This window comes from Notamacropus eugenii, chromosome 1 (assembly GCF_028372415.1).
Source record: "Notamacropus eugenii isolate mMacEug1 chromosome 1, mMacEug1.pri_v2, whole genome shotgun sequence".
In the NCBI taxonomy this organism is placed as follows: Eukaryota; Metazoa; Chordata; class Mammalia; order Diprotodontia; family Macropodidae; genus Notamacropus; species Notamacropus eugenii.
Genome location: NC_092872.1, coordinates 253844579 through 253916667, shown reverse-complemented (window position 1 = coordinate 253916667; position 72089 = coordinate 253844579). Strand labels below are relative to the sequence as shown.

Genomic DNA, 72089 nt, shown 5'->3' with positions numbered 1-72089 from the left:
GGAGATTGTATATAGAACTTGCTTTGGTGAGAATTTGAAAATGTATAAGAAATGATTTTCAGTGATTGGCTCTTTAGGGCAAATTTAAGATCTAAGAGGTAAATAAAATCCCTGGCAACATTCTTTCTAAATCTAATGGGAATAAATAGATGTTGTATCATTGTTCCATAGAACAAGATTGGGATTTAAAGTTAACTGTAATTGTATTTTATTTACAGGGGGATTCAAGCAAAGGAATCCCTTACAAAAAAAGGGGGGGGGCACGTGGTCTGGGAGCTCAAGGAATGATCTTGATGGGAGTGGCCAGTAAACTGGAGATTTGGACTGATAGAATTAAGAGTGGGAAGTAGAATAGACTTGGGCATAGTGATAGGGTGGACCTTAGGAGAGCCGGTTCACGTGGAAAAAAAAACCAAGGAGTTTTCAAGGTGAGGTTTTCCAGGGCGTTTAGACAAATGGGACTAAAACCCTTTTGGGGTAATGGACAAAGGACCCAACTTGGAATGAGATCTTTACATGTTACAAAATGATGTAAAAGCAATTAGTATTAAAACAATTAACTGAATTAATTACTGAGACTAAATCAGAGACATCTTCAATTGGGAAAAAGAATTTCAGTCTAATTTTCTTAGAGGTAGGTAGTCTCTGGTAATATTTGGCATTGAAAGTTAAATAATTGTTTTGATTTGAATTCATTACATAAACATAAAAATTCAAGTTAGTGTTTGAACTTATCACATGTGTAGCTCATTCTTTTAGATTGAGCAGGGTTAGAAAGGGATAAAGTAGTTTGGGAAACAGACATAAATCTATTAGAGGAATGACTTATGATTGTTATTCAATCAGGAACTAGAACATGTATAGAAAGGCATGTAGGTTACTTAAGACTTGCTTCAAAAGATGTTCCTTGGCCAATGTGAAATTAGTCATGTTTGAAACTGATTATTGGAGCTTGCTATTTTAAGATTTTTGTGGGACTATTAACTGACTGTTCTTCTGAGTCTAACTCCAGGTGTGGATAGCAAGAGAGGTGGTCTGAGCCACTGATCCATGATGCCAGTAAGCCTGTGAGATGCTGGTATGAACTGCAAAAAGGTGATCTCATGGGAAGGTTGGGAGTGCGGCTGTTCAGCCTGAGCTGAGGTAGGATTCTCCTGACTCAATTTCGCCACTGACACCTGGCAGACTTGAAGCCTGACTGAATGCCAGTCGACAATCTACTCCTGCCTGGAATTGACATGAAGTGAGGAAGATGTTGTTTCCCTGCAATGTCCCTACTCTTAGTGGCAAATTCCTAAAATCAGAAGTTTTGTAAGTAATAATGCCAGATCTGTTGAATGATAGATTGTTGGTAGCGGAACATCTGAGGTTAAGTCTAAAACTGAGCTAACAGGTTTAGGACTTTAGACCAACAACAATAAGTTAGGGTCCTCTAATTCTTAGTAATAGTGTGGAGATGATTAAGTTAACGGCTTGTGAGACTAGCATGCATAGTTATTATTTTGTCTTAGTTGGTTAATGTTAAATGAAAAATGGTTTGTGGACTATATTGTAAATGTTTTAAAAGAAGCATCACATGATCAGAAGTTGGAATTGTTTTATGATGTGATATGCACTGTGTTAAAAATGATTATTTATTGTATTTATGTAAGTACTGGAGCCTGGTATTGACTCCTTAGTGAAATCTCATCTTCCTAAGAAGGGAATGAATGATGACTTACTGTGAAATGTAGGAGCTGCATTTTAATTTGAATTTTCTTTTTTTTTTTCTAAAAAAAAATGAATGACAATTTGTCAAAGTTTCAATTTTGATTTTTGTAAGAATGATAGGAATGGTAATCTAAGATGGTATTAAGTTCAGTTCTGTAGGAGAGTGGACCTCTGGATTTCTACAAGAAGATAAAGAAAAGAAGATGCTGAGATGCTGTGCTGATGACTGTTTGAAGGAGCATCCAGATCAGAAAATTGCATAAGATGATATTTCTCCCCAGACTGCTGTATGAGATGGAACCTCTAAATGGACAGTTCATTAATTTAAATCTCTGTATCTGTACTTATGACAAGGGGACTGCCCCCTGTAATTTGCTAATGTGTCAGTCAACTTTGCTTCCTTCCCATATTCATATAAAAGGAAGATAGATGAAGGGAAGAATTCATAAGGGAAAGAATGTGAAGAGGTATTTATTGATTGGATTTAGGTGTGGAAACAGGAACAAATAAGAGGAGGGGAGGAATATGGGTAAGATTGAACCTTGAACTATCTATTCCCCCATCCCAATTCAGAAAATGTTTAGCATGATTGGGAAGCCAGTAGACAAAGTTATGGAAAGTTATTGCACTTAAAAATTTTAAAGTTGTTTACTGTCATTTATAATTATTGCTATTAGTTTTTAAATTCTCAAGCTTCATGCTTGGAGACACACTTTGTCGGTATTAAAAGCTCCGTTTGAAGCGTGTGTGAGAACACACAGAATTTGGAAAGGGATAGCCAATGAGGTATATATATATAGATATATATATATATATTCATTATAAGTTTTGTTATTTGGGGAACTATACTAGGATTATTATTGTTTGTTCTTAACCGGGTTCTCTGTTCAGCAATTGTCCTAAGCCATTAATCACAATATCTAAACGGCACTCTTCTATTAAGACCGTGTGGACTTGACAAACCGTGGGAACAATGTAACCAAAATGTAATACCCTGGGAATGTCCCTTTTAGGCATGATCCTGTTCCCACTGCTGGGACACCAGGCCCCAGTTATCAACCCCCCTCTTGGAAATAGTTTCCTGGCCCTAATTCAGACCATTGCGGACACCTTTGAGGTATCCGACTGTTGGATTTGTGGGGGGACCTCAGCAGTTAAGTCAATGGCCATGGGTAGCAGTACCACTGAGTCCAGTCTGGATTTTAAGTAATAGATCTGTAGTACATGACAGAACAAGATTCTGGACAAGCCAAGAGAAACACCAATGGTCTTTGTCCGAATCAGTTCCAGGTGAACATTGTTTAAACCAAACAGGACCTGAGTTGCAGAAGACATAGCTGGGAAAAAGTAATTGTAAATGGACATTCACACAAAGGCCAGAAACCCTGGCTCGTATTGATTGTTCCCAGTATGCAAACAGATGGGATCAGAACAGTATTACCTGTTCAGATGGTAGGGTGATTCCCCGTACCCATTCATTTTTCCCATCCTCTTCATACGAAGAGAGAACAAAAGGGGAATATCACAAAAGTTGTGGGTATAAGTTTTACAACCCCTCTGATCCAAGAAAACCATGTGAAGGGGGTCACGACCATGACTATTTGTGGAGATATATATATATGAATAGTACTAAGAATAACACAGAATATAAAGAATGGGTATGGAAGTGGGAGAATGGAACACATAGGATGATGTTTCCTGGAGTGTAATCAATAGAACTGGGGAGAATTATCAACATTGTATATGGAAGAGGAAACAACAGCTATGGAAGGGTAAGTCAGAGATCATGAAAGGGGGACCATTAGGCCCGGATATATCTATTAAATAGATTAATCAGACTCCAAGCAGTAGTTGAAATTATAACCAATCAAAACAGCAAAGGCTTTGGACTTATTGGCTGATCAAACCACACAAACTAGGGAAGCAGTACTGCAACATAGATTAATCTTAGATTATTTACTTGCAGAAGAAAGAGGAGTTTGTGGGAAACTCAATTTATCTACATGTTGCTTAAAAATTGATGATAATGGAAGAATAGTGAAAGAGATCACCAAAAATATCAGGAAGGTTGCTCATGTTCCTGTACAAACTTGGAACTCCCTTTTCAATACATCTTGGCGGTCCTGTTTGGAAGGGAGCTGGTGGAAGAGATTACTGTGGTTTGGCATCATAGCAATTACTGGTATCATATTACTTCCTATTTGTTTACCTTGTTTGATTTCACTTATTACTAAAATAGTTAGAAATTCTCTCCTAAAACTTGCTAGAGTAGAAGAGAGGACCGAAGGAGCCATTCAGTTGATGATACTAAAAAAGGAAGGATGGGCACCTTGGGAGACAAAAGACAGGAATGATTCTGATTGGGATGAGGAGATTAATAGACAGTGTGACATCATGTTACAGAACTGTGGTTGAAATATCCGTGAGAAGTCTTCAGGTTAATAAATAAGAGGAGGGATTGAGTGGGACAGGTTTAGTGAAGACTTCTCAGATTGTAATTCTTCTCCCAGGGGTGAGGTAAGGCCTAAAGGCTCAAGGTTACAATATTTTTAGAATAGAATAGTTCCATATAAGGATATAAAACTGTGTACTGTATTAGGGTCTCAATGACTGGACAAAACTCACATAATTCCTCGATGTCTTCATTTCAAAAGGGATTGGTTAGATTTCGTGTCTAGAATGTAAGATCATATTCTCAGCTAATGAGGATAATGGTCAGCGTGGGGAGGAGGGACTTGCGTTAGGGTCTATATAAATCACTGTCGTTTTCTTTGTCTTTGTCTTTGCTACTCCTACAGGTAAGCCCCACTTCTCGAAAATCGAATAAATCACTTTTCTGTCATCACTTTGAGAGGCCTCTGAGTAATTGATTTATGTAGGGACCTGAGCCATCCCACACAACACTATTCTGCTCTTTGGGTTTCTTACATCACTCTCTCTGTCTCTCTCTATCTCTATCTATGTCTCTCTCTATGTGTCTCTCTGTTGTTTTTCCCTCTTACTTATATTATTACACCTTATTAACCTCCTTTGCTCAATCATAATCCATATTGAAATGTGGATTTTCCCCATTGTTCTGTCCTGGGCCATCTTTTCTTTCCATACTCACACTTGGTAACATCTTTATCCCTATGGAGATAACCCCCAGATCTATACATTTTGCCCTACTATCTCTCTTGAATATCCACATGCATACCATCGTCAATAAAAACAAAATAGAATTCACTCTCCTTACCCTAACGATCCGTTCTCTTCCAAATTTTCTTATTCATGACTAAGATGCCACTATAAAAGCGCAGGTTTTATCATTTCTCTCCGCGGATCAACAAACTTCAGTGGTTCCCTATTACATTTGGGACCAAATGTAAACTTCCTTGGTATTTAAAGGCCTTTGCAACTGGGCTGAAACCTTTCCAATTCCATTATTCCTCTTTACTTATTCCATAGTTTAGATAAATTGACTTTCTTGCTGTTTCTCACACAGTATTCTATTTCCCATAACCTTGCCTTTGCGAGGCATTTGGGAGCCCTATATTCTGGAGGCACTTCTTCCTTGCTTCTGACTCTTACAATTACTTGTTTCCATCAAAACTTAGCTCAAGTACCACTTTCTGCATGAGGTCTTTCCTGATACCTCTCTGCACTGCCTTCCCATCTAAACATTACCTTACATTTATTTTCAGCATTTATGTTTACTTTGCAAATTCTCACATTTCCCCATTAGCTTACTTCCCTAATCTATATTCGCACTAGAATTATTGCCCCTCCAATGGATGAATGCTGAAGCTCTCTGAGTTCTACAAGAGTGAGCACAAAATTATTATACGATTGCAGTGTTATATATAGATAGGGTCACATATGTAGAGTATGTAAGTCATTTTTCTTTTTCTCCTAGGTCTTTTTCATGAATGTGTGTGTGGACACACACATGCCTTTTGTCTCATTCAGATGTGAAATACTTGAGGACATGGATCATTTTGCTTTTGTCTTTGTAACCTTAGGTCCTAGTGCAATGCCTGTCACAAGGCACATGTTCAGTGATGACTTTTTTGTTCATTGATTAAGTTCTGGCATATTCTGCCCAGATAAAGAAACCCTAGTCACAATAATGTCTTCATTATATGCTATCTGTTTGTGGAGAACAAGTCTACCTAAGATCAACATGGTATTTAAGTATTTCTTAATCATTTATCTTTTTAAAAACTCTTCTATCATTTTATTAGGTTATTCCCTTTGTTATTGGGCACTGACAAAGTCATTTAATCCCTAATCCCATTTTCCCCATAAACTATGGTTTTATTGCACAATTTTGGATAGTGGGGTGATTTGGGGGAAATCATACAACATGTTATTGCAGGAATAGATGTATATAATTTTGCTGAAATATTATTTCATTCTAAGCAGTGAAGAATGGGATAGTCTCAGAGAAACACAAGAAATCTTGTGTGAACTGATGTCGAATCAAGTGAGTAAATCATGAACAACTTAAGTGTTAAAAGCAACATTGCAAAAACAAAAAACTTTGAAAATCTTGAGGACTATCATCAGCATACTAAGAACCCACCATGCCAAGGGATTCATAATGAAACATGCTATACACATCCTGAATGAAATGGGATAGATTAGGGTTCAGATGGAGACACTTTTCGTTCATAGATAATGCAGGAATTTGTTTTGCTTGACCACATGTTAGCTACAGGGATTTGATTTTCTTTGTAAGGTGGGAGCTTCAGGCAGGATGAGAAAAGATGAGTTTCCTTGCACAAAAAAATATGAATCTAATTAATTAAGTAAAATTAACCATTCTCTTACTACTTCCTTATTTCTCTTGAACATCACCTCTCAGTCATTTTTTCCCATTATTTCCCGTGCATAGTTCATTTTCCTTGGCAAGAAAAGCATAGTCAAATAAAGAATACCTCACTTTGCCCCCTCTCTGTTGTCATTATTGTCCCATGAACCCCAAGCAAATGTCCTTTTCCATAGTTATCCTGCTTTTCCCACTCGGAAATTTAAAAAACAACCCTCTTTGTTGTAGTTCATGACATTATTTTTATCGAATTGTGAGAGATGCTTAGGCCCATTCTCTACTACCCAGACTTCTTTCTGCAGGTTTCTTTTCAAATAAGATTAAACCCAGGACTTTAGATCTTCTATCACTTTCAAATCTCTGTGAAAGAAGGACTAGAAGTTACCCTGGCATTATCTGTTCTTACTGAAAGCATGGTAGCTTTTTGTAATCACCATGCTCTTTTATGGATGTTCAAGAAATATCTTCTCAGTGATCCACGCTCAAAATTTTCCAGGAATTGACATAAAATTAATTGACCTTTTTTCCCGTAGGCTTTGGATTTTTTTCTCTTTTTGAAATTTGGCTTCAGGATGACTTGAGGCTAATAGTTCCACTAGGCATCAAGAAACAATAAAGCAAAGTAAAACTACCCCTCCCTTCAAAATGGAGAGAAAAATAGATAGGAAACTTAGTAATCAAGAAATTTCTGCAGACTATCTCATTTTCTTCTGGTTCTCCTGTTACATGCCTGACTGCTTATTCTCAGTCTGCAGTGCTGGATCATCATAAATCTCCTGCCCACTAAGGCTCTTTTCTGGCCCCTCTTTCCTTTTCACTCCCATGGGGATTCCATGGAGATGCCATTACACTTTCTAGCTAGGTGACCTCAGTGTCTATGGTTTCAATTATCCTTTATAAGCAGAAGATTCCCATATTCATATGACTAGGCTATCACTTTTGACCTCCACATATCTAGCTACTGAGAAGTGGATTTCTCACCCTGGATATCCTATTGGTATTACAAACTTAATATGTCCACAATACAAGTCATTTGTTTTCCCCTAAAACTACACTTTCCTCCAAACATATCCATTTTCCTTGAGGGAACCCAAGAGGCAGACTTCATTTGGAGACACCTCCATCAACCCTGATTTATAGGTATGGGTTTATGTCTGACTTTTCATTCTTAATTATATCCAATTAATTGTGGTCAAGTCTGGTAGATTCTATCTTCGTGTCTCCCACGTATATTCTGTCTTCCATCCTTACTTCTTTTCTGACCTAATAAAGACTCTCATCCTCTCTACCTTGCTTAGACTACTGTAATAGACTTGTGAAACTGGCACCCAAACTACTTAACCCAATAAGTAACTTAGAGGGGAAGAAAAAATGGAATATGACCTTCAAACTACCACTAAAATCCTTTAGAAATAGAGATAGCCCAGAACTGTTACTCAAGAGCCTTTGGGATGGCCTTTTCACATCACTGATTCCTCCCCTTAGACCTGAGGTTCCCCAACTTATTTGGCCTTCTGTCTCTTTTTCCAAAAACTTATTCAGTGGCCCCTTGGAAATCAATTTTCCTCAACCTTTCAATTTTTTTAAAAAATGCAAAAGAATTTCTTAGATGATACAACTTATGTTTAATAATTTATTGAAAATTTGTGGTTTCTAAGTTTTTTTTTATTTCTATGACATAGTGTCATTATGTTAAAATGTCATTACATGCAGATATTCCTGCAAATGAGTGCTGGACTTCACAACCTGAAATGTACTATACACTCACCTGACAACACTTGCTTGTTAAGACCTGTGGATTGACTTAACACACTGATCTATTACAACTTACGTTTTATGTAGTTTATTTTATTTGTTTATTTTTAAAAAGTAAAAAAATAAAAAAGTTTATTTTGTTTAGAAAATAATGTAAATAATATGACTTTAATTCTATTTCACAACAGATAAATCACATACAAGAGGTTTTTCAAATTTTTCTACTCTTCTGTCCTTATGCTTTCACTGCCAACTTGTCTTTATTCAACGCTCCATAAATGCACCAGAGGCTCTTATCACCTCCTGGATTATCCTAGTGACCCCCATTGCATGGTATCACCCCCTTTGGGAACTTTTTTCCGTAGACTGTTGGCTTTCCTTTTTGCCCAGGCCAAGCAAGAATCCTTTCACTGAGGGGCAATCACTATGAATAAGGGACCCACCTTCCTCACAACCATCACTACCAATTACTAAACAACTGATCCTGGAAGGCAGGTAAGCCCAAGATTCCTGGGAGTGGCAGTCCACCCTGCAAACCACTGTTCCTACTTCCATTCAAGCCACTCCCAGCATCAGCCCTGGAAGCAAAACTCCAGCAACTGCTTTTGTAGGTGCTGAAGCCATAACTACTGAAGACTGGAAAAGAAAATGGTTCAGTATCAGAAAAGATATGACTTTTATCAATGGAACTGATGTTAAATGCGCTGTATTGCTACCAGTTTTGTAAATTTGCCCTAAGAAGAATCAGACCTTTCCTAGTGATATAGACCTGAAATGTCATACTCTGTATTATCTCCACCATACTGAGCACATAGTAAGTACTTAAGTGTTGATATTTTTCTCCATTCTTTCAGTGGACTCCAATTTCAACACTCTGGGCCTAATATTTGTCCTTTGTAATGAATAATCCACACAATTAATAATTCAATATTCCTGTGGCAGAGTTCTGACCATGTCATTCGTCTTTTCACAAGTCTTCAGGGGCTCCCTACTGCTTCCCTAACATGGCACTTAAAGACCTCCACAGCTGGCTCCAATCTAATTGCCCAGATATATTTTGTATGACCCCTCATCCCAAGCTTTACATTCTTGCCCAATCCACTTGCTTGTTACATTATCCCCCAATTCCTTGCCTTTGCCCAGAATGTCTCCCATGTCAGGCATTCATTCCCACCCTGTCCTCCAATCAGAATATGTTATTTCCCTCAGGGTCTAGCTCAGGTGTTCTCTTCCACTTGAAACTTTTTTTTGGATCTTCCACTTACAAGTGTTTTCTCTGTAATTTAATTACCTTCTACTTATTTATCTATGAATTTGTCATATCCCTCTATTACAACATAAGCACTAGGAGGACAGGAACCATTTTCTTTCAAAGTGAGATGGCTTCATTCACTATATGTTTTTCTCCTGTGCCTGCCACATAGTAGGTACTGAAGAAGTTCTCATTCATTGACTGATTCATTTTTTCGTTTCCATCCCCAGAAAGTAGTGTGATGCATTACAAAAGACAAATACTTTATCCTATTGTTAAACTTCTTTTTGTTTTTTTTTTATTTTCAGTGTTCTACAATCACTACCACATAACTTTGATTTTTTTGCCCTCCCTCCTCCTCCTTACCCCCACCACCCCCCTCCCTCCCCAAGATGGCATGCAATTTTCTAGGGGTTCTGCACATACATTCCTATTAAATACACTTTTACCATACTCATGTTGCATAGTTTTAAACTTTAATTAAAATTTATTTTTAATAAGAATTTTAATTCTTATTAAAATGAATGGGAGAAATCCTAAAACAAACCAAAATATAATACAATAGAAAATAATCTGCTACATTCTGTACTTGAATTTCACAGTTCTTTCTCTTGATGTAGGAGGCATTTTGCCCTAAAAGACCAGCGGAAATTTTTTAAGTCCTTGCATTACAATAAAGTCCTAAGTCTACCAGAAAAAATCCTTGCAAACTGTGGTTGCTGCTGTGTACAAAATTTTCCTGGCTCTGCTCCTTTCACTCAGCATCAGATCATTTGTCTGTCCATTCCTCTCTGAACTCTTCCTGTTCGTCATTTCTTAGGGCACAGTAGTATTCTGTGACACTCATATACCACAATTTATTCAGCCATTCCCCAATTGATGGGCATCCCCTTGATTTACAGATTGTGGCCATCACAAAATATATAAATGCTATAAATATTTTTGTACATGTAGTATCCTTTCCCATTTTTATAATCTCTTGGGGATACAATCCTAAAAGCGGCATTGCTGGGTCAAAGGGCATGCACATTTTTCTAGCCCTTTGGGCATAGTTCCAAATTGCTCTCCAGAATTGTTGGATCAGCTCACAGCTCCACCAACAATGAATTAGTGTTCTAGCTCTCCCACATCTTCTCCAACATTTATCATCTTCTTGCTTTGTCATGTTAGTCAATGTGATAGGTGTCCTGTGATATCTCAGAGTTGTTTTGATATGCATCTCTCTAATAAATAGTGATTTACAGCATTTTTTCATATGACTATAGACATCTTTTAATTTCTTCCTCTGAAAACTACCTTTCTATATCCTTTGACCATTTATCATTTGGGGAATGACTTGTGTTCTTGTACATTTCACTCAGTTCTCTCTATATTTAGAAATGAGGCCTTTATCACAGACACTAGTTGCAAAAATCCTTTTCCAATTTTCTACTTCTCTCCTAATCTTGGTTTCATTGGGTTTATTTATGCAAAAACTTTTCAGTTTAATGTAATCCAAATTGTCCCTTTTGTACTTCATAATACTTTCTGTCTCTTGTTTAGTCAAAAATTCTTCCCTTCTCCATAAATCTGATAAATACACTATTGCTTGATCCACTAATTTATTTATAGTATCAATCTTTATACCGAAATCATGTATTCATTTGGACTTGATTCTTGCGTAAGGTGTCAGGCATTGGTCTACGCCTGGTTTCTGCCACACTGTTGTCAAGTTCGATAAACCCAACTTACTGTTCAACAAAAATTTCTGGGAAAACTGGATAGTATTGTTGAATTTCTTTTGCTATCAGAGTTTTGACACAACCATCAATGCATGCCTGACATCATTGATAATGGAGATATCATACATAAAAGCCTTGATTATACTGTCCATTAGCTAGGACTCTAAATCACCATGAGTCCTGATTCAATTATTTATTTGAAGTGTTTGTTTCACATCCCCCTTCCAACACACACAGAGACATATTCCAAGCAGCTAGGATCCAAACCCAAAATTCTGTTCCTTTACCTGTGAGAATGTTGCAGTCATATTCTTGAAATCCAATTGCAGGATGTTACCAATAAAGGGTAGAGGAGTGGGACCTGGTGGGAGCTTCCTCCTTTTGAATCCTTGGTTCCATAGGGACACAAAGAACAGGAAAAGGACACAAGCCAGAAGGGCAGTAGTGGTGAGCCCCCAAGGATCCATTGCCCGGAGAGATGGTCCTACAGCTCTCAGGGGTACTGGATCAGTCACCGTACTTTTATAATCATTTGTAGAAAACAAGGGGAGGGAATGCCCAGCCAATAAACAGACAGTTCTTGTAGGAAATCTGGATTAGTTTTCCATTAACTTTGATTAGTTTAGTAGTCTTTGGACACTGACCTTAACCTGGCAATAAATTATTGGGAGATCACAAACTGTCAAGAATAAAATTTCTATAGGTCTATGGATGTGTATTGACATAAGAAGGGAGAAAATATCCAAATTCAACCTGAGAGGAGGTGGAGGTGGATTTCACATGGTCAGATGCTGCACGCTTGACCTCTCATTAAAGAGCTTATGTCCAATCTTCTTGTCTCCTAAGCTACATTGGTGTTAACTGACTTCTTAATCATGCTTATTCTTTCTCTACCTTGAAGAATATTCCTCTTGAGAGAGAAGATGGAAAATAAATAGATATTGACATGTCCTGCTTTCTTTCTGAACTCTTTGAGTAGTAGGCCCTCCCCCCTAGGGGTTCTCCCCACTCTCTTTCTCTTTTTCACTGTTCTTGCTCAGACCTTTTATGTTTCCCAGATTTTTACAACCTTAAATGTCTTCACAGCTTTAGTCTTTCTGACCCTGATCTTTCAGGTTGATATCTTTTCTGGTATCAGTCATTGAAAATACTCACCATCCACCCATTCTTGTTATATGCCTTCATCTACTAATGTCACTTTAAGCTCAATCTGAACCTATCTCTCCTACTGACCTGCATAGATTACCTGCCTCATTCTAGCTTGGAGGATAACCATAGTTCTCAGACTGAGACTGTAATCCTAAATCCTTTTATACTTGGTGGTCTTCCAGTTTATATTGATATAGTACCAATTTCTCTGTTCATACTGACCTCTGTTTTGTGTCAGGTTCAAGAATCTGAGCATCTCATTAGAATGTATTCCTTGCCCCATATTGCACTTTCCTGCAGATCTCTAAAGTACCATAGGTAATATAACATGCCTTCAATTGTCAGTACACAGAGAGTACTTCAGGAAGGACTCTAGTTAGGGTCTCAGCTAGTCATCATTCACTTACCTTTCTCTTATTCCTTCACAGAAATTCCATTCCCTGGCAATCTTTGACTAAAGTCTCTTCTTCTGTTGGAAGAAAGGGAATATTGAGAGTTTGAAAAAGAAAATAAAAAGATAAAGAATTAAGATTACTGCCCAAGGGTATGCTCAGTCTATCTCCAGAGAGTTGGTTGTTAAAATCTAAGTGTGACCATTTATACTTTGATCACCTGACAAACAACACAAATCAGGACTTGATGTATTGTTTTATTTCTAGACTTAATAATGAAGAAAATGTTGATAGTTAAGACTAAATTTAAAAGTGTGAGAAGTGTAATTTTTTTTCTGGAAATCTGGCTATTTACAAGCCTACTTCTGTACCCTGCCTCTGTGGAGCGTCTTAGGTGTCCTGACACAAGAATTATCTACCCTGCAAAGATATGACTGTCTTACCATATCAGTTGTTAGAGGGAGTTCCTCCTCTGGTTATATCCGAGAAATCTTAATTTATATAATAATAGTAATATTTATGTGACACTTTCTATGTCCCAGACACTGTGTTAAAAACTTTATAATTATTTCACTTAATCCTCACAATAATATGAGTAACTAGGTGCTATCATTATCCCAATTTAACAGATGAGGAAAGTGAGCCAAATGGAGGTTAAGTGGCTTAATAATAATAGCAGAAATACCATACTGCCTCTCTCCCGTTACCATTCTGACCTTGGTCCCTAGACCTAAGTTTCCTTCCCTGATTACTGAGAGCATTGGGCTAGAAGAACTAGTCTTTAAACAGTGAACCCTTGTGATCTTGTGATTTCCCCCCACATGCCTTACCTAATCTTCACCACCCAGGTTAAAGATTAGGAATTGTTAGTGAAGTGATCAGAAGGGATTTACATAAGATCATACACCCAATGAGTGACACACTGAGTTGGTATCCTCCCTGAACTATGAACTCAACCAAACTGAGATGAGTTTACTTCTTTGTTTACAGGAGACATGGACCCTGGTGACCACTCATGGACTCTTTTGAACTTGGCATGAAATTATGAGCACTTTAAGCTTGTTTAAAACTTATCTGTGTGCCTTATTCAACACTGATATGAATTAATTTCTTCTAATTGGTTCCACAGAGATGGAAAATACATGTTGTAAGGACAAGAAAAAATGAATGTGGATTATGAAGGGAGATCACTTGGCATCAACCTTCTGATCATTATTATCAGGGAGACACATGTTCATGGAAAGCTTCTAGCACTGTCATGATGGAGAGCCAAAAGGGATCCATTTGGGTGGTGAGGTCTTTCAGGTGGTTCCACCTGGATGCATCAAAACCCCAAACCTTGCAGAGCACTCTGGACAAGATGGAATTCCAATTTCTATGTTGAGGTTCAGTTAGGAGGTAACAAAGGGAATATCTACATCATTATCAAAACTTTATATAGCTTTTAAATTCACACACAGTCATAATTAGAGCATTTTTAGTGTAAAATGCAGTTGATCATTGGTAAAATGCAGATGATCCTTAGATCATCACAAGTTTCCTGTGAAGTCAGAAGTGCACCTCATGGGTTAGCTTGGTATCCAGGGAAGGAACCTAGACTTGGAGTCAGAAGATCTGGTTTCAAATGCCAGCTCTGCTGGTGACTCCCTGTGTGACCTTGGTCAAGTCACTTGCCCTAACTAGGGCTTCAGTTTCTCATGTGTCAAATGAAGCCATTGGCCTCAGTGACTTCCAAGTTCCCATTCAGCTCTAGATTTATGATCCCATGACTCTTTTAAGCCTTTTATGATTTCCCAAGCTCTTTACAGACATTGTTTCCTTTTAACTCTCATGAGAATTCTGTGAGGTGAGTGGGGCAAGCATTACTCAGCTCATTTTTCAAATGCAAAATCCTGGGCCCTGAGTCATTCAGTGATTTGTGTAACAAATATGTTCAAGCAGGAACTGGCAGGGCAGAATTTGCAGGCATACCTTTGAACTCCATATAAAGCTTCTCCTACCACAAAACCCTCTTATAATCATGCCAAGTATGTGCTATGTCATTCTTAAATGTGTGATTCCATTAGGGAATGAATTTCTGTTGATAGATGTCCTCTCCTAATGCACATTGCCACTTTCTCTGAAACATTCTGCTAGAGAATTTTCTAGGTACACTAAGATGGTAACGACTAGTCAAAGGCTACATAGCCAGTAAGTCAGAACAAGTCTTCCTGACCCCAGGGCCAACACTTTCTCTTCTCTGGCACATAGGAATGAAATGTGGGGTTGGAAGTATAAAAGGAGAAGAAAAGAGCAAACAGCTGAGGGTAGCCTGCTGGATACACTGCTGATCACACTGCTGATAATGGACAATGCATCAGGTCCTTGCCACTGAGTACTCCATGGTAGTTCTCTGACAGCAAATAGTGAGACATGGCCATTATTTATCTGCAGCAGAAAAGAACTGACTAATGTCAGGGTATTTTTTTATGTACTTCAGTCCACAGGTCAGAGATGGTTTGTGAGCTTGATATTTCCGTAGTTCCTCGTGGCTAGTTTTGGGTGGAATTGAAATGAAATAAATATATTGAAATCAAGGTGCCATAATTTTGAGACCCCATCTGAGCTAGAGTTGCAGGGAAGTCTATATCTTCTTGGAATTCAGTGAATTTTCTTTATTTTAATTCAGATGTATGGCATCTGCTAAATATGTGGTGAATACTGACATTCGTTTGTCTTCTCTTGTCCCTTGCAGATATCATCTCCTTAATCATCTTAATTTGCATTTTAAAAATTTTGTTTTTATTTTTTAAATTTCTGGAATAAAACAAGCATTTCCATAACAGAGTGTAACAAAATGAATGTACATGATACTATAAATCTCTTATGTGCAACTTGCTAATCCTTTTATATATATAGTAAATTTATCATATTCATTTATTTTTTCTCCCCCCCCCAACCTAGAGATGGCTACCACCAGAAACAAATATAAGTGTGTGTTTGTGTAAATTTGTTCTATCCATATTTCTCTTTGCCAGTTCTTTCTCTGGATGTATATAGCATCTTTCTTCACATGTCTTCTGTAACTAATTTGGGCATTTATAATAGTCAAAGTACATTCACTCAAAGGTATTCTTAAAAACGATATTGCTGTTGCTCCATATGATGCTCTTTTGGCTCTGTTCATTTGTTTCTTGGTTATTTTGTGGAAGTCTTTTCATGCTTTTTCTAAAGTCGTTAAACTCATCACTTCTTATGGCACAGTATTATTCCATCATAATCGTGTACCACCAATTGCTCAGCCATTTCCCAAATGATGGGTATCACTGAAATTTCCGGATTTTTGCCACTACAAAGAGAGCTACTATAAACATTTTAGATTATATTGGTTCTTTTCCTTTTCCCTTAATCATCTTTGTAAATATATTCCTAGCAGTGGTATTGCTGAGTCAAAAGGAATGAGCAATTTAAGAATTCTTTGGTAAATAAAACACAATATGAAATATCTCATCAGAAAAGCAACTGAACTGGAAAATAGATGCAGGAGATACAATTTAAAAATTATTGGACTACCTGAAAGCCATGATCAAAAAAAGAGCCTAGACATCATCTCCTAAGAAACTATCAGGGAAAACTACCCTGATATTCTAGAAACAGGGGGTAAAATACATATTGAAAGAATCCATTGATCACCTCCTGAAAGTGATCCCAAAAGAAATACTCCTAGGAAAATTGTAACCAAATTCCAGAACCACCAGGTCAAGAAGAAAAAAATATAAGCAGTAAGAAAGAAACAATTCATGTATTGTGAAAATGCCATCAGAAGAACACTAGTTCTAGCAGCATCTATATTAACTGTAGGATAGAAGGGCTTGGAATAAAATAATCCACAGGTCAGAGGAGCTAGGATTAAAACCAAGAATCACCTACCCAGCAAAACTGAGTTTATTACTTCAAAGGAAATGGTCTTTTTTTTGTTAGGGATAAGAATTTGTTACTTAAAATGACATTGTGGGAAATTAATAGTATTGATTGTTTTAAGGCAAATTAGCCTGTTCCTTTGATGAACATGAGAACACACAATATCCTCAGGTGCCAGTCTCATCGACTTATTCAGTGGTGGCAAACCAGAAAGATCCCTGATTGTATGAACCTGAAAAGGGAAAATGGTCTTTCAATGAAAGAAAAAACTTCAAGCATTCTTGATGAAAAGGCCAGAGCTGAATAGAAAATTTGACTTTCAAATGCAAGAATCAAGAGAAGCATGAAAAGGTAAACAGGAAAGAGAATCATATGCAACTTACTAAAGTCAAACTCTTTGCATTCCTACATGGAAAGATAATATTTGCAACTCTTAACACTTTGCTCAGTATTAGGATAGATGGAGGGATTATATACATATAGACAGAGGGCACAAGGTGAGTAGAATAAGGATGATATTTTAAAATAACATTCAGGGATGAGAGAGGAATATATTGGGAGGAGTAAGGGAGAAACTGAATGAGGTAAATTATCTGTCACATAAAAGAGCCAAGAAAAATCTTCAATAGATCAGAAAAAGAGGAGGGAGGTGAGAGGGAAAGAGTGAACTTTACTCTCATTGCATTTGGCTTAAGGAGGGAATAACATGCACACTCAATTTGCTATGAAAAAGGATCTTACCCTCCAGCAAAGTTGGAGGGAAGGGGATAAGTGTGGGGTCAGGGTGGGGAGGGATGATAGAAGGGTGGGCAAATGGGAGGAGGGGGTCATTTGAAGGAAATAACTTTTAAGGAGGAATTCTTTGTAAAGAGAATAGAATAAATTGGGGGCATGATAGAATGGAGAGAAATATAGTCAGTCTTTCACAATATGATGGTTGTGGAAAAGTTTTGCATAACTTCACATATAAAACCTATATTAAATTGCTTGCCTTCTTATTGGGGCTGGTGTAGGAGGAAGGAAGGGAGAGAAGTTGGAATTCAAAAGTTTTACAAACAATTGTTAAAAATGGTTTTTGCATGCAACTGGGAAACAAGATATACAGGCAAAGTGACATGGAAATCTATCTTGCCCTAAATAAAATAGAGAGATGGGGATAAGAGAAGGCAGGATTGTGATAGTAAGGAGGGCAAATTGTTGGAAGTGGTGATTAGAATGCACATTGTCTTCGAGCTGGCCAAGTGGAGAGATGGTGACAAAATTTGGAACTGAAAACCTTGTGGAAGTGAATGTTGAAAACTAAAAATAAATATATAAATTTTTTAAAAAAGCAAGAAAATCACAGGTTATGTTCAGATTCTATGATATGAATTTGACAAAACAAATTTCTTCTTCTTTACCATATATTCTCCTTTCTGGGTTCATGCCCTCCAGCCTTCTGAATTCTGACTTTCCCAGGAGCTCTGGTTCCCTTTCTCTTTGAAAAGATGCCATTCTTAGAATCCCAATTCTCTCTCAGATCTATATCGGATTACTCTCATTGTAAGGTTCCATAAATTCCTGTAATTGAACATATCTCTCCACACATTGGAATGGTGTTCAATGACACCACTTCTATCCCTGAACTAAAATGTCTCCCCTTACCCTCTTTCAATCACTCTCTTCTCCACCTTGCTCCTCCTCCCATGATCCCTCTTTTACTGAAAGAATTCAGGAGTTATTTCCATTCGTTGTTTAATATTGACTTCACACCTTCCCCTTTATCTCTTCTCTTTTCTTTTCCTTTTTATGGACACATCTATTCTGCTGTTTAGTCCTACCTAGTAAACATTTATTCCATTGTCCTTGAAAGGTGTATCTGAATTAGTAGATAATATTTCAGGCCTTTTTCTTCACCAATATCCCTATTTTAAAAATTCTGCTTCAATTCTTATCCCCTTGTGTACCTTTGGGAAGTAATCTCTGAAGATCTTTCTGTTATTTTCTCTCTTAAAACTTAATAAGGGAAGGAAGAGCCAAGGCGGACAAGTAGAAGTAGGGACCTACTACAGGTCTCCCCGTGAAATCTCTCAAAAGACCTTTAAAATGACTTTAAATAAATTCTAGACCATCAGAAGCCATAAAATGGCAGGTAGATGCAAATTAGCAGCCAAAGACAATCTGGAACAGGCATGTTGTATCCAACCAGGCTTGGGAAGGATTGATTTTCTATGGGTCACACCAGCTTGGACTGAGCAGGAGCAGGCCTTGGGGACTGAACTGATGGTGGCTGCTGTGGATTCCTGACTTCTCAGCCTACAAATGCTAAAGAGAGTTTCAAATGTCCGTGGGAATGATCTCTCACCTGGATGAGAGGGGAGCTCCAGCCCCTGCCTCAGAGCCACTGCTGAACCAGAGGTTGCTTCTGGAGCTCTCCACTTGAGTAAATGTCTCAGAAAATGAGGAATCCAGCTAAAAAGAAACAGACTACAGATTCTTATATTCCCTGTGAAGAAGTATTTTCTTGCATCTTTGGAGACAAGGAAGATAAAAATATACAGCCAGAAGAAGACAACAAAGTCAAAACTCCTGCATCCAAAACCTCTTAGAAAAATATGAATTGGTCTCAGGACACAGAAGACCTCAAAAAAGAATTTTGAAAATTCAATAAGAGGAGTAGAGGAACAATTGAGAATAGAAATGAGAGTGATACAAGAAAATCATGAAAATAAGCTAACAGCTTGCTAAAGAAGATCCAAAAATGCTGAAGAAATTAACATCATTAAAAATAGACCAACCTGGAGCAGAACTAAGATGGTGGAGTAGAAGCATGGACCTGCTTGAGCTTTCCCCTCAGAGTCCTTAAAATACATGTAAACAATGACTGTACACATATTTTAGAGCAGCAGAAGCCACAAAATGACAGGCAGAGTGAAACTTGTTTCCAGCCCAAGACAACCTGGAAGACCAACAGAAAGGGTCTTTTGTACCAGCCTTGGAGTGGAGCACAGCCCAGCATGGGTCTTGCTAGAACAGACGGGACTGGATCAGGCTTCAATGTGCTGAATCATGGATAACTGCTGTGGTTGCCAGATATCTCAACACACAAACACCAAAGACAGCTTCAAAGGTTAGTGAGAAAGGTCTTTCACCTGGCTGAGAGGTAAACTTGGTGAGGCCCCAGCCCCAGAGCAGTGACAGTGACTTCTAGAGCTCTCAGCCTACAGAAGGTGGGGGAATCCAGTTACTGACCTTGGTCTCAGTCCTGAGTGGCAGGCCTGGGGTGAGGAGGGGTGCTTGCATTATGGAGCTGGAGTTGACTGTGGAGATGGAATTCTACTCATAGTTCCAGGGCAGAACAGAGTCCTTATGGTTGCCCACAGACCAGAGTAGAAGCCATGAGAGGAGTAAACACTTCGCCTCTGATCATACCATGTTGGAGGAACTAAGAATTTACAGATCTCAAAGGACTCAAAAGTCAAGTAATTGTCTGGAAAATTGCCCCCAAAAGGAAGAAAATAAGAATATGGAAGAGTACATTCTTGGTGAAAGGTACTGTCTTCTATCCTTTTGGATGAAGAAGATCAAAACATAGAACCAGAATAAGACCAAAGAATACAACCAGAGGAAGATAGCAAGGTCAAGACTCCTACATCCAAAGTCTCTAAAAAAGTGTGAAAGGGTCTCAGGCCATGAAAGAACTCCAAAAGGACTTTGAAAATTAAGAAAGAGAGGTGGAGGAAAAATTGGGAATAGAAATGAGTAATTGAAGATAATCGTGATAAATGAGTCAATGGGTTGCTAGAGGAGACTCAAAAGATTCTAAAGAAAATATCAGCTATAAAAATAGACTAACTCAATTGGCAGAAGAGATCCAAAAAGTGAATAAGGAGAAGAATGCCTTAAAAAGTGGAACTGACCAGGTGGAAAAGGAGGTCCAAATATCCACTGAAGAAAAAAGTTCTTTAAAAATTAGAATGGAGCCGATGGAAGCTAATGATTTTAAGAGAAATCAAGAAATTACAAAACAAAAACAAAAGAATGAAAAAATGGAAGACAACGTGAAATAACTCATTGGAAAAACAACTCACCTGGAAAACAGATCCAGGTGAAATAATTTAAAACTTTTTGGTCTGCATGAAAACCATGATCAAAAAAGAGCCTAGACATCATATTCCAAGAAATATTCAACGAAAACTGCAGTGATATTGTAGGGTCACACAGTAAAATAAAAATGGAAAGAATTCATCAATAATTTCCTGAAAGAGACCCCTAAAGGAAAACTTAGGAATATGGAGCCAAATCACAGCACATCCATATCAAGGAGTAAATATTACAAGCAGGTAGAGAGAAACAGTTCAAGTATTGTAAAAATACAGTCAGGATAACACAGGATTTAGCAGCTTCTGCAGTAGAGGATGAAAGGGCTTGGAATATGATATTCCACAGGTCAAAGGAGATAGGATTAAAACCAAGAATCACCTACCCTGCAAAAATGAGTATGATACTTCAGGGGAAAAAATGTGACTTCAAGGAAATAGAGGACTTCCTAGCATTCTTCTTGTAAAGACCAGAGCTGAATAGAAAATTTCACTTTCTTTTTTAAAAAATAAATTTATTTGTATTCAGTTTTCCACAATCACTTCCACAGATCCCAAATTTCTCCCCCTCCCTTTCATCTCCCTCCCCGAAATGGCATACAATCTTATATGGGTTCTACAGACACATTCTTATTAACCATATTTTGGCATTAGTTACGTTGCATAAAAAAATGGAAATGAATGGGAGAAGCCATAAGAGAAAACAACCAGAACATAACATAACACAAGAGAGAAGAATCTTCTTCATTCTGCATTCCAATTCCAGAGTTCCTTCTCTAGATCCAGATGGCATTTTGCCTCAAGAGTCCTTTGGGAATATTTTAGATCCTTGCATTGCTGTAAAGGGCTAGGTCTACCACTAACAGTCCTTGCACACTGTGGCTGTTACTGTGTACAATGTTAACCTGGTTCTTCTCATTTCACTCAGTTTCAGTCCATATAAGTCCTTCCAGGCTTCTCTGAAGCCTTGCTGTTCATCATTTCTTATAGGAAAATAGTATTCCATCACATCGATATAGCACACCTTGTTCAATCATTCCTCAACTGAAGGACATCCCCTCAATTTCCAGTTCTTGGCCACCACAAAGAGAGCTGCTATAAATATTTTTGTACATGTGTGACCTTTTCCCATTTTTATGATCTCTTTGGGAAAAAAATTACTTTCATTAGAATTATCAAGAGAAGCAGGATAAGTTAAATATAAAAGAGAAACCATAAAGGGCTTACTAAAGTTGAACTATTTACATTCCTACATGAAAAAATGATATTTATAACTCATGAGACCTTTCTCAGTATTCAGTATTAAGATAGGAGGAAGGAACATATATATACATATATGTGTGTGTATGTATATGTATGTGTGTATATACAGAGAGATGCAGAGAGACACAGAGAACGACAGAGAGACAGAAAGAGAGAAAATTGGAGATAGAGGACACAAGGTCAGGTGAATATGAAGGGACAATATCTACAAAAGAAAATTAAGGGTTGAGAGGAATATACTAGGAGAAAGAGAAAGGGAGAGGCAGAATATAATAAATGATCTCACATAAAAGGAAAAACGTTTACAGTGGAGGCAAAGAAGGGGAAGGTGAGAGGACGTGAGTGAACCTTGCTTTCATTGGATTTTTCTTCAAGAGGAATAACACACACATTCAATTGGTATGGAAGTTTATCTTACTCTAAAGGAAAGCAGGGGGGAGAGGAATAAGAGAAGGGTTATAATAGAAGGGACAGCAGATTGGAGTGAGGGGTAATTGGAAGCAAACATTTTGGTAGAGGGACAGGTCAAATGAGAAAACTGAACAAACGGAGAGTGGGACAGGATAGAGGGAAATCTAGTTAGTCTTTCAGAAGATCACTGTTATGGAGATGTTTTGCATGACCACAGGCAGCAGTAAGAACACCAGCATACACAGTAGGGCCTATTACACAGGTATTTTTCTAAAAGCAAAGCAATTTTTGAAGGGTCAACAATCACTTTAATCAAACACATATACCAACAGAGAAAATACAAGCAGGACCAATAGACAGGGTTTCCAACTGTCTGACCATAGGCAATGCAAACACACATAGTTATGAGAGAGAAGCGCCAACGTCTGGGATTTAAAAGTCAGGGGGATTCTTAAAATGACTGCCCAGAGTCTCATCTGGCACATGAAACTTCTTCCAAAAACTGAACCCCAAAGCAAAACCTCACCTCAGAGTGTACATACTCTTTTCAATAACACCTGGTGACCTTGCCTCACCAGCATCCAGCACAAAGTATAGGCCTCCATACAAAACAATTGCTGAATCAAGCTTCTGTCAACAGCCTCACCTGAGGTCTATCAATGGACAGGGAAGATAATGAACTCTCATCAAACCACACTGGTATAACCTTCATCCAATTGCTTGCCTTCTCAATGAGGGTGGGTGGAGAGGGGAGAAGGGAGAGAATGTGTAACTCAAAGCTTTAAAAATGAATGTTAGAGGATGTTTTTACATTCAAATGGGAAATACGATATATAGGCAAAGAGGTGTAGAAATTTATCTAAAGGAAAATAAACAAGAAGGGGAATCAGGTAATGAAAGAAGGGAGGGCAGATTAGAGGAAATGATAATCAGAATATACACTTTCCTGGGGTGGTGGTAAAGGGGATTTGGGGAGAAAATTTGAAATTCAAAATTTTGTGGAAGTGAATGTTGAAAATTGAAAATAAATAATTTATGTGAGAATAAATAAATAAACCTTAAGAGGTTTCTCTCCCTTTCTAGTTTGTTCCTCCTCTTAGTATTTTCATGAGATAGGGTAATATACTTCATTACTTGTGTTTTCTCTTGGTAACTTTATTTATTCTTTTTATTTTAATATATAATTCATTTATTTTTCAATTTTCAACATTCACTTTCTCAAGAATTTGAATACAAAACTTACTTCCAACCCCCCACCCAAGGACACCATGCACCCTATCCACCCCTTTCCCTAGTCTCTCCTCCCTTCTATCACCCCACTTTTTCCAACCCCCTGCACCCATTTTCATGTAGGGCAAAATAGATTTCTATTCTCCATTGCCTGTATATCTTGTTTCTCACTTGCATGCAGAAATAACTTCTTGACATTCATTTTTCAAGCTTTGAGTTCCATATTCTCTCCCTTCCTCCATGCCCACCCATCTTCATTGAGAAAGCAAGCTATTCAATACAGGTCATACATGTGTAGCTATGCAGAACACTTACATAACAGTGATGTTGCTAAAGAGTAACCACATTTCCTTTTGTCCTATCACGCCCTCCATTTCTTCATTTCTCTCCCTTGACCTGTCCCCTGCCAACAGTATCTGCATCTCATTATCTTTCCCCAATTTACTGTCCCTTCTTTCATTTGCCCTCTCCTATTCCCTCCCCCCTTACCTTCTGACAGAATGAAATAAATTTCCATACCCAGTTGAAGGTGCTTATTCCCTCCTTAAGTCAAATCCCATGAGAATAAGGCTCATTTTTTCCCCTTTCATCTCTCCCCCTTTCCCTCCACTGTAAAACCTCTTTCTTGCCTCTTTTATGTGACATGATTTGCTACATTCTACCTCTCATTTTCTCTTTCTCCCAATATATTTCACTAAACAGAATATTTTATTTTTACGTATTCTCCTTTCATATTCAGGTCATTCTGTGCCCTCTGCCTATGCATATACACACACACAAACACACACACAATATGCTCATATATATGTATATATGTATATATACATACATACACACACCTACACATACATATATACATATAGTATATTCATACATACCTGTGTGTATGTGAATATGTATGTATATATGATGAGTGTACACACATGTGGGGGTGGTTGTGGTTTTCCTTTGCTCTCGAGGAGGACCAAAATGACATCCCCATGATAACATCAAGTTTCAATGTGTCCAATTGTGACTGATCAGACCTATACAAGTTCGGAATGCTGCACCACAGATTGGGCACAGATAGTTGGTATGAACATTTGGGGTGGATACTCTGAATTTGTTCATCCTATTTTTCCTTTGTGTTGTCTCATTTCTGCCTTGCTCATAGAGCACAGCACTCTTTCTCATGTGGGCACACTATGCTGAGTGGTCCCGTGCCAATGTCTCCCATCTCACACAGTCAAATCCAAAATTCTTGAGAGTATCCTTGTATCAGTTCTTCTGACCACCATGTGATCTCCTGCCCCATGAGAGTTCTCCATAAAATAGTCTTTTTGGCAAGCATAGATTTTGCATTCAAACAACGTGGCCAGCCCATTGGAGTTGTGATTTTTGAAGCACAAGTGGAATGCTTGGCAGTTTAGTTTGAGCAAGGACCTCAGTTTCTGGTACCTTATACTTCAGATGTTCAGAAGATCTTCAGAACCTTCCTAAAACAGTTCAAATGGAAGCAATTTAGTTTCCTGGCATGGCGCTGGTAGACTGTCCATGTTTCACAGGCAGAAAACAATGAGGTCAGCATAACGGTTCTGAAAATCTTCAGTTTAGTCATCAATCTAATACCTCTTCTCTCCGAAACTCTTCTTCAGAGCCTCTGAAACACTGAACTAGCTCTGAAAATGTGTGCATCAACCTCATTGTTAATGTGTACATGCCTGGAAAGTACACTACCAAGGTAAGTGAACTTATCCACAGCATTCAAAACTTCATCATTTGTTGTAACTGATGGTTCCATGTATGGATGGTGTGGTGGTGGCTGATGGAGCACCTGTGTTTTCTTGGTGTTAATTATTAGGCCAAAATTAGCACAGGCAGCAGAGAATTGACCCATACTTTGCTGTATCTCAGCTTCAGAAGCTTCACTGAGTGCACAATAATCTGCAAACAGAAAATCATGCACCAACACTCCCTTGACTTTGGTCTTGGCTTTTAGCCTTTCCAAAATGAAGAATGTACCATCAGCACAGTAGTACCTTGACGCCGTGTTAATACTCATTGAAAGCATTTGACAACATGGCTGAAAACATCATGCTAAAAAGCATGGGAGTGAGTACACAGCCCTGTTTCACTCCACTGGTGCCTGGGAAGACATGAGAGCATTGTCCACTATATAGAACCTGGGCAAACATACCACCATGAGATTGATGTACAATACTGATGAACTTTCCTGGGCAAGCAAATTTTGACATAATCTTCCTTAAGCCTTCACAACTAACAGTTTTGAAGGCCTTGGTCAGATCTGCAAACATTGTGTGTGCAGACCTCTGTTCTGCTCCTGGCATTTCTCCTGGAGTTGTTGGGCAGCAAACACCATACTGACTGTTCCTTGACCCTTTCTGAAGCCCCACTGACTCTTGTGTAGGTGGTCATCTTCCAGGTGAAGGGTCAGCCTATTAAGGAGGACTTTAGAAAGAATCTTGCCAGCAATGGCAAAGAGAGAGAGAACTCCCTGTGATTGTCACAGGACAATCTATTTCCTTTACCTTTATAGAAATGGACAATGGAGGCATCCTTGAACTCCTGAGGGATAAATTCTTCTTGCCATATAACCTGGAAAATTTCATTCAGCTGTTGTATGAGTAATGATCCCCCTACCTTGTAAATCTCAGATGGAATAGAATCAGCATCAGGTGCTTTGCCACATGAAATGATCCTAATGGCACTCAAAACCTTTTCTTCACTTGGAAGTTCAGCTAGAAAGGGATTGAAAACAACCTGAGGTGAAGGGCCAATGGCCTTGACATTGATTGATGATGATCCATTGGAACACTATGGAAGGGTTCAGCCCATTTCTCTAGGATCATGTTCTTGTCACTAATCAATGTGACTCCATTGGCACCATAGGTTTTAGGTCCATAAATAGCTTTCAGGAAATCAGAAAAGCACTTTGCATTGTTACTATCAGCATAAAACTGAATTTCATCTGCCTTCTTGATAATCCAGGAATATACATACATATATACATATACATGCATACACATATATACATATGTACACACACATATATGTGTATTTATGTATGTTTATGTATTCCCTCTAACTTCCCTAATACTGAGAAAGGTCTCATGAGTTACAAATATCATCTTTCCATGTAGGAATGTAAACAGTTCTACTTTATAGAGTTCTTTATGGCTTCTCTTTCATGTTTACCTTTTCACATTTCTATTGCTTCTTGTATTATTCAGCTCTGGTCTTTTCTACAAGAACGTTTGGAAGTCCTCTATTTCATTGAAATTCCATTTTTTTCCCTGAAGCATTATGCTCAGTTTTTTTTCATGTTAGGTGATTGTTGATATTAATTGCACCTCCTTTGATCTCTGGAATATCATATTCCAAACCCTTCATTTCCTTGGGGTAGAAGCTGCTAAATCCTGTGTTATACTGATTGTTCTTCCACAGTCCCTGAATTGTTTCTTTCTGGCTGCTTTTATCCTTGACTTTGGAACATGAGAATGTGGCTCCAATATTCCTAGGAGTTATCCTTTGGAGTCTCTTTCAGGAGGTGATTGGTGAATTCTGTCCATGTCTATTTTACCCTCTGGTTCTAGAAAATCAGGGCACTTTTCCTTCATAATTCCTCGGCAGATGATGTCTAGGCTTTTTTCTTGAACATGGTTTTCATGTAGACCAATAATTTTTACATTATCTCTCCTGGATCTATTTTCCAGGTGAGTTATTTTTCCAGTGAGTTATTTCACATTGTGTTCTTTTCTTGAGTGTTCTGATTTTTTAAAATAATTTCTTAATTTCTCAAAAATTCATTAGCTTTCATTTGTTCCATTCTAATTTTTAAGGAATTATGTTCTTCAGTGAAGTTTTAAACTTTCTTTTTCACGTGGCCATTTCTACTTTTTAAGGCATTCTTCTCCTCATTGGTTTTTTGGACCTCATTTGCATTTTTGGGATAGTCTAGTTTTGAAGGTCTTATTTTCTTCAGCATTTTGTTGGGTATCTTTTAGCTAGCTGTTGACTCATTTTTCATGATTTTCTTGTATCACTCTTATTGCTCTTCCCAATTTTTCCTCCACCTCTCTTATTTGATTTTCAAAATCCTTTTTGAGCTTTTCCATGGCAAAAAACCATTTCACATTTTTTTCAGGTTTTAGATGTAGGACTATTGATCTTGCTGTCTTCCTTGTGTTGTAAGCTTTGGTCTTTTTCCTCCAAAAGGATGGAAGAAAATACCTTTTCACTAATAAACTCACCTTCTACAGTCCTATTTTCCCCCTTTTAGGTATTTCCCCTGACAATTACTTGACTTTTGAGACCTTTATCATGTGCAGGTTATACTACCCCATTCTGCAGAGGCTTTCTCTAGCTGTTCTCCAAGATATCTCTAGGGACCTGTAAATTCTCAGTTCCCCCAAAATGGTGTGATCAAAAGATAGGTGTTTTCTCTTCTCCTGGCCTGCACACTGGTCTGTGAGCAACCACAAGCACTTTTTATGCCATGGAACTGTGAGTAGGATTCCTTCTACACTCCTGCCATCAGCTCTGCCATGCCAGTTCTCCTCCTCACTTCAGGCCCACCACTCAGGACTGGATCCACATCAACCCCTCAATTCCACCACTGTCTGTAATCCAAGAGCTCCAGAAGCAGCTGCTGCTCTGGCTGTGGCTGCTGCACCTCTGTAACTGGAGCTCGAGCTGGGGCTGACACTGGGGCCAGATAACTCTTTCCTCTCACCTAGGTCAGAGAGTTTTCTCACTGATCTTTGAAGCTGTCTTTGGAGTTTGTGTGTTGAGCAATCTGGAAACCACAGCAGCTTCAGATACTTGAAGCCTGCTCTAATCCTGTCTATGCAAGAATGTGACACACTGGAATAAGCTTCACTCTGAGTTCAGTACAATAGATCCTTCCTGTCAGCCTTCCAGGTTGTCTTGGATTGGAAATCTGTTTCACTCTGTCATTTTGTGACTTCTGCTGCTCTAGAATTTCTTTAGAGTCTCTTTTGCAGGTGTTTTAAGGGTTTTGGTAGAAGGGCCTGAGCATACTTCTTGCATAGATCTACAGATTCATGCTTCTACAGTGTCATCTTAATAGAGATTAGTAGACTTACCTGAGGATCAAACAGCTTGTATCAAACAAGAAGGATTCCAGATTCAGTGAAGGATAAGTTATAAGTAAAACAAACTCTAAAGTGAAAGTGAGGTTTGAGAAGAGAAACTTTTAAAGAAAAAAGGGGAACGTAGAAACCTGTGATTGTGGTCTGGGAAGGGAGAAGAGAAAATGTCAGACTCCATCAATCATGGAGGACCAATGCTGAGCATATTCTATGTTCACCTTCCCATTTGTACTTGTGAATGGAGGGCGATGGGTCCAGAGAAGAATAAGTATAGAATATGGGTTGAAGATAGTAACACACAATAAACATTCCTAAATGTGAATGAACTCATACATAAAACTGAGGAGGATAGCAGAATAAATTACAAAGCAGAATGAAACAATATGTTGTTTATAAGAAATCTACTTAAACCACAAGGATCCGTGCAGTTAAAATAAGAAACTACAGCACAATTTAATATTCCTCAACTAAATAGAAAAAGTAGGAGGAGTAATCATGATCTTAGAAATGGTGCGAGCAAAACTAAAATTAATTAATATGGAATAACTGCATTTTACTGAAAGAAGACACTGTGCTCCTGGTTGTTACACAAAGATGATACCCCATCTCTCAGGTACAGGCATTTTCTCAGAGTGTGCCACATTCCAAGAATGTTTTTCTTCCTCACCTCCACCTATTCCCTTTTTTGTTTTTTGCTTCTTTTAGGTCTGAACTAGAATCCTTTCTTCTACAGGATAATTTTCCAAAGTTCTTGATTCTAGTGCCTTCCTTGTCATAATTATTTGAATATAAAGCCTTTCTGTGTGTGAGGACATGTGTGTGTGTGTGTGTGTGTGTGTGTGTGTGTGTGTGTGTGCACGCTTCTGTGTAAGTTCTTCCAGGGAAAGCAGGTACTTTCTTTTATCTCTTTATGCATCATTAGCACCTAGCACAGTACCTGGCACAGAGTAAGCACTTAAGCAATGTTTATTGCCTGATTGTCTAAGCTATTGAGTGGAGCCAAAAGTGAGAAAATTGGAAATGCAGAAAGGATTTATGTAGTGATGGACCTTAAAAGTCAAACAGAACATTTTTACGTTTGATCCTGAGTAATAGGAAATGAATGCAGTTTCTTATACATATAATCAGACTTTTGATTTAGATCTATTTGGAAGCTGAGTTTGGTAACTTCGTTTGACATGGAGAGAAAAGTAAGTCAGGGAGACCTATCAGAAGGCTATTGGGTGATGTCAGACATGAGCTGATGAAGGCAGCAACCAGAGTGGTAGCTATGTGAGTGGAGATGTCAATGGAGATGTATGTAAGAGATGTCAAGAAGGTAGAAACCATATGACTCAATAAGAGATTAGCTATTGGAAGTCAATAGGAGAAAAGAGTTGAGGATGACACTGAGGTTGCAAGCCTGGGTATCTAGAAGGATAGCGATACTCTCCACATTAATGGGGAAGGTTTGTGGCAAAAGATACTTCTATTTTGGACATGTTGAGTGTGAGATGTCTATGGGACATCAAGGTTGAAATATGTCTGCCAAGTAGTTGGTACTGTGAAATTGTCCACAAACAAGCCCACAGACACCCTGAGATCAATTCCTAGAACTTCACTGGTGCTTGGACCTCAGGTTAAGGACCCTTAGTATGGAGAGGGAATAGAAGATAGCTTGGAATAGAGTATTGGAGAATGTCCCTGATTAACAGGGATAAGCTGGATGAAAATACAGCAAAGGAAACTGGAGAGTCAGATATGTGGGAGTACTACAAGAGGCAGCCCAATTCAGTGGAGTAACATATGACCTTGAAATTATTAGAGACCTGGTTTTATGTCCTGTCTATGGGAATGTGGGCAAATCATTTTACCTCTTAGTACTCCAAGAAACTTTGTCTAAAACTATAAAATAAAACTGTAAGTACAAAACTATAAAATTTTAGATAATTAAACTATTGACCAGATGTCAATGTTTAGGAATATTTTGGTAAGTTTTTATTGCCCTCCACATGTTTTTCTAAGAGCTAACATTGCATTCTCATCTTCTTTTCTCATGTGACTTTTTATTTTTATGTCACTGATCCTTTGCAATTTGTATTGTCTGAGGTATCATTTGGGATTTTTTATGTTGGGGTAGGGGAAAGAGGCATATTACCATTCAGTTTTCTCAACAATTTTGTGCATATTTCCTGAATGCAATAGGGGTTTTAAAAGACGGAGTTGTTTATAAATGGAACACTAGGTAAGCTACATTTGATAAAAAGAATCTTCAGTGTTCAGACAATGACTAGTCTTACCCTAGCCATCATCTGGAGATTGTCACAGGTGTAGAAAAAGACAGCTTCTTAGGAGTAATAGGAGAGATGACCTCAGAATGGCTGAGAAGTGATGACAGTCTTTGCTTTGAGAACCTATTGGCTATAATATCTTACATGAGATAGTCAAGAATAGAGGAATTGTGTTATAGCCAAGGTGAACTAGGTAGGAATGCCAGATTCAGCTGTGCTGCAGAAACGCTGCCAGGGACAAGAAGGAAGAAACACATGCCCAGTGAGTGCAGAAGCAGTGGAATGGGGACACCCCTGGTTGTAGACACTTATAAGAGGCTTGAAGACTTTGCTAGAGGACTTTCTTCCCAGGTTCCAGGAATGAGAGTGTGAGAAGAACCTTTTGTATTCTTTCAGCAAGTAGAAACAATGGATTTTAGAATCTTGTCCCCAAGAAAAAATGGCTACTGGGCAGTCTGCAGCTGGCACCTTCCTGCTCTCTCTCCCTTGACAACATGACTCCATCCCATTGGAGCTCCTTCTTAGTTTGGTCTTGATCCTTTCTCTACCCCTGTGGCTTCCTTCGTGGTTTCCCAGAGTTTCTGTCCCTTCAATATGATGCAATGTCCTGGTCATTGCAAAGTGCATTTGAAGTCACTTGATGCTTCTGTTCCTTGTGTCAGAATTGCTAATTTTGGTTCTGAGTGTTTCTGTGAGATGACTAGCACATCTAAAAGATTGTTTGTCATGGCTACTGCACCCACTTATCCCCCACCCGTACTGTCTATAAAATCCATTAACTTGGCTACATTGTGGCCAGACAAGGAGAAGGAAGAAAATTAAAAGAGAAGTACAGCATCAAGGTAATCCAGGGAGAAGAATTATTGGCATAGAAGGAGACTGTGGTCAATAATATCAAAGGTTTCAGAGAGGTCAAAAGATGAAGACTGATAAAAGGTAACATAATTTTGCAAACAAAAGACATTTTAGAGAGTATTCTGGGAAGATGGTGGAGTAGGTTAGAAAATTCCAAGCTCTCAAGATATTCCTCCACAAATGAGAGCAATAAGGCCTTGGAGTGAATATTAAGCAGTAAAAGTAAGTAAGAGTAGGGGAAGAAATGGGTCCTCCTGGGACAAGTGCCAAAAATCTGAAGAGAAGTCCCAGGATGAGGTTTGGTTTATGTGAAAAATAAAACCTCTGAGCTTAGTCCTAGGTTCCCTGTAAATAACAAACTGCAAGCCCTGGGGTCAGCTGGACTGGGAGGCTGTTTAGGCCCTAGCTTTAGGAAATATTACCCCTTGAATAGTGAGGGGAGTAGGGCATCTCAGCCAGGGAAGGTGGAGGGAGTCTTGCTGACAAGTGATTGCAGACCCACCTGTGCTGTGGAGAGTGTTGGGGCAAGAAGGAACCAGTACATGCCTGTGAATGCAGAAGCAGTGGGGCAGAGATTCCCCTCAATGTGATTACTTGCAGGAGGCTGGAAGAGTTTGTTCCAGTTCCAAGCCAGAGGGGAGAACTGAAGGAGAATCTCAGGCCAGAGGCACCATCACCAATATTCGAGGACTAAAGGTGGTTATAAAAGCTGAAGAACTAATTTTTTAAAAAATTCTTATGCAAAGAAAAAAAAATCACACCATAGAGAATTCCTACAGGAATGGAAAAGATCAGTTTTCATATTCAGAGGAAGATACTGAAACAAGGAAACGTTGTTCTACCCCAAAGAATAACATCAAATGGTAACCTGCTCACAAAGAATTCACAGCCGAATTTTGAAAAGACTAAAAACCAATTGAGAGAAATAGCAGAAAAATTTAAAAAAGAAACAATCCAAGAAAAGCAAGAAGACTATGAAATGAAAGTCAACCAATTAGAAAAGAAAATTCAGAATCTTTAGGAAGAAAATGACTCCTCAAAAATCAGAATTGGGGAGGGGGAAGTCATGGAAGCTATCAAGAAATAATAAAATAAAATTTAAAGAATGAAAAAATAGAAGAGAAAGTAAAACATCTTATAAGAAAAACAGCTGACCTGGAAAACATAACAATAATTGGATTCTCTGAAATCTATGATCAAAAAAAGAATCTTGATACAAATAATACAAGAAATAATTAAAGAAATTTGACCTGAAGCATAGGTACAAGACGTTAAAGTAGAAATAGAAAAAAATCTACTTATTACCCGACCTGAAAGTGATCCTGCAAAGAAAACCCACAGTCAGATTCTGAAACCCATAGCTCAAGGATAAAATATGAGCAATAAGAAAAAAATAATTTAAATATGGTGGGTGCCACAATTAGATTCACATAAGATCTAGCAGCATGGATACTAAAAGATCATGATTCTTGGAACACTATATACAAAGAGCAAAAGAATATCACACCCAGCAAAGCAAAATCATAATCCTGGATGAAAAAAATAGATATTTAATGAACAGTCAGACTTTCAGGACTTTGTTAAAAAAAACAAACTCTGAACTTAATAGAAGATTTGATGTCCAAGAGCCAAGAGAAGTATAATGTGCATATCAGAGACTCAATAAGGACAGACAGGTTACTTTTATGTATGTAAAATTTAAAACTTATGTCTAAGATTGTTATTCATATAGTCTCGTTCATAAACACGATTGACTAGACTAGAGTAGGATATGACTTTAAAAAGTCAAAAATTATTTGGGAATAGCTAAAAATAGTAATTATTGTATACAAATGAGGTCCAAGAGGAAGCACCAACAAACAGGAATTAGATGGGGGAGGAGGGCTGTTAGTTCTGGAAACCTATTTTCATTAGGAATGGGTTAAAGAGGGAACAAGACACATATCTATAAGAGTATAAAATTATTCTAAATTCAGAAAGAAATAAAGCACGAAGGGAATAAGGAGGGGGAGAGGATGATGGAGGTATCTCTACAGGGGAAGGTGAGGAAGTAGGTTAAAGGGGGACATGGAAAGGTGTTTAGATTTAAAGGAATGGGAAGAAAAATGATGGGTCCTTGGAAGGGGTCTAGGTTTAGTAATATAAAGACAAGATAGAGGGCAGAAGTAAAGGAGGAGAGGAGTTAGGAGGGATAAGAAATACACACAAACATAATAACAAGATTAGAAGTAGATTTTGTTAGGACAATATATGTATGTATATATGTATGTGTATATAAGTTTATATGTATCTATATAAATATATCTGCACTTAATTGCAACCTTCTGAAGGCAGGAAGAGTGAATGAACAAAGTAAAAAGGCTGACCATGAAAAGGAGGAGAGATAGAAAAGGGCAATATACTTGGGTTTGAACAAGGCAGAGAGATTTCCAGGCGACTTTCAAGATGACCATGTGTGACTAAGTACCTTGTAACTTTAAGATGAAAAGCCAGTCATGAAGGACTCAGATGTACTGTGCCTCCCAGAAGTTGAAGCAAAGCCTCCTCTACTGAGTTAGAGAGCTGTTGCTAACTTGGCACATATTCAAAAAACACATGTTTTGTCGTTTTGAAGGGTGAAAGCAAGAAGGGGCCAAGGAATCTCTGGAATTGTTTTTTATTTCCTTCTAAAAATGAGAGAGTTGAGCACATCTTCATAGACACACTGAAAATTAGCAAAAGACAAGGGTGGACAGAAAGCACAAGTGTCAGCAGAGAAAGGAGCTATGTATGATTAAGGGCCAAGTAGAGGAGTTCATAGTTCCATAGAGAAATGCTACCTTCTTTTTCTATTCTTCCACCTCCATCTACCATACTAAAACAAAACAAAGGAAGTTTGTGTGTAATGAAGAAGTAATTTAGAATATAGAATTGTAGAAAAAATTTGGTCTTTTTTTCAATGAAATAGATATTCTCATTTTTTTCCAGTGAAAGATGGAGTTCAGTTTCTTGGTTAGAAGGAACGGGATGTGAGAGGACTAAACAGAAAAGAGAAATCTTAGAATATATGTGGGGGGAGGCAGGGAGCTAGAGAAAATTTCTGTGTTCAATAGCAAGTCTGTAGTAAAAGAGAAGGCAAATGATAGGAGTAATCCCATGTTGGAATTTGGTAAGGAATACATGTCTCTATAGTGCAAGGGAACAAGGGATTTTGACATGGAGGTCAACTGAAGATGGAACTGGTTCACCATTGAGTCAAGATGCTGAAAGGAAGAAGGTGATACAAGAAATGAAGGGAGGATCTTGGAAAACAGGGAGGCATAGAAGTGAAGGAAAAAGGAGAGATGCAGAAAGTGTGAGCCCCAGGAAAAAATGACAGTGTGTTGTAGTGAACAAAATGCTGGATTTGGAATCTGAAAAATATACGTCTGAATTCTTCAAATAATTCTTTAGAACTGTGAGACCATAGGCAAGTCCAATGATGTCTAAGACCTTTAGTTAACTCTCTCAGATTTAGCTAATGAGTTATAGTTGTGTTCTTATGTTTCTGGGACTTTGCCAACAAAAGCACAGATCCTTGACAGATTGATGTGTTGCATTTTGTTATAGCATAGATGTGGTCTTGAGTGGATAAGACCTAAACTCTAGAAGATTGTACAACACTGGAAAGTTATGAGTCCACCAATAGACAGTGGTTTAATCACCTGATGACCATCCTAGCCAATAGCAGAGAAGTTAGTCACTAGTATGGCTGTCACCAGAGGACAGTTCTCCTTTGAATTTAACCTTTGAATATGGTCCACTTAATTAAAGATGGATGGAGTATCTCCACTCATCAAAGTATTATAGATGGAAAGTCAGTAGGGAACTCAGAGCCCATGTAGTTCAATCCATTCATTATAGAGATGAAGAATCTGATATGAGAATAAATAGTAAATTGACTTGTCCCAGGAGACACAAGTTGTTAGCATTAATCATACATAACTCCTTTCTGTACTGACACTTGTGCTTTCTATCCACCCTTGCCTTTTACCAGTTTTCAATATCTCTGTGTCAATTGCTTTCTTCCTTACTACTTGTGAACATGTGCACATAGGTTCCAGGTCCTCTTCCCCTAAAGTCAGGGTTTCTTCCATATTACCATGCTACTTCTGAAGTCATGAATCCTCAACATATGGAAGTGCAGGCATACATTTGTACATCAGGACTTGTTATAATCACCACCAAGTTTACTGTTCCCTCCATTCACAACCAAGAGCTATGCAATGCCAGAGAAGATGATTCATCAGGATATTTGAAAATTACAAACTAATATGAGTTTTCTTGGGGGGATATTTTACAGATCTTTCTCCAAATCTCAAAACTGGAATTGAGGGTGTGAATTAGATCATGGCTGGAGACACTGGTAAGAGAGTTGCACGTAAATAACTAAAAGGCAGCCCCTATTACATAATGGCATACAAGGTACTCTGTTAGCCTGACTTTTTTCTGGAAATTAAAATTCATTTTGATCACTGGTGGGAATTTTTCTTTCTTTCAAGGGATTTCAGTCAAAAAACGTGAGAGTACTGAGTGCAAAAGATGAAAACAGTTGTATAATTTACTAAATCAACTTGATCTTCTTCCTTCATGAGGAAGAAAACATTGTTGATAATATTGTGGAGCTTTGGTGAACCCAACATGGTTGTTCTTGATAGTAATTTCATTAGGATCTCCAACTGATTTAAGGGTAAAGTTCTGTAGAATCATGGTAAAGAATAAAAACAACTTCATTCTTGCCAGACCCTCCCGAAGACAAGATCATTTTCCTGGAAGGAAATAAAATTGTACTTTGAAATCTTCACAGAACACCACAGTGTCAGACAAAATAAAACAGACTCAGTGATTAAGGGCAAGAGTGGGGAAAAGAGGAAAAGTCATTAGACCTGAGACTCAAAATCTCCATCTATAGAATGGGACAAATAAGAGTATTTACATAATCCACTTCACTGTCTAGTAAGAGGAAATGGAATAAACAAAAATTTCTCTTTAGCAATATCATTCTGTTATGTTCCCTGTACATTGTCTTTCCAGTGCTACTGTGGTCAATGAAAAACAAGGTGAACCAAAACAAATATATGCTTTTCTCTTATTCGTCATTCAGAACCACATCCAAGGTAGCTATATCTAACAAGACTGCCTTAAGGGGAACTTCCTACGAGATCATGACAGTGAGACTTGATTTTCTCATGTCTAACATGATGTCACAGCATCAAATGATATTTATGATGTTTTCCAACACTAGATTCCATGGACCCATGACTGTTTACCTTGGGGAGGACGTGTTTTTGGAACTGAATGTCATGGGTCACTGCATGGGGCACATTGGAAGGTCAATGAATCTTTGCACTTCATGCACCACAGCATCCATATAGGGCATATCTTGTCTGTCCTTTATGGAAGTAACTCGATTATATCCAATCACATGATTAATTTCCTCACGAATTTTTGCTGCAAAGACAAAAATAGTAATAATCACTGAACTTCCTGTTCTCCTGGAAATGTGCAACAGAGCCTGTGAGGAGTACCTGCCTGATTATGACTTAAAATAATTCTCAGTTTTACTCAGTGTCTTCCTTCCACATAGTCCAGGAAACAGAGGCTTTTTCAACAGCGATGGAATAATTTTCTGTGTCTTAGTGGATAGGAGTCAGGAAGAACTATATTTACGTTCTCTTTAGACACCATCTGTATGTATTCACACAAGTAATTAAACCTAACTGAGCCTCATTTTCCTCATTGGAAAAATGGAGATCATAACTTATATGCCTTGTAAGTTTCCCTATACCTCTCAATCTATTATCCTATGATTTGTAAAATGGAGATAGTAACTATACCTCCTTTATAAGGCAAAAAATGAAATAATATATGTCAAGTGATTTGCAAACCTTACATCCTTTATATTGATTCCAGCTAACATTGTGAAAGAAAATAGATGTCTTTATATGAATATGATAATTCTGGTGATGATATTATAATCTTGATTCAAACCATTCAATAGGTATGTATCTCATCTCCTGTCTCAATAACCTAGGTTGCTAAGGCAGAGAATCTCACCGTTAAAAATGACAGCGTTACCCCTAGTTGAACACGAATCCTCTTTCTAATGGAATGAACAAATTGAAAACCTTCAGCAAGCAAGAACTCATGACTTCCAGGGCAGATGAATCAATTTTGAGAGAATTTTAATGGTCTTATAGTAGGTAATAATAAATAATAAAAATAATAGAATAATAAAAATAAGGACTTAATAGGCAAGTTTTTCCTTATATGAAACTTTCATTGGTCAATTCGCAGTTTCTTTCCATGGCTACTAGTTCTGCCTCTTTGGATCCATCCTAGTAGGATGTCAGTCATTTGAGGGAAGGGGACATGTTACTTGAGTCTTTCCATTGTAAGCATTGAACTGAACATGTATAGTGGGAACTTTATACACCTTAAAGTGAATTGAATTCCCATGAATAGGATAGACCTTCACATACTTAAATAACTCTCTGATCTTGTTCAAGTGTTTTGTTTTCTTAAATATGCTACTGTGTGACCTGTTGCTCTTCTGTGTGGGAGTCAAGTAAATCCAAAAAGTGAGAAAGTGGGACCAACTGCTGAGCAAGGTAGAGTGCTAGGAAAGCAGGCCTGGTCAGGAAACACAGCAGTTCTACTGTACCTTGGATCTTCAGATATTTCAGAATGAGCAGCAGACCATAACTTAGAGTAAGGCTAGTAGTCTCTGTTCCTGCACCAAGTCTGTTGCAGTCATTAATAGGTTTTCTAAGTCAAATTCAGCCTGGGGATTACGTTTATCCTAAATGAGAAGTATGAAATTGATGAAATAATGAGAGAAAGCAGGGAAAATAATTTGAAACCATATGATCTACGTGAAATTTGTCCTAGAAGCCTTACCCCCATCTTCATTTCGCTACTCTGAAAAAAAACAGAACCTTCCTAATTCCCTTAGGCTTCCATTGTTGCACCATAAATTTGCCCTTGCTAGGCAACCTTCTTCCTCTTCAACAATATGGCATATTGGATAGAGCACTAGACTTTGAATCAGGAAGACCTGGATTTAGATTTAGCCTCAGCTAAGAGGTATGTATGTGTCAATGAGAAAGTCATTTAATTCCTCAGGGCCACTTTTTCCTCATATGTAACAGGGGAGAACTGAATCCTTATGAGCTCTCTATTCACTATCAAAGATATGTATGGTATGGAGAAGACCACATCAAGTAATTTACTTCAAACATTAATGATGTGGGAAGTGAACCCTTAGACTGAGTTCCTGACTCTAACTTTCCCCTAAAATGCACAGGGAAAGTTGGGGTATGCCAGTATTTTGCCCTGCTCATCTTATGGGGAGGGGTCAGAAGCTCTCAACAACCAAATTTCTGCTGACCTATGGGTGTGTGTTGAGCTCAGGACAAAGTAAATATCCAGATTCCTCCTGAGAGAAGGTGGTTATAGAGTTCAGATTCTAAGATCCTACAGAATTCACCTCACATTTGAGCGATTAGGTGCTATCTTTTTATGTCCTAAGCTAAACTGGGCTTATTTAACTTCTTAATCATGCTTGTCCTTCCTCCATCTTGAAGAACTTTTCTCTTCAGAGAGAAGATGGCAGCAAAACAGGCACTGACATTGCCTTCTTTCTATCCTCTTTGAGCAGTGGTGCTCTTGCCCTAGGAGCTCTCCCCACTATCTGTCTTTCTTCTTCTTACTTGGACCTTTAATGTCCCAAACATTTTTAGATGCTTGGATGTATTCTGAGCTTTAGCCTTCCTGACAATGATCTTTCTTTCATGTTGCTGTCTTTTACTGTATCAGTCCTTGATGATACTCACCCTACAATCATCCTTGGTATTTGCCCTCATCTATTAATGAAAGCTCAAGTAAAGCATGAACCCATCCCTTTTACAGACTTCCATGGATTTCTTACCCCGTTGTAGTTTGGAGAACCACTACAGATCTCAGGTAGTTTTATTCTTAACGGTTTTCCCTCTTGGATTGATATGGGATACATTTATCTGTTCATACTTGACATCTGCTTTCATGTCAGGTGGAAGGCTCTGAAAATAGCATCAGAATTTACACACTTGCCCTATGTTTGACTTGCCCACAGATCTTTAAAGATTCAGAGATAATCTAATGTGCCATCAATGGTCAGCATACAGGGAACACTACAAGAAGAAATGCACACACTTGAGTATGTCCTCAGCTAGTTATCATTCACTTATCACGCTCTCTTCACTTCACAGAAAGTCCATTGCCTGCAGTTTGTCTAAAGGTGCTAATCCATCAAAGCTTCTTGTTCTGTTGGAAGAAAAGAGAATATGACAGTTATAGAAATAAAATGAAAAGATAAAGAATTCAGTTCTTGCCAAAGGATGTGCTAGAACCTGCTCTGTTCATCTCAAGAGAAATGGTTGGTAAATTCTAAGTGTGACCATTTACACTTGGACATCTGACAAATACCATAAAGAAGTGCTTAAATTGTTGTTTTATTTGCAGACTTCAAAAATTAATGAGGTAAATGTTAGTGCGGTTCATTTAATATGAAAATATGCCAGGTATTTCTTTCTGGGAAGCCATATGTTAAAGATATACCAGCCCACCCCTGCATACACCCCTTTGGAGGATTTTTAGGAGTACTTACACAACAGCTACCTATTCTGTAAAAGCATAATTGATTTACCTTTTCCATTCTTAGAAGGAGCTCCTTCATTGATTCAATCACAGAACCCTTGATATATGTAATAATAATAATTATTATTATTGTTATGTGACACTTTCCATGTTTCACACTGTGCTAAAAGCTTTACTAGTGTTATCTCAACAATTTAAGTAGATGTTATTATTATTCCCATTTTACAACTGAGAAAATTGAGCCACATAGTGATTAAGTGACTAGAGAATAATATCAGAAATACCATCCTGGTTCCACCCCCTGTTACCATCCTGACCTTGGTCAAGTCCCTTCCTATCCCTAGAATTCAATTTCTTTCTATGATTACTGTGAGAGCTGGACTAGACCACCCAGTTCTCAAACAGGGAACCCTTGTAGTCCTGTGATTCCCTTCCCAATAAAATGTTCTCCACCAAGTTTAAAGATAATGACATTTGAGCACAGAGATAGGAAGAGATTTCCAAAAGGCCATAAACCCAATGAGTGGCAGCTAGAGCTGGGATCCTGCCTGAACTATGGACTCACTCAATCTGAGATGAACTTCATTCTTTGTTTAGAGGAGACATGGACCCTGGTGACCACTGATGGACTCTTTTGAACTTGGCATGAAGTTCTGAGCAGGTTTACATTTCTTTAAAACTTATCTATTTACCTGATCCAGGACTGCTATTATTTAATTGCTGCTAAATGGTTTCACACAGATGCAAGGTGCATAGTTCAAGGAAAAGAAGCAGTGATGTGGATTCTAGAATGAGGTCACTTTGAGTCAGCCTTCTAATCATTATTATCAGGGAGACTCACGGTCATGGACAGTTTTTAACATTGTCCTGGTAGAAAGGAAGAAGAATTTCATTTGGTTGGTGAGGTCCTCCAGGTGCTCCAATTTGGGGATAAAATAGCCCTGCGTGCATCAAACCCCTAAACTTTGCATACTCTTCTGGACAAGATGGAATTCTATTTCATTCCAGTTTCTATGTTGAGGTTCAATTGAAGGTAATAATGAGAAGTACATCATTATCAGACCTTTATAGAGCTTTTAAACTCGTACACAGCCATAATTAGAGCATTTTGTAGAGTAAAATGCAATTGTGGTGCACCATCTCCTTTGACCATTCCTGTGAGGCCAGCAGTGCATATAATGACTTGACTTGGTATCCTGGGAAGGGACCTTGTCTTGGAGTCAGAGGATCTGGCTTCAAATGGAATCTCTGATCATGATTCCCTATGTGACCTTGGTCAAGTCATTTGCCCTAATTAGGGCTTCAGTTGCTTATGCGTCAAACGAAACTGTTGGAGTCAATGACTTGCAATTCCTCATTCAACTCTAGATCTATGAGCCTATGACTCTCGATACCACTTTATCATTTACCAGGCTCTTTACAGATATTGGGTTTTTTTTTTTCATGAAAATTCTGTGAGGTAAGGCAAGCATTACTTCCCTCACTTTTCAAATGTGAAAAACTAGACACTGAGTGACTCAGTCATTTGGTGCTGCTGCTGTTTGTACTTTGTTATTGAGGTCTATGTCATCATGGAAGTTACATGACAAGTTAATTGGATTTAAGTGAGCAAGGGCAAAAAAAGATTAACCAAGGGAAGGGACACTTGCTTAGGGTCAAAAAGACAATAGTGCCAACAACAGAAAGAGGGCAGAGAGGTTCGTTTTCTATATGTTTTCTTTTCCAAGGAGATTGATACATGCCCTAAAAATTATTGAACAAAATGACTGAGCCTTAGGATTCAGGACAGGTCAAACTTGAGCCTTGAAGTTAGAGGACATGGGGGAGAAATTGGAATGAGAGAGTGTGAGGACCAGGCTTTCCCTGCTCACAGCTCCTAACTGTACCATAAATTATAGAATATATATGGCACTTCACCTTGTCAAAAGCCTTAGGTTTCCTTGTATAAGAATAGCAACTTGTAAATTTTTGTTAAGCGGTGCCATATTCTGCATTCTTGTCACTTCTCAGGAAGCAAACTCAAAATTCATGTTATGTTTCACATGTTCTTTAATGTATCAATCATACTAGAACAAGTTGTAGTTTCCTTAAATTTTAAACTTAACTGCAAAGTAAGAAAAGAAAAAAAAGTATTTCCATGTGCACAGTACAATGTGAGAGGAGATTCAAAATATACATCCACAAATTTCTATTTCAAGAAAACTTATATAATAAATATTAAACGTTGTGTTTAGTGTTGTCCATCTTCTGTTTGCTTCCTTGTAAGTTTAGTTTGCTCTGTGCCCTACACTTTTTATTTTGTTCCTTTTCCCCCTTCCTCCTCACCCAAGATGGCACAATTAAGTGCAGATACATACACATGCAAGTATATATACATACATACAGGTAAAGATATCGACACATAAAGACCCATATATGCATGCATTCACACATACATGTATTTAGATATTAATTAGCATAGTCATATACAGACGTATTCATTAATAAGCATCTATGGAAGACCATGCTAATTTATCCTCTGTTTCTCTGAAGGTCAATAACCTCCTCTTTATAAGTCCAAGTCTTTCTATATTTTTCCAGGTCCATCAACTCATGATTTCCTGTATCACAACAATATTCCCACCTTATACTGTTTAATTATTTTAAATAGTCCAAAACAATGTTGATAATTATGACTGACTTATAGTGTAGTTTCCCTATTTTTCTCTTTTCATTGAATCTATTTTAGCCTTAATTTTGTCCGAGATGATGATTAGTACTCCTGCTCCTTTTTCCCTAACAAATTCTACTCCTGATCTTTATTTTATGTTTGTGCATGTCTTCTTGCATATCCCTATCCCTCCTGACTCCTCTACTTTATTCTATCTGCTACCTTGCCCTCCTGTTACTTAATCTAACCCCCCAGGATCCCTCCATTATCATCCCATTCCCACAAAACAAAATACCTTTCTATACTCCTCTTTGATCTACTCCTTCACTTGCTACTCTAAAGATCCCTCCCTTATCTTCTCCCACTTTCCCTTAGTGTTTTATTTCTTTCTGAATTTAGAAAACTTTTACACTCTCCTCGATATATATGTGTTGTTCTTTCTTTAACCCATTCCCGATGAAAATAGCTTTCAAAAATCAACAGTCCTCTTCCCCATCTAATTTCTGTTTGTTGGTTCTTCTTCTTTCCCCTCATTTGTGTAAGATGACTTCTCTTTTTAGCTGTTCCTAAAAGGTTTTGCTTTTGAAAATCATATCATGCTCAGGTCCACCCCAATATTTCTTATGAACTACCCAATTACTAGTAACAGTATTAGACGTATGCTTTACATAAAAGGTAGCAGTCTGTCCTCATTGAGTCCCTTGTAATTAGTGTTTGGCATATATCTTATATTTCTCTTGGCTCTTGAAAGTCAAATCTATTAAGGTAGGGTTTGTTTTAAAACAACATCTTGAAAGTCTAGTGATTAATTAAATGCCCATTTGCCCCCATTCAGGATTATGCTTAGCTTTACTAGGTAAAATATTTTTGACTGGAACTCCAGTTCTTTTGTTCTTCACTATATAGTGTTCCAAGATCTGCAGTCCTTTAGCATCTCTGTTAAGTCTCATGTAGTTCTAATTGCCATTCCCACCTTATTTAATTTCTTTTCTTGATGCTTGTAATATTTTAGCCTTGAAATAGGAGTTTTGGAATCTGACTGTAGTATTCCTGTGCATTTTCCCTGTAGGATCTCTTTCAAGTACTAATCAGTGGATTTTTCCTATTCCTACTTTTCCATCTTGTTCTAATGCTTCAGGACAATTTTCTGTAATCATTTCTTGTATAGTTGCATCAAGATTTTTTTAACTGCAGCTTTAAGGTAATCCAATTATTCGTATGTTTCCTCTTTTTAATCCCTTCTCCAGATCAATTGTTTTTTCTTCTGAGATGTTTCACATTCTCTTCTATTTTTTCGTTCTTTATAATTTTGTTTCATTATTTATTGATCTGTTATAGCTTCTCTGGCTTTCTCTTGATTTCCTCTTGATCTTCTGATTTTCAAGGAGTTATTTTCTTCCGGAAGATTCTGGATCTCCTTTTCCAATTGGTTGACTGTCTTTTCAAGATCATGTTGTTTTTCTTGAATTGTTCTTATTTTTTTAGATTGTCCTCAGTCACTTTTTATTTTTAAAGTCTTTTTAAAAGTTTTTTTTTGAAATTTTTTTCAGCCAGTGGCAATTTGACACTACTCTTTGGGCTAGAAGAGGGTTTCTTTGTTTCAGTATCTTCCTCTGAATGTGAACCCTGGTCTTCTCTATGACCACAGCAATTCTCCATGGTTGGATTCCTTTTCCTTTGCTTATTCATATTTTGTTTTTATTTGGAGCAGTTTCATTTTTATAATCACCTCTAGCCCTGTGATATGGGAGAGGATGCCTCTGGTCTCAGATCCTTCTTCTGTTCTCCCCTTTGGTCTAGAACCAAAACCAACAAATCTAGCCTCCCATAAGTGCCCACAGCCAGTGGTGTCCCCACCCCAGTGCTTTTGCACTCATCTGAGTTTGTCCTGGTTCCTTGTCACTCACAGCCACATCTCTGCTGCACAGCTGTGTCTGACATTCCTTGCCAGCAGAGATCCCCTCGATTTTCCCTGACTCAAATGCCCAACTCCTCTCACAGCAGCCTGTAATCCCAGATAACTGACTTACCACTTGTTTAAGTGGACTTAACCTGGAAGTGTTTACTCTTCACAGAGACCAAACCTCATCCTGATATTTTTCTTCAGATTTCCGATTGTCTCAGGAGGACCACTGTTCTTCCCCTATTCTTACTTATTTTTACCACTCTATGTTTTTCTCATTTGTAGGGGAAATCTGGAGAGCTTGGAATTTTGTAACCTAGTCCACCATCCTCCCAGATTCCTCCCCTCAAAAGCCCTTCCAAGGCATGCGTTATCCTTTTTAGTCTGTTTTCATAACCGTTTGATTGTGAAGGAGAACCTCAGGGTTGTTTGAATCTTCATGTCTTTAATTATTAGTGATTTGGATCATTTTTTTCTTATAGCATTAATAGCTTGGACTTCTTCCCCCAAAATTGCCTAATCACATCCTTTGAACATGTGTCAGTTGGAGAGGAACTAATTGTGCTCTGTAAATTCAAGAAACCTTGCCCAGATGAACTACATTCTTGGAATCTGGAAGGCAAGAAAAATAAAGGGGAAGGAAATAAACATTTCTAGAGTGCTTACTATGCACCACACTGTGTCAAACACTTTTTACATATATTATTTCATTTGATTTTCACAGTTCTTCATTGAGCACTGCTGGTGGAGTAATGAATTTGTCTAATTATTCTAGAGAACACTCAGGAACTATGCCCAAAGGGATATAAAACTCTTCATACCCTTTAACACAGAAATACCACTATTAGGTCTGTATCCCAAAGAGATCAAAGGAAAAGGATTGTGAAGTGAATTATTATTTTTATAATAATTGATATTATATACATAATGAATATACATAATGAATTTAGATTTCTCAGAATTGCCTCTCTTGAGAATCAGAAGCTCACAATACAGCTTGCAATGATCAATCAAAGCCTGACAATGCTCACAGTCACTGATTGTGTACCTGAAATGAAGGAAATTAAAGATTGTAGAATGCATTCCCATCACAGACTTCTGGTCTTGTTGACCCATCAAGTAATAAAACTGAAAAAATTTGAACAATATTGCTCCCACAGGACTCCAGAATTGTATTGTTTTCCACTTAAAGGAACCTTCTCGAGCCCTGGAAATGATTGTTCATAATCCAACTTTCCCCCTTCCTTCCCACTTGTGATTTATGTATGTAATCTCTGTTTTCATTTCAGCAAGGTGGAATTCTGATCAGGAAAATTCCCAGTTTGCAAATCCACTCCTCATAATGTACCTAATTAATTAAATGACTACATGATTACTGGAGTTTTATCTCTGGCCTCCTGTTTCATCATTTTCAGGTTAGAGATTGGCTCAGTAAAATACTTTTAACAGGACCAAGATTATTTTTAAAAATTCTATAGCAGCTCTTCTTGTGGTGACAAAGAAGTGGACATTGAGGGGATTCTCATCAATTGGAAGTGGCTGAAAATTTTGTGACATATAGTTGTGATGCAGTGCAATTGGATTATAAGAAATGCTGTGGAGAATGGTTTCATAGAAAAATGGCCAGAACTTTATGAACTGATGCAAAGTAAAAGGAGAAGAATCAAGATATCATTGTGCACAGTCAAAGCAATATTATGACGATGATTAATTGTGAAAGACTTGACTACTCTGACCAGTACAATGATCCAAGGCAATTCCAAAGGATTCTTGATGAAAAAAAATGCTGTTCCCCTCCAGAGAGAGCACTGATGAACTCCAAGTATAGTTCTGAGTATTCTCATCAGTTCTTTTTTATATCTTCTCCTTCCCTTCCACTTTTGTCTTGTATTGTTTCCATTTCTGCATGAAATATTCCCTTGATCTCTCTCATTTTCTTGAAGATATTTGTCTTTACCATTCTATTGTTTTCTTTTATTCTTTTTGGCTCACATAAGAAAATCTTCTCTCTCTGTTATTCTCTGAAATTCTACATTCAGTTGGGTATACATTTTCTTTTCTCCAATTTTTCACTTTCCTTCTTTCCTCAGTTATTTGTTACACTTCACAAGACAGCTATTTTATTTTCTTGCCCTTTCTTTCTTTGAGAATTTTTGTTGTTGCTGCCTCCTGTACAGTATTATGAAACTTCATCCATAGCTCTTTAGGTAGTCTATCCTTTAAATCTATTCACTGCTTCCACTTCATACTCATAAAGGATGTTATTTAGGCCATACTTATATGGACTCATGGTTCTCCCTGCTGTGTTTTATTTGTCTAATTTTGTAATAAGAAGCTCATGATCTGAGCCACAATCAGATGCAGGTCTTGTTTTCACCAACTGTATAGAGTTTCTCCACCTTTGCTTGAAAAGCATATAATCAGTCTGATGTTGATATTGATCAACTGGTGATATCCCCATGTAGAGTCACCTTTTGCATTGTTGAAAAAGAGTGTTGCTATGACCAGTGAGCTATTTTGACAAAACTCTCTTAGTCTCTGTCCTGCATTACTTTGTCCTACAAGACCAAATTTGTCTGTTATCCTAATTATCTTTTGATTTCCTATTTGAACATCCCAATTCCCTGTGATGAAAGTAACATTTCTTAGGTATTACTTCTGGAAGCAGTTGTAGGTCTTCATGAAACTGAGAAACTTTGGCCTCCTCAGCATCAGTGGTGGAAGCATAGACTTGTATTACTCTGGTGTTGAAGAGTTTGTCTTGAATTTGAACAAAAATAGAACTAGTAATAAATCTCTTACCATTTACAATCTATAACAAAAGTTCTGTTGTGAAATGATGAAGCTTCTTCCAATAAGACATGGGCTTCCCCAAACAGAATGGGAACTTCTTGAGGGCAGGGTTCGCTTCTGCCTTTACATTTATCCCTAGCAGCACTTACCACGATGTCTGGTATGTAATTGGTGATGAATAAATGCCTATTACCTGATAGACCAATTGCCTGGACTATGCAATAAATGAAGAAAGGGACAAATTTGATGATTATTTGGAGAAGATTGATTATAGGAAGGCACTACTTAAAACACAAAGCTGACTCCAATATTCATGTTTGGATGCCTAGGATAAAATAATACACTGGACAGAAATTATTCAAGATTGAAAGCTAATTTGGAAAATGAAAATAACTTTGTGATGTCTATAAATGTCTAAAAAGCTATTGAGGAAGTAAAAACTATAATACCAAAGAGAGACCAGGGGTCACCATAGAGATTTGGAGTTGTATAGCTAAAGGCATGAGGCTCGAATGAGATGAAATGATCATATTTGGTGATTTGCTATGACATATATTTAGGTAGAAAATTGAAACAAATTCACTTTGTATCATGTAATACCGACCATAGGCAAATTTACTGAATTAAGAATCTTATAGTTGAATGATTCTTAATGTTTGGTCGGTAAACATATTACAAAAATCATTGGGATAACTATTTTCTATAATTACTTCCTTTTGCAATTCTCTGTATTTTATTGGATACGTGTTTAAAATAAGATTCTGTGAAAGGCGTCTCTCCCTAGGCTCCACCAGATGCAGTGCAAAGAAGTCTATGACACCAAGACTGTAAGGAACCCCTGTTCTAGACTATTTCAAGTAGAATGTACCCTAGAAATCATACAGTCCAAAGCCTTCATACTCAGAATTAGGAAAGTGAAGTACAGCAAGGGGAATTTAAGCAACACCCAAAGGACTCCTGGGCATTGGGAGCTTCTCCATAGATGTCTATTACAACCTCTATTTCATATACAAAAGATAGTCTTCATGTGATGCTATGACTAAGAGAATTGATCATTTGATAGTACTCTGGTGATGTGCTTTCCCTAGTTAGTAATTCTGGTGAAGAACTTTTCAATGTTGGCATTATATTGCTACTGTGATGTTACTCTGGATGATAGCTTATGCATGTCAGTGTTCTGGGAATGAGCCATCCCATGCTAGTAATTCTGGGAAGCAGTATTCTTTCTGTGTCACTACTCTGAGGGTTATGTTTTTATCTTAATTTTCTTCCAATACTAGTACTCTGGGGATGACCATTTACATATTAGTGCTCTGGGACATCAAATTAGTTGCCCTTCTCATCTTAGTGTTCTGGGGAGGAATCTTTCCAAAGGCAGACTAAGGTTAAATGGAAAACAAAAGTGTATCACCAGACTGGTATCACAGAGAACTCCTACTTTAAATCTAGGTAGACATTCAAAACTTTTCTAACTTAGTAAGAACTTTCAGAGACAAAACTGGTGGAGAAGAAATAAATATCTTCCCACCTATTTTTCAGATGTTCAAAGTCCTACTATGCACCTATGGTATGTTAAATGTTAGTTCCATCATCAAGATTTTAGCACATAAATTTCTTACTTTTCACTGGAAGGAGATGAGCAAAAGTTGGGCATTCAAGGCTTCAGAAAGCAGCACACAGTACACTTCTAAGTGTGTTTCAGAATTAAATTCTATCCTATATAGAGAACTAGTTGTAAGCCAAATACTCTTTAGCATCTTGGCAATGAACAAGAATTTTATGTTCAAAAGTCCAAAGATCTGAACTGAGAAAATTGTGATGGACTTCTGAGAACATAGTTGAACTTGTCAGTCTCCACACAGGTTTCTGTAATGGGAAACTCATTTAAATGCAACCTACTCAAGGTCAATGAGCTCCTCTCCTAATCATAAGAAGAGCATTGATAGAAACAAGGAAGTTTCAAAAGCGGGGAATGTTTGGGAGTAAAAATACTGAGTTCAGATGTGTTTTCGTTAGAGAGGCATCCAATCTGTAATTTCCAAAAAGCAACCAGTGTTGTGGGACTGAATCTCAAGGTAGAGACTGGGGCTGGATAGATACACATACACAAATACATTTATATGTATGTGTGTATATATGTACATACATTTACATGGCTTTATGCATGTCTTATCTGCATAAAGATGATAGTTAAACCCTGAGAGCTGACAAAGTTGCCAAGACAGAAACAGTATCAGAGAAGTGGAGTCTTGTGAAACAACAGTTCGTGGGCATGATGTTGTTGGAGTGCAAGTCATATGTCATGGTGTTGTCTCTAAAGAATTCAGACTCAGACTGTCTGCAAATCAAGCAAAGGCATTTATTTGAGGTCACACACCTAGTTGCCCTTATTCCTTATTCCTTAAAGAGATAGACACCACATTGAAAGGAAGTATGAGGTTTATGTATAGTAGAAAGTGCTGATGAGCATCCTGAATCTGGAACAAAGCAGGATTGCCTGGTTATGAAGACAAACATAGGCAAACTGGAGTTGTTATGTGGCTACCCATAATGCATACAGAAAAGCTCCACAAGCGGGTAGAAACAGAATGCAAGTGATGCTATAATGCACTTAGGGTCACCTTTAAGGTAAGCCAAAATGGATAGTGTGCAGACATTACCATGGAGAAAGTTCCTTCTGTGATTTTGTGGTCAACATCCTATAGGAGTAATGCTTTCCTTGGTTAAGATGTGAATTGTAAACCAGTAAGGGAGACAAAGAATCAGTGAAACAAGAATAGAACTAAGGGAGGGTGTGACCCAGAGAGGAGAGAGTACACAGATAGATAATATCATCCCCAGCATTGATAGGAGGAGATAAGTACAGAAGGGTTAGGACTCTGAAAAAATCAGCACATTTGAATGAAAGAATTAGTGACTTTTGAGAGATCAGTTTGAGTTGACTGATGGGATCAAAAGGTAGATTACAAAGGTTTAAGCATTGAGAGAAGTGGAAGCCTTCGGTTTTGACAGAATTTTCAGATGATTGACATTAAATCCCAGGAGATGTGTCTCAAGTCTTAAGGAAAATTTTGTGGTACAGTCACTGGGTTTAGTGTCAGAAGACCTGGGTTGACATCCCATCTTTGCATCTTACTACTTGTGGGACTTTGGTCCCATCTCTTCACCTTTTTTAGCTCTAGTTTCTTTTTATTGTTGATGTTTTAATTTTTAAACTTATTTTTTAGCAATTTTCAAATATTTTGAGTTCCAAATTCTCCTCCTTTCAACTTCCAATTTCAGCCACTTCTTAATCCATTGATAAGGCAAAAAGCAAATCAGTTGTGCATCTGAAACCATGCAAAACACATTTCTATATTTGTCATGTCCTAAAAAGGAAGCAAAATAAAGTCAAAAAATTATACTTCCATTTGCACTGAGAGTTCACCAGTTCTCTCTATAGGTAGATAGCATTTTTCAGTATGAATCCTTCAGAACTGTCTTGGATCATTGTATTAATCAGAGTAGTCTATAGTAGTTTACTACCATTACATCATTATATTGCCATCAATATTAATTGCTCTTTAGTGAGTCAGTATAATAAAATGATATTTCTACTTAAATTAACTTACTTATTCAGTGCCATATCAATCAAACTTAAAAAATTTATAGAACTAGGAAAATGACAACAAAATTCATCTGGAAAAACAAAATATCAAGAACATAAAGGGAATTAAAGAAAAAATGCAAAAGAAGGTAGCTTAGCCATACCAGATTTCAAATTATGTTATAAGTGGTAATTGTGAAACCAATTTGGTACTGGCTAAAAAATAGAGTGGTGGATCAGTAGAATAGATTGGGTACACAATACACAGTAGTAACTGACTGTAGTAATCTAGTGTTTGATAAATGCAAAGATCTCAGCTTTAGGGCCAAGAACTCACAATCTGACCAAAAAAAAATGCAGGAAAAATTGAAAAATTGTTTGGCAGAAACAAGGTATAGACAAACATGTCATACAGTATGCCAAGATAAGGCCAGAATGGGTATTATTTGGACATAAAGAGTAATATAATAAAGAATTTAAGGTAGATTTTCAGTTCCAGGAGCCTAGATGATGAAGTGATCAGTAATTGCTATCTCCCTCCCCTTGTCAACCTTGAAGAGCCCAGAGAATATCTCCCTGGGAAAAACAGTGGGAGCAACAAAAGGGTTAAACAGTCTATTAGCCCATAAGGCTAGGAAAATTGCTTAGGAGGGTCCCTTTTGCTGCAGCTGAAGAGGAGCAGTGCAGGACCAGAGCTGTCCCAGAAAACACCACCCCAGCAAATCAGGAGAAGGTCCTGAGCCCCAGGGGGGTGAAGCCTGCAAACACCAGGACCAGGACCCCAGGCATGCCTCAGCACCCCAGGGAAATCAGGAAGACACTAGCACAGATAGAATCACCAACCACTGAGCTTGCCTATGCTCTACCTCAGTAGAGGAGACCTCCTGTGGCCAGACCATCCCTCACCCACACTTAACATAGCTAGTTCAAGGGTAAGTCCTGGGAAACCCAAGAAGAGTTCACCTGGGTTCTGCTGTCCAATACTAGCCAGCTCAGCACCAGGTAAACTGCAGCTGAAAGAACCAGTGACCACAACACAAAAAGTCTCAAGTTTTAGGCACTAGAACTGTGAGACAGGGCCCCCTGTTCCCCAGACACAGAAATCTACTTTAAAAGTCAGGAAAAGGATGATCATCATGAGTAATAAAAAAAAGCAGAAAAGTAAAGAATATAGAATCTTTCTATGGGGAAAAGGACCAAAACAGGAATACCAAAGAGTTCAGTATCGAGACTGTACTTCAGAACAGAATATGAACTTGTCTGAAGCACAAAGAGCATTCTTAGGAAGGATTTTAAAAGCCAAATTAAAGAAATAGAAGAAAAACTGACCAATGATTTTAAAAATATAGGGAAAAAAAGTCACAGAAGAATTTAAAAGGAAAATTGGACAAAAGGAAAAGGAAGTACAAAACCTAACTGGAGAAAATAACTTCTTAAAAGGAACAATTGGACAGATGAGAAAGGAGTTGCCAAAGGTAACTGAAGAAAATAATTAGATAAAAATTGGAATCAGGCAAGCATAAGCTAATGACTCTAAGAGACATCAAGAATCAGTCAAACAGAATCTAAAGAATGAAAAGATAGAAGAAAATGCAAAATGTCTAATTGTAAAAACAACTGACATGGAAAATAGATCCAAGAGAGAAAATTAAGGATTATTGGTCTACCAGAAAGCCACGATGAAAAAAATAGCCTGGACAACATATTCCAAGAAAATAGGAAGGAAAATTGCCCAGAAGTCCTAGATCCAGAGGGAAAATAGTCATCAAAAGAATCCATCATCACCTCCTGAAAAGGATCTGAAACTAAAAACACGATGTAATATCATTGCCAAATTCGAGAACTGTGAAGCAAAGGAGAAAATACTGCAGACAGCCAGAAAGAAACAATTCAAATATCAAGGAGCAACAGTGAGGATCACACAGGACCTTGCAGCTTCTACATTAAAAGACCGAAAGAATTGGAATACAATATTCCATAAGGCAAAGAAAGTGAGACTGTAACCAAGGATCAATTGCCCAGCAGGTTTGAGCATAATATTTCAGGCAAGGAGATGGATATTAAATAAAATAAAGGATGTCCAAACCTTCCTGATGAAAAGGCCAGAACTCAATAGAAAATTTGATCTTCACACACAGGTTTCAAGAGAGGCATAAAAATGTAAACGGGAAAAAAACAAAAAAGTGATTTAAGAGTGCACAGTGATTGTAGTGGGAGATGTGAAAAGGAAGAGTCAGAAAAAGATGAATTACACCCCAAGAAGAAGCACAAAAATATATTACAGTAGAGGGAAAGAGGAGAGGGAGATGAGCATTGTTTGAGAGTTCCTCTCATCTGTTCAGCTTCAAGGAGGGAACAACAAACTTAGTTAAGTATAGAAATGCATCTAGCTCTATAGGAAGTAGAAGGAGAAGGGGAAAAGAAAATGGAGGGGAGGCTAAAAGGGAGGGAGGAAGTAGTAAGGGAAAAGGGGATTAAAAGGGACAGGGGGCTGAAAGAAGGGAAGGAAGACTGAGGGAGGCGGTGGTCACAAATTAAAACTCTATTGTGGAGGGGAAGAGAGGAGGGAGAACTGAAAGCATGAATGGGGGGAAGGAGATGTTGGGAAAGACACAGATAGTAATCAGAACTGTGAATGTGAATAGAATGAACTCTCTCATAAAAGGGAGATGGATAGCAAAATGGATTAAAAACCATAATCCTACAACATGTTGTTTACGAGAAACATATTGGAAATGGGGGCATACACATAGGGTAAATATAAAGGGTTGGAGCAGAATATATTGTGCTTCAGCTGATGTAAAAAAAGCAGGGGTAGAAATCCTAATCTCAGAAAAAGCAAAAGCAGAAATAGATCTAATCAAAAGAGATAAGGAAGAAAACTATATCCTGCTAAAAGGCACCGTAAACAACGAAGCAATTTCATTACTAAATATATATATATACATACTTCAATTGGTGTAGCTTCCAGATTCTTAGAGGAGAAGTTAAAGGAGTTACAGGAAGAAATAGACAACAAAACTATACTAGTGAGGGACGTCAAACTCCCCCTCTCTGAACTTGATAAATCTAACCTCAAAATAAAGAAAAAAAATTTAAGGAGGTGAATAAAACTCTGGATAAAATAGAAATTATAGCTCTCGGAAGAAAATTTAAGGGAGAAAGCAAGGAATATATCTTTTTTCTCAGCTTTTTTTAATTTTTTAATTTTTATTAAAAAAATTTTTATTAAAAAGGTCCTGTAGCCTCCTTACCTTGAAGAGAAACTTGGGGGTCTTTGGTAAGTTCAGATAGGGAAAGTATCAAAAGGCAGACAGAGGAGGTGCATCTGGAGGGAGTTTCCCCCACTCTGCCTCTATGTCTCCACATAAGCAGGATGATGAGGAAAAAACCCACAAGCGACTAGGCCAGGAGTGGAAAATTCCCACATGTTCATTGTCCCATGGTTGAGGCCTAGTGCTGAAAGTTGACAGCTCATATACCCTGTGCCCACGAAATACGTGGTCTATATGCAGAGATCAAAGAAAGAGATCTATGACATATATATTGTGTGTGTATGTATAAAATTATTTAGAGCAGTTCTTTTTATGTGGCAGAAAGTGGAAACTGAGGGAATGCTCTTCAGTTAGAGAATGGCTGGACAAATCTCAGCACAGTCAGTTCTGCCATGATGCGTGTTTGGAAAATTGGAGTTTGTTCCAGTGTGATGAATCCATTAGGGAGCGTGGTGAGCATAACTTGAATTTTGAGTTTACTTCTGTGTGATCTCTTCCCTGAGAAACAGCACCACACCCTGCTGACTTACAAGGTGTAATCCTTTCCATACCCACTTACACAAGCAAACTCAAGGTTTCAGGCCAGGGAAAGTGCCTCATATGTTGTGTATTTTATGGTGCAGTTAGGAATTGTGAGCAGAAAAGGCCTGGTCCTTACACCCTCTCCTTTCAACTTTTTCCCTAAGACTCTAGTCTCAAGGCACAGGGGTTTGGCCTCCCCTCCACCCTGGGGCTCAAAGTGAGTAGCAGTGTACCTGTAGTAACATTTATTATAATATTTATGTATCTTAATAATTTTCCATGTTAAGAACTGTGCTACCATTTCTATTCATTTGCTTACTCTTTTTAAAAGGTTACTGGCAAAGTTGTTGCACCCCTAACCCCATTTACCCTATAAACTTGGGGGTTTTATTGCATGATTTTAGATATTGTGATAACGAGGGAAGTCATACATCATATTAAAACACGACTGACTGTATATGAATATGTTGGAATATTGCTGTGCTGTAAGGAAAGAAGAGAGATTGTCTAAGACTAACATGGGAAGCCATATGAACTGATATATAGCCAAGTGAGCAGAAGGAGAATAGTTTATGTAATAAAAACACCATTGTAAAAACAATTGACTCTGAAAAACTTAAGAACTGTGACCAGCATGGTGACAAATCACCATTACAGGGGTCTCTTGATGGAATATGCTACCCACCTTCTGATACAGAGCTGACACGTTCACTGTACAGACTGAAACAGTTATTTTGGACATAGCCAATATGGGAATTTGTTTTTACAAGGTTTTGTTTTTCTATAGGAGCTGAGGTAGGAGGGGAAAAGAAAGATTTTATTCATTGTTCATTGAAAAAGTGGATTTAGATTATTAAGTAAAATCAGATGTTCTTCTACTGTCTCCTTACTTATCTTGAGCATCACCTCTCAGCCATTTTGTTGAGTCATTTTGAGGGCATGTACCATTCTCCTTGGCAGAGGAAACAAAAAAGAAATGACCATATCTGCCCCCTTTCTGTTGTTGGCATTATTGCCCCATGCACCCCAAGCAAGTGTGCTTTCCTGTGGTTGATCCTACTTTACCCCCAAATAGAACTTTTACAAACAACCATCTTTGTTGTTCTCTTCTTCCCTAGCCAGTTTTAGATGATTGTGAGCTACAGCACTCATCACATTATTTTTATACACCTGTGCCATATTCTTATGCCTGCTCTCTCCTTCATGGCTTTACTTCCATGTTCTGTTGATATCTTTTTAAAATCAAAGTTTAAATCCAAGCGTTTTGCTCTTCTGCCGCCTTGCACATTTCTGTTAATGAATGAAATGAGATTAGCTTGCCATGATTTATTTAGATGAAGACATGGTGGCCTTTTGTAATCATTACACCTCTTGGTGCTTGTTAAACATCTTTTTATTGATCTGTTCTTAGTATTTGCCAGGAATTGCCATAAAACTCAGTACTTATTTTGCATTTTTATTTGCTTGTTTTTTTGTAATTTTATCTGAAAATCTTTCAGGACCTAGTTCATCTGGCTGGTTCATCTGTGTAAAGTGACTTAAATTCGCAGGGAGCAGTTAGATTTTCTCTTAACCATTCCCAGAATGATAAATCATCAAAGGATAGCAAGAGACAATTTTCTGTCTGTTTCTTTTAAAAATCTAACTTGGTTAATGAGTTCCGTCTGCATCAACATTGATTTCTTCAGACAAGTCCCAATTCTCTTTCTCATTGCAATGATTTCCCATTGTTTCTTCACCATTTTATTCTTGAACATCTCCCATCTCTTCTGGATTGACATCCCCTGTAGAATATTAGTCCTTTCTTCACTCAACCCTTTGAGATCTGCTTTCCTAAAACCTAGGGTTCATGACAAACTATTTGGCTTTCCTTGCCCTCTCTAACAAAGAATTGTTCACTTCCCCTCTGGCTTTTCATCAATTCTGCCCAAGCTACCATTTTCTACTTGCTAAGAAGAATCATATGAATAATAAATTTTTGTTGTTGATTCCTTCACCTATAGAAAGATGAAATTATCACTAGGAGAAGTCAAGCTGTTTAGCTCTAGGCAGGGGGTCGTCAGAAGATGTCTGAAAAACAGAAGTTCCCTTTCATTGTCATATTATCCATCTGTGTCATGTTTGTGATGTTTCCCAGCATCTAGGTATGGAAGTATGACCAGGACAGGGCACCAGAGCAGGAAGCACCAGGAAAGAAAGATTTTTCAGGGGATGCCTGAATCAGCACAGGGTACAGGAATACATGGCATCTGATACCTCTGTCATCTCAAAGCTGGTTCTAGGTCAAAGATCCTGGATGAAGGGAGTGGATGTAAACATGGACCTTATCTGTTTCTTGAGCAAGAAAAAATGTTCTGGTTGCATACATAACTGTTTGGTTCTGATCCCAGGAGCAAATCAGGGATTTTGTTCTAGCCTTTAGCTCAGCTTGGAAATCTAAAGTCAAATAAACAGAATGTCCTAAACTTATGGGGAACCAGCAGCTCATTCACTTTTAACCTGTAGAACTGACCTAAAGGCTAACAGTGACTAAGTCCAGCAGCAGTTTACTGAAACTTCTGACTATGCACAAAGGAACTGGTCCAATTCTGGGACAGGAATTTTCAGAGGCATGATCTTAGGATTCCATCCTCTCCCACCTTCTCTGCCCAGTAAGTATAGAGATTAGGAAATTAGAGGCAGAAATCAGTGTACACAGTCATATAACAAATAAGTATCAGACAGAATTGAGATCCTACTTGAACTATGGACCCACTTAACCTGAGATTAACTTCTTTCTTTGTATTATCGGAGACATGGACCCTGGTGACCAATCATAGACTCCTTTGAACTTGGCATGAACTTCTTTTTTAAATTTTTTTAAATTTTATTTTTTTATTTTTAACACAGTTTGTAACAGATATAGCAACTGAAACTTTTGGTTAGGTGGTACATCTTTTTAAAGCATTTACAATATGGACCACAAAAGAATTTTTTTTAAACATTAACCGAGACACAAATAATATGTATGTTGCTAACTTCACAAACTCTTGACCTAATTGTCTCTACAGTATTACTAAGAGTTAAAGGACCCTAACTTAAAGTTCTTGGTCTAAAGTCCTATGCCTAATTGCTTAATTTTAGACAACCTTGGATGTTCCCCTACCCTTAATCTATAATTGAATAGATCTGGTATTAAGCTTACAAACTTTTTGACTATAGGAAATTGCCACCAATAGTAAGGACATTGCAGGGATACAATATCTCCCCAACTTCATGTCAACCTCATGTTAACCCCAGGCAGAATTAGACTATCCACTTGCATTCAGTCAGGCATAAAGTCTGCCAGATGTCAGTGGGGAAATTGAGTCAGGAGAATCCCACCTCAGCCCATGCTGAACAGCCATTCTCCCACCCTTCCCTTGAGATCACCTATGCAGTTCATACCAACATCTCATCAGCTTATTGGCATCATGTATTGGAGGCTCAGATCGCCTTTCTTACTTCCTATACCTGGAGTTAGACTCAGAAGAACAGTCACTTAATAGTCCCATAGCATCTAAAAATGACAAGTTCCAATAATCAGGTTTCAAATATGATTATAGTTTCACTTTGGCTAAGGTACATCTTTTGAGGCAAGTCTTATCTGACTTATATGTCTTTCTATACACATTCTAACTCCTGATTAAATGGCAATCATAAAATCTAATTTACCATTAAAAACTTGACTTTTCCATCAATGACAAATTTAACCCGAGGTTACCTTCCTCTTAGAAATTTAGACTGAAATTCTTTTCTCCAAACTAAAGATGTCATTGATTTATTCTCAGTAATTAATTCAGTCTATTGTTTTAATGCTAATTGCTTTTACCTCACTTTGTAACATGACCAATTTTTCTCCCCATCACTCCCCTCCCCCCACTTCCTAATACCTTGCATTCTGATTACTCTTTCCCTCAATGTACCCTCCCCTCCATCACACTCCACCCCTCTCCTTTCCCCCTGTCTTTTCTTGCAGGGCAAGACGAATTTCCATATCCCTATCCCTGTAGTTTTTATTTCCCGATTATATGCAATAAAAATTCTCAGCATTCGTTTCTAATACTTTGAATTCCATCTTCTCTCCCTCCCCCCCTCGCTCCCCAGCCCCACTGAGAAAGGAAGCAATTCAATACAGACTAAATATGTGTTGTTTTGCAAAAGATTTCCATAGCAATCAAGTTGTATAATACTAATTATATTGCCCTCTGACCTACCCTATCCCCCCTTTTCTCCCCTCTACAATTGACCTTCTCCCTTCTCGAAAGTGTTTGTTTCTAGTGACTCCCTTCTCCCATTTGTCCTCCCTTCTAACATTCCCCTCGCTCCACTTGTTGCCTCCTCTCCTACTTTCCTGTGGTGTATATAAATTTTCATATCAAATTTAGTGAGCATGTTATTCCCTCCTTCAACCACACGTGGGGAGAGTAGCTTTATTTCCCCCCTCCCCTTCTCCCTTATCTCCTCCCTTGAATAAAATTTTTCTTATCTCTTTTATGAGTTATAGCCTGCCCCATTCCATTACTCCCTTTCTCTTCCCAGAATTTTCCTCCTTCACCTCTTAATTGTTATTTTATTTTATTTTATTTGTGTGTGTATGTGGATATCATCTCTTCTGATATAACACACCCTGTACTCTCTATCTATCTATGTGTATGTGTGTGTGTGTGTACGTACAATCTCTCCATCTGCCCACATACTGAGAAAAGATTCAAGAGTTAAAAATATTTTCTTTCCATGTAGCAATGTAAACAGCTTTAGAGAGTCTTTTATGATTTTTCTGTTCTGTTTACCTTTTCATGCTTCTCTTGATTCTTGTCTTGGGAAGTCAAATTTTTAAATACAGATCTGTTTTTTTCCTCAACATGAAGTCTTTCAATTTGTCTATATCACTGAATGTCAATTTTTTCCCTTGAAGTATTATATTCAGATTTGCTGGGTAGGTGATTCTTTGTTTCATTCTCAGTTCTTTTAACTTCTGAAATATCCCACTCCAAGCCCTTTGATCCCTTAATGTTGAAGCTGCCAGATCCTGTGTTATCCTGATTGTATTTCCACAGTACTTAGATTGTCTCTTTCTAGCTGCTTGCAGAATTTTCTCCTTGATCTGGGAACTCTGAAATTTGGCCACAATATTCCTAGGAGTTTCTCTGTTCAGGTTTCTTTCAAGAGGTGAATGATGAATTCTTTCAATATCCATTTTTCCCTCTGATTCTATAACATTAGGGAAGTTTTCCTTATAATTCCATGGAAGATAATGTCTAGGATCTTTTTTTGATCATGGCTTTCAGGTAGTCCAGTAATTTTTAAATTATTTCTCCTGGATCTATTTTCTAGGTCAGTTGTTTTTCCAATGAGTTGTTTCACCTTATCTTCAATTTTTGCAAATTATTGGTTTTCCTTACTAACTTCTTGGTTTAGCTCATAGTCATTCATTTCCCTGGATTCAATTCTCTCTTTCAAAGAATAATTTTGTTCAGTGAGCTTTTGAACCTTCTCCTCTATTTGGCTAATTCTGCTTTTTAAAACGTCCTTCTCCTCGTTGGCTTTTTGGACCTATTTTTCCAATTGAGTTAGTCTCTTTTTAAAGCTGTTATTTTCCTCAGCATTTTTTTGGTTTTCCTTTAGTAAGCTGCTAACTTGTTTTTTAAGGTCTTCTATTGCCTGAGCCAAGTTTAAGTCCCCTTTGGAGGCAGGGCCCTTGACTTCCTCTGACAGTATGCCTTGTTCTTCCTCATCTGAAAGGATGGGGGAAGACACCTGTTCCCCTAGAAAGTAACCTTCTATTGTCTTATTTTTTTCCCCTTTCTGGGCGTTTTCCCAGCCAGTTACTTGACTTCTGAGTTTCCTCTCCACAACCACCTTGCCTCGAGTTCTGCCCAGCCAGTACTTGGGGGCTGAGATTCAAATGCTGCTCCCAAGCCTTAGAGGTTTTCGGCAGGGATGGGGCTGCTATTCAGTGTGAGTTTGAGCTCAGCTACTCAGGTAGGGGCAGGGCTGCCACACGGGGCTTAGTTCCCTCAGGGGGTTGATGAGGAGACTTTCAATAATGGATCTGGGATCCTGCCTGCTTTGGGAGCCCCTGTCAGCTGCTGCCTCTGCTGCTGTCTTCTGAGGGGGCCTGAGTTATGGGGACACCCTGCTCCCCTCTCAGTCAGCTGAAAAGACCCTCTCACTGACCTTTGGCGCTTGTGGGTTGAGGGATGCGTGCTGCCACTGGAGATGCTGTTCCTGAAGCCTGCTTAGATCTGTTCCCCTCAGTGCCGCATGGCCAAGACAGAGTTGGGCTCAGCTTTGGGTCCGGTGCACGACAGACCTTTCCTGTCAGTTTTTCTGGTCTCTCTGGAGCAGAAATCTCCTCCACTCCATTGTTCTGTGGCTTCTGCTGCTCTAGAATTTGTTGAGAGTTCTTCTTTGCAGGTGTTTTATGGGCTCTGGGGTAAGAGCTAAGCATCTGTGTATCTTTCTACTTCACCATCTTTGTTCTTCCCCTTTTGGCATGAACTTCTGAGCAGGAATAAATTTCTTTGAAATTTATCTGTGTACTTAGTCCATCACTGCTATTATTTAATTCCTGCCAATTGGTTCCTTACAGATGGAAGATACATGGTACAAGGACAAGAAAGAATAACCTGGATTCTGGAGGGAGTTCACTTTTTTAAAAAAAATATGTATTTTATTTTTTCTCAATTACATGCAAAGATAGGAGCTCTCTTTGAATAAACTTTCTGACCATTATTATTAGGGAGACACATGCTCATGAATAGTTTTTTGCTCAGTCATGGTGGAGAGCCAGAAGAATTCCATTTGAGTACTGAAGTCTTCCCAGATGCTCCCATTTGAAGATAAAATGTCGTTGGGTGCATCAAATCCCCAAATCAAGTATAGCATTCTGGAAATGATGCAATTCTACTTTATTCCATTTTTTTCTATGCTGAGGTTCAGTATGGAGGTAATAATGAAAAGAGCTACATCATTGTCAGACTTTTATACAGCATTTAAACTCATACACAGTCATAGTTAGTGCACTTTAATATAATTTGCATGCATGATTTCCTTTGACCATTGCAAGTATCCTGTGAGGGCAGCAGTGCATATGGCAAGGTGGAATTCAAATCTAAACTCTGCTAATGACTCCCTATATGACCTTAGTCAAGTCACTTGTCTTATTTAGGGCTTCTGTTTCTCATATGTGAAAAGAAGTCGTTGGATTCAATGACAGCCAAGTTTCCATTCAGCTCTAGCTATGATCCTATGACAATCTCTAACACTTTATGATTTACCAAGCATTTTACAGACATTATTTCCTTCAAGTCTCACAACATTTCTGAAGTAAGTAGTGCAAGTATTGCCCTCATTTTAACAAATGCAGACACCTGGATCTTGAGTGGTTCAGTGACTTGCCTAACTACACATAAACAGGAAGTGGCATATCAGGATTTGACACCCATCTTCCAACTCTACATAAAGCTCCTGTATTGAAAGATTTTATATATACTGGTGCAGATTTGGTACATTCCATATGACTTGCTGTTCTAGAGTTTTAAGGGAACAAAGAAGATAGTTGACTTTTCCAAGATCATACAGAAAATAAGTGAACCCAGTTCTTTCTGATTCCAGGGCCATCAGTCTATCCACTATACCACTTAAAAATAAAATATGGAATTGGAACTATAAAAAGAGAAGAAAAGAACTAGCAGCTTTGAGTGGCCTGGAAGTAAGCTTGCCTATCACAGATATTTTATCAGCTCCCCACTATAGCATTACTTGTGCAATTCTCTGACAAATAATGGGGCATGGCTTTTATTAATGTGGAAGCTAAAAGAACTCATCAGCTTCAGATAGTTTGATATACAATGTGTCCCCAAGTCCTCGATCATATCAAGGTAGATCCCTAGTTTCTAGAACTGTATTGGACTGAACTGAAAATAAATTGAATACTGAAAAAAAAATGAATTGAAGCAAATATCACTGCTGGTTAAATCAGGACCTGAGTTATTGCTTTGTTCCTAGGTTTTGTACCTTAAAAAGTTATTCTAAATTTAAACATCAAAAAGGAACATGTCCTCACTCACAAGAGAACACAGATGAGAACGCTATATGGAATTATCAATTGCCATTTTGTACCCTTGGGTTTAAAAAAATTATAATATATTCTATGTTCCCTTCAAAATTATTCTATTGTCTATACTTTCTCCTTAATTTTCTTCTATCCTCTTTCACCCACTTAATTTTAATATTTAATATTTTATTTTCCCCCAATTACATATATTTCCAAACCCTCTCCCTCCCTTTCTTCCTTCTTCTTTGAGAAAGCAAGCAATTCAATATAGGTTATACATGCACAGTTGTGTGGTACATATTTCCATATTAGTCATGTTGTAAAAGAAAACAGGCCAAAAGAAAACAAACAAAAAACCAAAACAAAATATTTTAAGTTTTTAAAAAGTATGCCTCGATCTACAATCAGAACACATCATTTCTTTCTCTGGAAGTGAATGATATTTTTTATCATAAGGCCTTTAGAATTGCCTTGGAACATCGTATTTCTGAGAATAGATAAGTCAGTCATAGCTGATCATCGCATACTGATGCACAGTAACATTATTGCTGTTACTGTGTACAGTGTTCCCCTGGTTCTGCTAATTTTCCTTTGAATCAGTTCACATAGGTCTTTCCAGGTTTTTCTAAGAGAATCTTATTTCTCTGGGTACAATGTAACACAAGACTATTCTATCACAATCATAAACTACAACTTGTTCAGCCAATGGCATCCTGTCAATTTCCAATCCTTTGCCACCACAAAAAGAGCCACTATAAATATTTTTGTACATGTATGTCCTTTTCCTTTTTGTTCTTTATCCCTGTAGTGATATTGCTGGGTCAAAAGGTATCCGCAGTTTTAGAGCCCTTTGGGTGCAGTTCCAAATTGCTCTTCAGAATGGTTGAATCAGTTCACAATTCTACTAACAGTGCATTAGTGTTTCAATTTTCCCACATCCCCTCCCATATTTGTCATTTTCACTTTCTGTCATATTAGCCAATCTGATGGGTGTGAGGTGGTACCTTAGAATTGTTTTAGTTTGCATTTCTCTAATCAGTAGTGATTTGAAGCATTTTTAGTGTGACCATAAATAGCTTTGATTGTTTTATCTGAAAATTCCCTGTAAATATCTTTTGACCATTTATCAATTAAGGAATGACTAGTATTGTTATAAATTTGATTCAGTTTTGTATATATTTGAGAAATCAGGTCTTTATCAGAGAAATCCCACCTCCCCACTATCCCATCTCTCCATTGACTGGGAGGCAGGCTTACAATCTAAGCGCAAAAAACTAGACAAACCCCAGGAAGCATTCACCTATCCCAACACAATTACCTAATTAACTGCTGATGTGGCTACTCTACAGACAAAAGTAAAAAGCAGGGGGGAGGGAAACTTGTACTGTCGATGTGGCAACAGTAAAACAAACAAAAGGGGAGATTTGAGTAACTTCCAAGTTTTGGCTACAGTCCACAGCACTATCACAAAAAAGGAAAGGTGAAGGGGGGAGGGGGGGCAACTGGCTGTCCACAGGCCCTGGATTCCTGAAACTCAGGTATCCAAGAAGAGAGACCTTATGGAAAAGAAAATACAATATACCTCACATTTTTGTTATGAAAAACCTTCACAATATCTTTATTTCACTCAATCCCTCCTCTTCTCTATCATCTGAAGACTTTTCACACCACTATTGATATGGATTATTTGTTAATTGATTTCTTTCACTTTTTATACTCTCAGACCACTTCCTCTTCTCCTTCATGCTTTAAAGGAGAAGACCAAGTTTGGATGAGAACATGGACAATCTTTAAAATTCCCGTTTCCACACCTAGATCCAATCCTCACAGTCTTTCCCCTATGAATTTTTCCCTTCATCCATCCCTTTTATATGAATATAGGAAGAGAGCAAAATTGACAAACACATTGACAAATTACAAGGGGACTGACCCCTTGTTATAAGTACAGATACAGACATTTAAAATGCAAATAGATCAATGAAATATCCATTCAGAGGTTCAATCTCATCTAAGGAGAGACATCATCTGATGCAGCTTTCTTATTTAGATGCTCCTTCAGGCCATCTTCAGCACAGCATCTCTGAATCTTCTTCCCTTTATCATCTTGTAGAAATCTAGATGTCCACTCTCCTACAAAACTGACCTTAATACCATTTTAGATGACCATTCATAAGCTTTATACACTTATAAGAAATCTACATTAGAACCCAGTATTTATATCTTACATTAGTTTACTATTCATTCCCCCCATCAGGAGGGTGAGATTTCACTAAGGAGTCAATAACGGGCTCCAGTACTTACACAAGTACAATAACCATGTATGCTAACCTCACAAGTCTCATTAGCCTGATGGTCTCCACACTATTACTAAGAATTAAAGGACCCTAACATATTGTTGCTGTTTTAAAGTCCTAAACCTAATAGTTCAATTTTAGACTTAACTTCAGATGTTCCCCTGCCAACAATCTGTAATTTAATAGATCTGGTATTAAACTTACAAAACCTTTGATTACAGGAGATTTCTTCTAAGAGTAGGGACATTGCAGGGAAACAGTATCTCCCTATCTTCATGTCAATTCCAGGCAGGAGTATATTGTCAACTAGCATCCAGCCAGGCTTAAAGTCTGTTAGGTGTCAGTGGGGAAATTGAGTCAGGAGAATCCTACTTCAGCCCAGACTGAACAGCCGTTCTCCCAACCCTCCCATAAGAGCACCTTTTGCAGTTCATACCAGCATCTCACAGGCTTACTGGCATCATGGATCGGAGGCTCAGACCTCCTTTCTTGTTATCCATACCTGGAGTTAGACTCAGATTAACAGTCAGTTAATAGTCTCATAAAATCTCAAAATAGCAAGCTTTAATAATCAGGTTTCAGATATGACTATAATTTCACATTGCCTAAAGAACATCTCTTAAAGCAAGTCTTAAGCAGCTTACACATCTTTCTATACATATTCTAGTTCCTGGTTATATAAAAATCATAAAATCAAATTTATCATTAAAACCATGTTATTGCTCTAATAGATTTACTTCTGCTTCCCAAGCTTCTGTATACCTTTATAACCCTGCTCAGTCTAAAAGAATGAGCTACATATATGACAAGTTTAAACACTAATTTCAAATTTTGCTCATGAAATGAATTCAAATCAAAACAGAAACATTTAACTATGCAAAATATTACCAGAGGTTACCTGTCTCTAAGAAACTTAGACTAAAATTCTGTTCCCTAAAGTAAAAATGCAGTCAATTTTTTTTACTACTAATTGCTTTGTCCATTACCCCCAAAAAGTTTTAGTCCCATTTGTCTAAAAGGGCCCTGGGAAACCTCACCTTGTGCCACTTGTACTGACTCTCTAGAGGCCCATAAAGACATATTAATTCAATTCTCCAGGTTACTGGCCACTACCATCAAGAACATGCTGGAAACCCCTAAACCGCCTGGGACCACCCTGGACTCCTTCCTCAGTCCTTCTGTCAAAGGAACACAATGGGGAAACTGAGCCAGAAGGATTCTATCCCAGACTGAGGACACAATTTTCCTACTGGGACTGACATCTTAAATTTTAAATTTGTCCTAAAAACCAATCACTAAATATTATTTATCACCAAAGCAAATTCCTAGTTTAGGAATTCCATATGTAGCTTACATTTCACAAAGAGATTACAACTTTAACAAAATGAAGGGCCACACCTCTTAAGTGATCATTTTAGACTCCAGATCTTAGGGGTCCTTTGGTGGGACTGGGGTCACTCCTTTTCTTCACAATAAGAAATCGTTAACATCTCTCCTCTGAGTATTTCCAGTTCATATTAGATCTTAAGAAGTCCTTCTGTAATGACTGGGCTTCCAAATGAAAGGGGGGGATGGGGCTAGGAGGCTTTCTTAAAATTTTCCCCAGAGCTACCATAAAATTCCTGGTCTCCCTTCTTATAACAAATTAGCTTACAAATGTAAATTTGATAGGTAAACTTTTCAAAAATCATATCTTCCTCTTTTTAGGAACAGTTTACAGTTTATCACAAAACCCTCATGAACCTAATTGACAAAAATTACAAGACCTAAAGCCCAAGGTCTTTTCACATTTAGCCATAGGCTTCTTTTTACATACTTTTGTATGTATATTCATAGGCAAAACCAATTTTAATTAAAACTTAACTTGAAATCATGTCAAACCTAAACCTACAAAAAACCATTTTAACACTCCTCTTCTTTTTACTCTACTCCCTTAAAGAGCTGAAGAGCCCTCTTCCATCTCTTCCCCCTCGCAGCCCTCTCAGTCTCACTCCAACCTTTAAATCATATTGGGGGGAGGGGGGTAACTTTCCCTTTGTCCACATAGTCTAAGTACATGGACAGAGTTAATGCTTTTAAAAGAAATCACTAAAATTCTAAAGTACATTTGCAATTTTTACACACATAGTCTTTTGGTATCAGATATATTTACTTAATTTAAACATAAAGTACAAATTTTGGCTTTTAGATCTCATTAAATCAAAACTCAACTTTTCACTCCAGTGCCTGTCTTTTACTTTGTTAATTTCCATTACTGATCTTCCTTCAAGTAAAATAGAGAATGGCTTACCGCTCCCATATCTGAGTTGGAAAGTCTTTCCCAGATTAAAAAAAGTTAAAGAGCCTCCTTGCCCAGGCAAAAGGACCTAAATAATCTAATACTGACAAAGCATGAGACTTGGGAGCTTAATAATTAATACTAATAATTTCAAATCACAGCAAACAATTTTTAAATCCAATAACTTTCCATAACTTTGTCTGTTGGTCTCTTAATCAAGCAAAGAATTGGTAAGAAAATGTAATTTAAGCATGGATTCTGTATCCAGTCATTCACATCTAGCCCTGAATATTTGCTCATGTTCTCTTTTAATCTTTCTAAAAACTCAGATGGAGTTTCATCCGTCTTCTGCACCATCACAAAAGCTATTTTAATGTTCTGCGGTTTAGAGACAACATTCCTAATGCCAGTTATAATTAACTTTCTCAAGCCCTGCATATGAATTCTACAGGCTTCATTATTATGGTCCCACCGGGGGTCCTGAGTAGGGTATTTTTGGTTAGCTGGCACCACCCCAGCCATGGGTAGGTACCGAGGTTCCCATTCTCCCATAGCAGCTCTTCTTATCACCCCCCTTTCTTCTTGAGAGAATAGAATATTTAGAGTATTCATTAATTCACTCCAAGTATATATATTAGGCCCCAAGAATTGATCTAATTGCTCTGATAAGCCCTGTGAGTCTACCATTAGGGTTTTCATTTGTTTCTTAAAATTTCTCCCCTCAGCCGCACTAAGACGTGAATTAACATAGATCAAGCCTCCTTGAGCTGACTCGACTTCTCTTAAAGGAAATAACTCAGTATTTTTGGTTTCACTCTCAAGAGCAAATTTTCCTGATCTTTTAAAAGTGGTCTCAATTCTCTAAACAGAGCACCATGTAGCTCACTAGAACTATGTAAGTCCTCTTCCCCTTTTTCTTTCGATTGGGGGGCGGGGGGAGTGGAGCCACCAAGCCCGCTGCAAACTGAGGTACATGGGGAGGAGGGAGTGAGGAGCGAATCCCAAGGATGTGGCTTGCATTCTTTCTCCTCTTCCTCTCCCTTTTTCCCTTTCAATACCATCTGCTGGGCTTCTGGTATCCAAAGGGCAGCATAAGTGCCGTCCTCTGAATTCAAGGGATTTTTAGCATTGACATATTCAATTTTTGGCATACCCAATCTTCTGAAGACCCATATTTGAGCCACATTACTAAATCTGCGCCACCCCAGATAAAACAACAATATCTTATCATTTTTCTTTTATCTTTTACCTTATATTTTGGAAATTCGTTCCAATTTTGAAGTGTATTCCCCAAGGGGTATTTACCGGTATGTCAATATCATTCCATTTTTGCTCTGAAGTAATGGGTTTAGACTGCTCTTTTCCCGTTATGAATTTTTGAAGTCCCTCACGGGAAACTTCCAGGTCAAAAGACCTAGCCGAATTTGTCCAGGAGAGATCGCCCTACTCCCAACAGTCCCCATGAAGCTGGCTCAACTGGGGTCCATGCACTGAGGTTTAAAGTCCCGTAAATTTTTGGAAGTTGTGTCCAAAGCTTCCCGAGTCAGAGACTCAGCCAGATTAAACCTCCAGACCCTGAGTACTTACCTCGGGGTTGTATGCGTACAACTTTCAGCGACTGTCTCATCCACCCGCCGGCCAGAATTTGCTTTCACTTATTTGGAGCTATTATCTTTTATATTCAATTTCTATTCCTCCGAGTTCCTCTTTTTCTCTAGGATTTTTGCCCCCTCAGGGCAGCAATCCTCCTCTTTAAGCTCAGAGAGTATCAGAGAAAATTCCCTGACAAGAGCCTGCCCCCGATCGAAATGGGTAGGAGTTGCCACTAGAGGGCGTTCCCGGTCAATACACCAAAACTGTATGAGATAAAAGACGCTTACTCAAAATTTTAAGTAAATGAAGAGGCTTCTCGATAAGAACAGAAAATGATTTATTATAATTCTCGCGAGAAAGGGGCATCTCTCCACCAGGACGGAGCTAATCTGATGGAAGGAGGCGTTTACTGTCCATTTCTACTTGAAATTTATTTAGCTTTTCCTTTAAGGATGTATATGCCATTTAGTGGATTGTGTTACTGATATTATTTCCCTGTCTATATTGTCTTTCAGCAAAAAGTAGTGTCCCTGTTAATTTTAATTGATTCAGTTTTTGCTCTTGCATTTTCTAAGATCATGGGTGCTGTTTCTAATTTTTATTTTAGCTGAGGCATAGTAGATTTTGCTTCAGTGTCTTTTTTGTTTGTTTGTTTCAGGTGGATTTCTTTTAAACAACATATTTCTGCATTATGCTATCTAATCTGTTTTACTATCCTCCTCAGTTTTATGTATGTGATCACTTATATTTATGAATATTAATTGTGTGTAAGTACCTCCATCCCCTTCTCTTACACTTTTCCCTTTATGTCCCCCTCACCCTCTATTCACAAATAAGAACAAGGTGGTGAAAATGGAATATTCTCATCATTAGTACTTCATGAGGTAAATTTATTTCCGCCTAGTCTGCCATTTTTTCTTCTCCCTTCCCAAACCCCCATCACAGGTTTTTACTTTCCTCTTTTTCCCTTAAAAGTCTCTCTTCACAATCCCCACCTTCAGTTCAGAGTTTGTTTTACTTATCAATGATCCTTCACTGAAATCCTCCTTCTTATTCAATACAAGTGATATGATCCTGAGTAAGTCCCTTAGCCTTTCTGGTTCAGTTCCTCAACTTTAAAACGGAGATAATAATAGCGCCTACTTTCTAGAGTTGCGCATATCAAATGAGATAAAATTTGTAAAGTATTAAGCACAGTATGTGGAACATACTAGGTGCTAACCAAATGCTTGTTTCCTTCCTTCATCCGTTATTTCTTGTTTCTATAGTGATTTCAGCCTTCTTTTTTTCTCAAATATATTCCCTTTTCTTTCCTTTTCCTTTCTTAAAATCATCAAAACATAGTAAAACAATCCGTAGTCACCCTCCATCTTATGCAACTCCCTATGCAACACCCAAGTACTTTAGGTGATAGAGAGGACACATTTACCATCTTCTCTTTTTAACATGTAAACATTCTATCCTTGAATAGTCCCATCCAATTGTTCACTCATGTTTGCCTCTGAGAGCAACAGACAACTCAAAAACTAAACCCTATAATGCATGAAAGAAGAAAAGGAAAATGTCTCCAATTTCTGCATACATAAAACAAAGCACCAATTAAATTAATCCACAGAGATCATCTCAAAAAGAGAAAAAGTCCTATAAACTGTAAGCTTCAAGAAACATGAGGGCTAAATTTTACAATTGCAATGAAAAGCCAACACATTATGAAGGTAACTAGAATTTCAACTATAAAGGAAAGAAAGTTGAAATAACATAAAACAATACTTCTCCCACCAGAAACTATAGAAGGGCATAGAATAATATATGCTGAAAAGCAACAGAGCTCAATATGCCACTCAAAAAATGACATACTCTGTTCATTTGAAAATAATCAGTATGAAAACAGTGGACATTCAAACAAAGAGACCAACCTCAGCTACTCTGACAAATAATTAAAACCCCAGATGCATAAAATTTATTCCACTGGCAAATACCATGGACAAGAAGGATAAATTAAATAAAGCTACCAAGAAAAGCACAAGTAATGAAGTAGATTGCCCCATCTCAAGAAACTACTAAGAGAGAAGAAAAACCAGAAAGAGAAAGAAACCAAATGGATTTTCAAAAAGGAAATAGCTGAAGGATAATTCAGAGGTTTCTTCCCAAAGTACATGAAGGGATAAGGGTGGAAGTAGAATTTAAAGTAATAGGTGTCATGGTGGAAGAAGAGACATAAAATATTATGAACTTGATGGGGTACAAGCCCAAGCTGAGACTTTTGTCCCTTGGACCAGGACAGTTTTGGTCTCATTTGTTTTAAGGGCCCAGGAAAGCCTGTTCATGGGGGCTCCTTGGATTACCTTTATTTGATTTAGGATTCTCTTCATATTCTTACCTTTGATCCTATTTCTGGTCACTACTTAGCAGTCTCTTGAGGTCCAAGTCACCTAGCCAGGATTGTGGATTGTCTGGACTACTGACCGTTCCCATTAGGATCCTTCCTGGGTTTGACTTAACTTCATTTAATTGATTCAATTTTTGCTCTTGCATTTTCTCCCCTATAAATC

At 37.9% G+C, this 72089-nt stretch overlaps 1 protein-coding gene and 1 long non-coding RNA gene across 2 annotated transcripts in view; both read right to left on the bottom strand.

The window, feature by feature from the left end:
- The window catches only part of LOC140517375 (cytochrome P450 2C23-like), a 30448-nt gene extending 18694 nt beyond the window's left edge, over nt 1–11754 (bottom strand). Inside the window, exon 1 of the mRNA XM_072628570.1 lies at nt 11536–11754. Within this exon, the coding sequence (XP_072484671.1) occupies nt 11536–11715 (180 nt within the window). The 5' untranslated portion in view covers nt 11716–11754. The remainder of the gene's footprint in view (nt 1–11535) is intronic.
- A 24706-nt stretch (nt 11755–36460) lies between these two features.
- LOC140517376 (uncharacterized) lies at nt 36461–69814 on the bottom strand. Its single transcript, XR_011971566.1, has 5 exons — nt 69532–69814; nt 39857–40230; nt 38591–38728; nt 37197–37377; nt 36461–36695 (listed from the first exon to the last, which is right to left on the bottom strand). It is a non-coding gene; the product is annotated as an uncharacterized lncRNA (long non-coding RNA).
- Nucleotides 69815–72089: the final 2275 nt, after the last annotated feature.